The sequence below is a fragment of the Chlorocebus sabaeus genome, chromosome 7, assembly GCF_047675955.1.
Source record: "Chlorocebus sabaeus isolate Y175 chromosome 7, mChlSab1.0.hap1, whole genome shotgun sequence".
Classification (NCBI taxonomy): domain Eukaryota; kingdom Metazoa; phylum Chordata; class Mammalia; order Primates; family Cercopithecidae; genus Chlorocebus; species Chlorocebus sabaeus.
Genome location: NC_132910.1, coordinates 125118487 through 125190575, shown reverse-complemented (window position 1 = coordinate 125190575; position 72089 = coordinate 125118487). Strand labels below are relative to the sequence as shown.

Sequence of the window (72089 nt, the reverse complement as noted above, 5' to 3'; positions counted from 1 at the left end):
TTCAGTTATTTTTCAGGAATGTGGGGCAGCTCCTGACCAGTTCAAACTGGTTAACTCTTCAGCTGGGCCTGTGTAAATGCCGGAGAGCATTTTGACATCAGAGGACCAAAAATTCCACCCTCAGATCATAATACCATCATTTTCTGCAAATATGTCCTATGAAATGCCGTAAATCCCAACTATGTTTGCATAGATCACTGATTGCTTCATTTTTCCCCCACTTGTATAACCCATAAATATCCCTAAGCCTTATCTTCAGGGAGGTGGAGTTGAGACCTGTTCTTCCACCTCCTCACTGGCTACCTCATAAATAGTCCTTCTCTTTTTCAAAACCCATTATCTCAGTGATTGACTTGCTGCAAAAGGGCAGAAAGAACCTGGTTGATGGTCATTGTAGAAGCTGTAGATACTCGATTATTCACTCTCATCTGTTGCATCAGCTATTCTGTCTCCTCTCCACCTTCATGTAGACATAGATATGGATATCTTGTTTAACATATTTTAAAGAGCATTTTTATTACCCTCCCCATGACGTAGAAATATCAGTTCATGGAAGCCTTCACCTTCATAAACTCTTCTTCAAATCTTATGCATTTCTTTTCATTCTTCTACCCATCTCCAGGTAGCTGGCTCTTTCTTATTCCCTTCTCAACTCCAGTGTTGCTTCCTTAGAAGCTTCCTTTCACAGCTCATCTCATGGAATCCTTCCTTCTCCCCCATTCATACCACTCTACCCCAATCATGTGTTGTTGGTTTTGTTTCACTTATCACTACCTGCAATAATTACTTTTTCTACCTCCTTCAACTGGAAAGTGAGCACCATGAAGATGAAAATAGTACTGTCCCCTTAGGGCCTGTTACTGACCCAGTCACATACTAGATATCAAATAGATATCTGTTGAACACAGAGCTGATATTCCAAGCATTAACTGGTACAGCACAGGCAATAAATAATCAGAAGAGATGCCAGCTGTCAACAATAGGAGCTGCCCTACTGGTGTGGGTAGACTGCATAGTAGCCTTAGTCAAATAAGAAGTAAATTTAAGCATATCTCATCTACCACCTGACCAGGAATTATTCCTGTTTTCCCTGTTTGCTTCTTTAGAACACCTTTCAAATTCCTATTTATAATATTGAACATTTTATTTGGGAAGTAGAACTTTATTGTAAGTCTCACAAATATTTTCATAGATATTTATGTTGATCTGTAGTCATGATATGGCTCTCACACTTTCTCTGAACTTTCCATAATCTCAGGTTGGAAAGCCTAATAATAATCCCAGCATTTCCCTCTTTATTCAACAGGCATACTGAGATGTCAAAATTATTTTACAAATCAGTTCTTCTTTTTGGATTAAAATTCAACACAGAGTCATACCTTTGTTGCCTCATCTATCTTCAGACACTCAAAATGGGCAACGTAAATAAGGTATTTTTCACGTTTTGTTCTTTCAGTAGAAAATAGAAAAAAGATACCACCCTTATCAGATAAAGCTTTCACTCTGTGCCACATGTCACTCATTCGCTGTACTCACATTCACCAGATAATAAATTGTTTAAAGTCAGGACTTATTTCTTCTTATGTTTCTTTTAATTCCTGCCACCCATCACCAGACCTTGACTCTAAGTGGGATCATTACGTTTAAGTTGAACTAAATTGAGTGTACTGATTTATCCAAGCTAGACTTTTATAGGTACTACAGATAAATAATAATTTCACATTTCTCTTGATCCTTTTGTGTTGACCCACTTTCTCCTTTGATTTTTGTCTTTCATTTGTGCATATGCTTTCAACTTCCTTGTGCCCACATTCAGATACGTTTATTTAATATAATGGATAGACTTACCCTGCCACATTCCAGTTCTGACTGCCATCTCACTAACTCATTAAACATAATGTTGAGATCATGTTTATCTACTTATGGTTCGATCTAAATTTCATTTTACTCGTCACTGACACTCATATTGTGTAATCATTTTTCTTTTGCTTTCATTTAAGAGTTACAAGAAAACCCTTCCAAAGTATCTGGGTTTAAATTTTATCTAGTTATTTCCCCTTTCCTCTAAACATTTTGCTGAGGTCAAGTCTCTCAAAATGAGTCCTATTTTTGCAGGAACTCACTGAGATCAACTAAGATTTGATGATCTTTCTAATACTGTGCTATAAACTTCACATACATCTTAACATTTAACCATCATGAGAACATTCTATAAAAAACATTATTGCTTATTCTTAAGTTGTATACAACTGATTTGAAAAAGATTAAGAAATTCACTGCTGGTTACAAGTAGTAAGCTGATATCTGTGTTTCCTGCTTTATTTAGGAAGAGCTTTCCTTCCCATTCTTCATTTTAAAACTCAGTGCAGAAAGTCTTGTTACTTAGCACCACCTAAACATATAGTTACATTATGTCCAAGATCTTATTCCTAGTATATAAATTATAAAATTTGCTTAAATATTGCAAATATTTCTTCTAGAAATATTATTCATTCCACCACAAATCAGAAAATGATAGTAATGGATAATGAGCCTAAGAAAATTTGGCAGATTCTCAAATATATAGCAGAATAATACTGTGACAAGGCATAGAGTGGCATCATATTGGTCAGATCTGACATATACTTACAGAATGAAGTTGGAACAATTTACCAAATATCTGTAAGCTTCAGTTTCTTCTTCTGTAGATTAGAAGAAGAAACCTCATTGCAACATTTTAGGAAATAAATGAGATAATGCGTATAAACCTCTAGGTATAATGCCTGTTACAGAGTAAGCCTTTAAAAAATGCTAACTATCATCATCGTCATCATCACCATTATCATTATTTTGAAGACTCTAGACTAATAATATATATCTGTTTAATTATATCAAGCCACAGTAACCCTGAACATCATAATACATACCTCTTCCTAGACTAATGTGAGATTTCTGGGTAACTTTCAGTACCTATAAATCTTGTTATTTCTCTCTTTACAAAGACAGCTATGTTCAGTACAAAATGTACTCCCTGGGAATACTTGATCTAGCTCCTAAGTATAACCCAATCAATAACAACTGTGTGACATAAGAAAAACACTTAATTGTTTTAATCTACTTATCTATAAAATAAAGGGATCGAAACAGACCACAAAAAGCAAAGTCTTTATCCAAACTAAAGTTCTGAGATTTCTTCTTGCCCAGCTCTGTCTTGTGGTAAATAATTAACATCTATGGTAGCAAAGAATAAATTATTCTCTAATTCCAGTTCACTAAGTTGATGTCTAGCTCTCTGAGAATATTACACCATTTTAACTCCAAAAATAACAAGACACAGCAGCTCTGCTGTCTAGTAGAAATTAATAAGCTAATGACCTGAAACAAAATCAATGTAATGCCAAATAGACATACTACAATAATGCATTCTTGAAATAAGTGTAGTCATCTGTGACTGTCTATTGCCTCATTAATCCTGACAAAATCCCTACAAAGTATTTAAATAGTTTGTAGCGGAAACATTTTTGTTTTAGTAGGAGAAAGAAAAACCTTATACCAAACAAGAAATTTGCATATTTTGCCTAAAATTACCCACAAGATTGAGGACCAATCTAGAAGAAACTGGATCTTTGAACTTCCAGCTGAGCATCTGTAAGGAGGATGAGAAATAGTGAGATACGCAGAAGGAGAATAAGGAAGGAGATGTTTTCTTCCTTCCTTTATTCGTATCTGAACTGCGTACGAAAAACAGATGAGGCCAATTCCCAAAGTGTCTTTTCTTTAAAAGAAGTTTTGTAGTAGTGCTGTATTCTCTCCACAGAGTGAAACTGTGCAAAAACTGAATTTTCGTTCACAGTGGGTCTCCGGGAACATACCTGGTCTTATCTCACTGTCAAGTCAATCACTTTCTATTATTACTGTTACTTAGAGCTTCCCCTCCTGGATAGTTTCTGTGCTTCTGAGCAGAGGAAGACCTTGATTTTTGGGTGAGACACTGAGATGCTTATTCTTGGAAAACTATGCTAATGTTTTCTTTCTTCCTTCCTTTATTCCCTCCACGCCCCTTTCTCCGTCTCTCTCCTTCTTCGTCTCCTGATATTGGTCTTGGTCTCTACCTCTTTCTCTGTCTCTCTCTCTCCTACTCTTTGTAAAACAGACTATTGCTTCTAATTCTATAAGATACTTAGGTTACTTGCACGGTTACAGATAAAACTCATAAGGATTATCAGTAGGAATTTTTCTAACAATAACTTGTGCAGTTACTCATACAGCGTATTATATGCTCCCACTGTTGCAGATTCAAAAAGTTGACAGAAATCAGGGAAATTTAATTCCAGAGCAGAGTGCCAGTGATCCAGGATAGTTACACAAAAGTAAGTTTAAAAAGACAATTTCAGTGTCAGGATTCAATTGAAAAGGCTGATAACCAGTTGTCTTGATATGTCCAGATATATTTAAAAACAAAATTCTAAAAATTTTTTTGTTTTTAAAAGGAGGAGTGTTCTAACTCTCAGAACCAAAAATATATTCACTGATTAAAGTTTTGTTGACCTTAGTTCATAAAGGATATTAAATTTTAAAAATCCTAAGAATTTATGAAACATGGAAAAAAAAAAACATGTTAAGAGCCTCCTCCAAGTCTAGGCAATGGGCTTCTGAAAGTTGTCTTCTCTTGACACCAGGTACTGAGGAATAGGACCTGTTTTGACACCAGCTGAAAAGACACTCAAATCACTAATGACCTATGAGCAACATATTCCCGTTCACGACTCTACATCATTTCTCCACAGAGGACTTCAGTTGTTCACTCGAGTGCTCTGAGGTTTAGGTCAGTTTTGCTAGGACCCTCCAGAGGGTCTCCTGTCTGATAAGACCACCTATTTGAATAATCACAGAATGAAGAAACTTATTCTCCCCACTATGCATGGGAGGGTCCAAACAGTATGTGGAATCTTTTAAGTGCAGAAAACTTGCATTTCCTTCTCCCCATCATAATGTGAAATTAGGAAAAGCTAATCTGACAACTCATTCATGACCAGGAGGGTTAAATTGCCAAAAAGTAAAAGGAGTCTGTCCTAAAGAATTTTCTAGGACTGATATGCTTTGGCTGTGTCCCCACCCAAATATAATCTTGAATTGCAGTTCCTATAATTCCCACGTGTTGTGAGAGGGACCCAGTGGGAGATAACTGAATCATGGGGGCGGTTTCCCCCATACTGTTCTCATGGTAGTGAATAAGTCTCAGGAGATCTGATAATTTTATAAGGGGTTTCCCTTTTCTCTTGGCTCTCATTCTCTCTTTTCTGCCGCCACGTAAGACATACCTTTTGCCTTCTGCCGTGATTGCAAGGCTTCGCCAGCCACGTGGAACTGTGAGCCCATTAAACCTCTTTTTCTGTATAAATTACCCCGTCTTAGGTATGTCTTTATCAACAGCATGAAAACAGACTAATACAAGGACACTACCCAAAATTTCAGAAAGAATAAATACATTGCAAAGATGAAACTGCTCGATCAAGTGGAAAGAGGTTTCCTTCCCCAAATTTAAAAGCCAAATGTATAAGCTGACATCCAGTATTATACACAACATATTTGCTTTCATTATTATGAAAAGTATGACAAACGCAAAAATGGAAAATGCAGATATGAGTGGGTGATTGTCACCAGAAGTCTCACTAACGTTCTTTCCCTTGATTCTGTCCTGTCAAGTCAATTCTTGTGATTAGCATCATGATGGAACACTCTACTCCCTTTCTGTTCTCAGGAGGGACGCCTGAATTTCTTTGTTTCTTCCCAACATCCTAGATCCTATAACAATAAAACAGGCAAAATACAGTTGCTGTGGTTCCATTGCCCCTGACTACAACTCATTCTCCGAGTTAAACCAAGATAATCTTTCAAACACCCAAAACATAGAGGTCTCTCTAGGTTTTAAAGACATTCAGTGACTTCCCATTGTCTGAGAGTGAAATATGAAGTCCATTTTATGGCTTAAAATGTTCGTAGTGGTGTGCCTCCTTCCTTCTTCTCCAGCCTCATCTTCTGCCATTTCCTCATCCCTCATCAGCATCCCATGTTCTAGCCTTTCTTTTAATTGTTCAGATACACAGCATTCTCCCTTTCTCCTGGACGCTAGAATCTTCAGCTCCCTCTGTTTGCACTACCCCTTCTTCCCTTCTCCTAACTTCTGTTCTACCCATAAACATTTTTCAGACTTCAGGAGAAACAGCACTTCCTACAGGAGACTTGCCTCTTCCACCTCACTATGTTAAGCCCCTCTGACATGGGCTGCCATATATCTGCCTGTGACCAAATTATTGTCTGCACCCCCAACGAGGCTACAAGCTCCATGGAGGTAAGATCATTTGTTTTATTTACTGCATGTACTCATGCCCTAGCACAGGACATATCTGTGGTGGCCAAAAAACATTTGTTGAATAAATTGTACAAATTATATGAGCACAACATGTTAAGTAGAAGTTACTTTAGAGTAGTTGTTTATGACTGATACCACCCAATATTGGAACACATGTGTAGAAATTCTTCAAAAGTTCTTCTTCCTCAGTCTTCAGGTCCACCTGTAAGTGATGAATTTCTTTTCCGCTTTCTCTGTGTCACAGATTACCACCACGTGACCATTTGGCAACTGAATAACTTTGACCATTAGACTCTTCTCCCATTACTGAACTGAATGGCCTTTCTGTTCTTGCCGTTTGCAGATTCCTGTGTGATGTTTTGTTAAGTACATATCATAAGACTGGCTCAATTCTTAATGCATCCATCTGTCGGTTTCCCCTATACAGTTTTGTCAATGAACAGAATTCCGTTTCCACATTGGAAAATCTATGTGTTGTGGGCTGAATTGTGTGTCCCCCCATAAATCCTTACATTGAAGCCCTACAGCCTAATACCTGAGAATGTGGCTGTATTTGAAATTAGAGCCTTTAAAGAGGTGATTAAGTTAAAATAAGGCCATGTGGACTGTAATCCAATCTGGCTAGTGACCTTATAAGAAGAGGAAATTCGCACACACACATGGACACACATTCACAGAGAAAAAGCCTTGTGAGGACACAGTGAGAAAGTGACCATCTGAAAGCCAAGGAGAGAGACCTAAAGAAACCAAACCTGCTAACACCTTGATCTTGGACTTCCAGCCTCAGGAATTGTGAGAAAACAAATTTCTGTTGTTTAAGCCACCAAGTCTATGGTATTCTGTCATAGCAGCCCTAGGAAACTAATACACCAAGAAAAGTTAGAAATATCTCACCATATTCTGGAGTGGAAAATCTATCTGTATCATTGTTCTTTCTCCATTTTTCAACTAAGCATCTCTTAATCCAGAAATAAATATGAATATTAAGGAAGAAACTTAATAAGAATATTTCATTGATCACCAGATTTGTGCCAGGCATTGTACTGGGTGCTTCAAGGAATGTCAATTTGTTCCCCTTTTGACAGCTCAGGAAACAGGATCAGAGAGGTTACATAATCACCCAAAGATCATACAATTAGCAAAGAGGATGAGACAGCATTTGACTATAGATCTAAGAGAATTCAGTGGAGTAGACAAAACAAAGGCTTTGGAGCCATGTGACTTGGATGTGTACCCAAGTTTGTTGCTAAATTCTGGTATCAGTCACTTGTCTTGCATGAGGCTCATTTTCTTCATCAGTAAAATGAGGATACTACTACTTAACCTTGCAGGGTTAGCAAAAAAACTAAACGAAATATCTTATAAAAGAACAGAAACACAGTAGCTATTTAAAAATAGTCAGCTCTTCTATTGTAGCTTGTGGTAGCAAAGCTAAGACAAGCCCCCAGACCCCATTACTAGCAGTAACTGTCTTACGCCAGCAGTGATTTTTTGTTGTTGTTTGTTTGTCTGTTTCAACAAAGAAAAAGCTGATTTTTGTATTGATTTATATGTGATTATTTTAAAATTCAGTAAACATGTCTATCAGGTGAGTGACTGGCCTGCTTAATCTGAGCCTGGGCCTGTGAGTGAGTACTTCTTGGAATGTCTGTGCTCACCACTGTGCATGGGATGAAGGAAAAATGAATTTAAGACTAGCCTGGCCTAACAGATCAGAACTGAGCTGACAGACACTAGGGTATGGAAAAATATATATTTGCTCATGAGTGCTGATTTCAGTCTATTTTCAACTTCTATTTCTTAAATAAATCACCATTCAGACAGGGCTAAATGTACTGCTCAGCTACAGTTATCTCAAAATTAAGAGTTTAATTTTCAAAAAAGAAGTAATAGGAGTCAGCCACACCTTGAGTCAAAGCTTCCTCCTTCATTTTCTAGATAAGTGACCTTGACCAGATTCCCCAAACTCCTTAAACGTGTTTTTCTCATCTGTAAAATGACCACAATAACAACTACCTCACAGCTTGGTTGTAAATAATAAATGCAATTATATATGTATACTGCTTAATGATAATAGCACTTATGTAACATATGCTATGTGCCAGTCACTGGTCTAAGCACTTGACTTGTATCTAACTTAGTACAATCTTCACAACAACTTTATGAAATAGGTGTTGTTATTATCCTCATTTTACTGATGAGGAAGCTGAGATTCAGAGAAATTAAGTAACTAACTATCCAAAGGTCACAGAGCTAGTAGATGGTGGAGCTGGATTCAAGCCCAAGCAGTCTGATTGCAGAGGCTGTGCGTGTAGACAATAAGAGATGCCTGCTTCTGAGTAAATATTCAACAATCAACACTTCTCATTGCGTTAAAGGAATAATCACCTCTCTTAACTTGGCATCAGTGTGTTGCATTTGTTTTTATTTTAAGAGCACTTTGTTTGAAAAACTAAATCAAATACAGCTCTCTACATGCTAGGAAGCCATGTGTCATTTCAAACATACCCACTCTCCATGCCTTCAGGCCTTTGACATTTGATGCTCGCTCCTCTAAGTATCTTTGCCCTCCCACTTTCTTCAACTGTTTTCTTATGCAGCTATCAGATCTCTACCATGGAAACACCAATCACAGGATCATAAGGAGCTTACAGTCTCTGGGTGTCTTCAAAGAGGACTGTGTCTTTTTCTCTGGATCCCTTCCAGCTGATGCAGCACAGCGCCACCCAAAGTACATGCGCAATACACGCTGACCAAAGAAAAGTAGAGATAAATATGAGATATGTGTTCAAGAGAAGATGGAAAATTTTAATAGGATGGTGAGATTTCCCATAGGTTGTGATTATCTTTTTATATAACAGAAATATATTGAAAATGGGTTTTTGGAGAAGAATGTTCTCATATTTTACATTAAAATTCCATTTTGAATTTAAAATATCTATGGAACATTATATGTGGTATATTATAAAACCAGAAAAGGGCTGCTTACCCAGTCAACGTCTCCCCACTCTTCTGATTTTTATATGCATTTCTCAGCTTCTATGTTCAGGACATTATATACTTTCACTTATATTAGCGATATATTTCTGTCATCACAGTGATTTGTGTTATAAAAAACATAATTCTTAGCAAAAAAGAAGTTAAATTTGAGATAAACCATCATCCATATAATTTTGTAAAAATATTCTTATTTATAGGCTATACATGTGAGTGTCCCTTATCCAAAATGCTTAGGACTAGAAGAATTTTCATATTTCAGAATTTTGGGGGGATTTCGTAGTATTTGCATGTACATAATGAGATATCTTGGGGCTGGGACCTAAGTCTAACCACAAAATTTATTTGTTTCATATTCATATTATACATATAGCCTGAAAATAATCTTATGTGTTTTAATAATTTTGTACAGGAAACCAACTTTGTATTAATTACTTACATGTGGAATTTTCCACTTGTCATGTTTCAGATTTTTGGAGCACTTTTTAACAAAATCTTTCATTTAAAAAAGATTATTGCTTAGGAGTGGGGACCAGGGAGGCAGTGTATAATGACACTATCTTTATTTTGTTAGATAAGTGATTTATGTCTATTTGGAGACTTTATGGCAATAAATGATCTAGTAGGTTAGCCAATTTGGTTGGCCTGACTACTATCTACCAAAAAGATTTAATTTGCTCAGTGTTCTACATGATTTGGTCATCAGGGACATTTGGGAGGATTTTTTCTATTGGGAGATATATTAGGTTAGGCTATGACAGCAAATAGAAGCAAACATGCAAAGGCCCAACAGATTAGAAGTTTATATCTTGCTTACATCGCAGTCCAGGAAGGCTCAGATTTTGGACCACTTTGAATTTCAGATTTTTAGATTAGGGATGATAAACCTGTGACTGACACATGGCTTCCTGGCATGTAAAGAAGGGCCACAAGAAAGACACGGGGCATGGGACACCTCAGATGTGATGCCCAGGAGTTTAGATATTTTAAGGATTTTAAACATGAGGATATCTAAACATGATCAGATCAGTTTTAGAAATTTTCCTAGGAGAAGTGCAGAAGCTAAATTAGATGTAAGAAATGTGGAGCAATTAAATGAAATAAGTCAGGTACAGAAAAATAAATATTGCATGTTCTCAGTCATATGTGAAAGCTAAAACAACACAAAACCTTATAGAAGTAGAGAGTAGAATTGTGGCTATCAGATGCTGGGAAGGGTAAGGGGAGGTGTGTATAGGGAGAGGTTGGTTAATGGATATGAAGAAACAGCTAGAGTAGAGGATAAGTTCTAGTGTTTTCTAGAACACATGTAGGGTGAATATGGTTAACAATAGTTTAGTGTATAGGTTCTAAAAGCTAGAAGAGAGGATTTTGAATGTATACAACACAAGCAATCCTGATTTTATCACTATACATTGTATACATGTATTGATGCATCACTCTGTACATATATATCACTTTGTATATATAGATCACATAAATATGTACAGTTATTACATATCAACTAAAAAGGGAAAAAATCCTTCCTTACAGAGATCACGGTTTGGTAAACAGTTTAATTCACTGTAATAAAGCATCTCACAATGAAAAAAAAAGCGGGGGGAGGGGAATTTGGAGGCAATGAGAAGCTAACTGCTGTTGCTATCATAGGAGAAAATATGAATCTGGACAGTGGCAGTGGAAATTGAGAGGAGGGAAAGGGATGAAGGGGTACTAACTTTTCTCTAGACCTCAGTCCTTGCTATCTACTAAAAAAACCTATTCCTCACACTTCTCTCTATCTCACATTTATTATTCATAAATATTTCAGAAGTAATATGTTGGGACTACTATTAATGTAACATTACTTTGTGGCAAACTCTGTAATAGTTTTTAATATGTTTTACCTATTTTAATTTTCACCATTTTTTTTTTAGAAAAGCTTACTTTATAATAAGGAACCTGAGACCCAGAGTTGAAGCAAATTGCCCAAGGTTACACAGCTGGTCAGTAGCAGACACAAGATCCAAACCCAATGCTGATGCCCTTGTGCCTCACTCACCCACTGCCAGACTTCTTCCTGTTCTTCCACTTGTCACTATCCTTGACTCGTTGCACTTTGACCTCAATGAATCTTCTTGTCTTTTCTTAAAAGAAAAACATATTTGCTATCTAATCTTTTCAACTACTATCCAGTCCATTTCTCTTTCCATGTAACCTTGGTCTTCAGTCCATGACAATATCTGTCTTCTCACAGGTCATTTTCTGCTTTAATTCCAGCTGTTCAGTTTTTGTGCCTTCTAAATTTACTCACACTAAATATTGTCCTGAAAAATTCAAAATATTTCTCCATCCTTTATTCCCTGGTGCTCACCTGAGTACTTTGCATTATTAACTACTTCTTTCAAAAACTACTTCTCCCACAAAAACTGCAAACCTGTGTTCTCCCAACATGTTCCCATGTTACCCCAGTAGTTCCTTTTCTGCCTTTTTTGCCAGTTCCTTCATCAGAAACTTCTATGTTCTGTGCATGCCATTAGAGGAGCTGAAGTTTTGTTCGGTTCCTTGTTTTCTTTTTGTCTTCTACTATTATTTCCTTTCAATATGACCCCTCAGTTTACTCTTCATATTACAATTTTAATTATCATCCTTAAACATCTATCTTCCTGTCTTACTTTCTCAACATTTTGTCAAGACCTAATTTCAAATTAACGTTAAAGACATTTGCTTAGCAGCTTACCAACAACACGACAAGACACATTTTACACAGTCTCCTCATACACTCCTTCCCTGCCCAGCCAGCCACCTTTCCCAGTGTCTCCCTTGGAAACAGGCAAAGAAGATATAAAAATGATTTATTCTGCGGTTAATCTCAATCTTTTGCTCAACTCCCATTTCCCCCAAGTATTTAGAATTTTTTTTTTCTTTAAGAAAATAAATGCCAGCTGGGCACAGTGGCGCATGCCTGTAATCTCAGCACTTTTGGGGAGTCTAGGGTGGGAGGATCGCTTGAGCCCTAGAGATTTAGGTTGTAGTGAGCTGAGGTTATGCCACTGCATTCTAGCCAGGGAGACAAAGCAAGATCTTGTCTCAAGATTTAAAAAAAAAATAAAAAGTCAACCAATTACGTTTACAGAATTAAAATTGCAGCCTGCCTCTGACAACATGAGAAAAAGAGAAAAAGGTCAGTGGAATAGCCCTTGCTGAATGCAAGTCCACATACAGCTAGTCCTGGAGTTCCTGGAGAGCAAGGAACCTCTGTCCCAAACTTGACTCAGAGCTTCCAAAGTTGGCATATTTCAGCAAGTAAACATTCCATTGAGCCAACAATTTGCTAGGCTACCAGCGGGTCTGGAGGGCCTGTTGATGATGGCAGTTCTTGTGGGGATATCTCAATATGACACACAATTGACACTGATCAGAAACACAGCGCCAAGGACACTCTAGTCCTAGCCTTGAAATGTTATGATTCCAGGTTTTCAGGACAGAGCAGAGTTCACTTCTCATCTCCAGTATGTGTAAAAATTTGTCCAAAATGTAACTAAGAAAAAAACAATGGTATTAGTTACTTCTGCTCCCCGTCACCCTCAACCCCAGTGATTATGACATGGCAACTCACACAAAACTTTGAGACAAAAGAGCAACAAGTCTGCTTTATTGTTTGCTTGTTTGGTTCCCGAGTCGGGGCCGGGAAGGAGTGCAGGAGGAGGAATCCAAGCTTGCAAGCCTCTGCTCCGCTCTCCTTCTATCCAGTTGGTCTTTAGGACACTGAAGGAAACTCTTCTTCAGAAATAACCTTTTAACTTTTCTTCTGTCAGCTGTCTGCCAATCACGGAGCCAGAGGCTGAGGGGAGGCTTTGAGCAGGGCTGCGAGTCCCGAAGGCAAAGATCGCGAAGCTTGGCTCTCCGGAGCGCTCAGGGGGCAGGTGACACAGTCGTGGGTTCCCCGGCGGGGGCTGGCTTGACAGTTTCCTCCCCGCCCACTGGCAGGGGAGCGCCCCGCCGGGCTGCACGCGCGCGCGCGCAGGGGGGACATAAAAGCCGTGGCCGCGCGGAGACGCGGAGCTCGCCCACCGCCCGCCCCAGCAGTGGCTGCATCATGCACGTGAACGGCAAAGTGGCGCTGGTGACCGGCGCGGCTCAGGGCATAGGCAGAGCCTTTGCAGAGGCGCTGCTGCTTAAGGGCGCCAAGGTAAGCCCGGCGCCCAGCCGCGGAAATTTCTCTGCTCACACACTCGGAGACTCGCCCCGCCGCCCGAGGTGCACTGGCGGAGACGGGGAGGCCGCGCCCCGCGTGCCCACTCCACTTCCAAAATTTGCTGAAGCTGAGGCTGTGAGCACACCTCAAAAGTGGCTGGGAGGGAACCCGAACCTAATTGCCACATTTCAGGTCCAGGAGGGGAGCCTCTTGTGTGTTTATTGTTTGTCCGTCTGTTTCGTGAGCTGCGCAGGCCCGCGATTCCTCTCCTCTTGTCTATAGGTAGCGCTGGTGGATTGGAATCTTGAAGCAGGTGTACAGTGTAAAGCTGCCCTGGATGAGCAGTTTGAACCTCAGAAGACTTTGTTCATCCAGTGCGATGTGGCTGACCAGCAACAACTGAGAGGTAAGACAGGGGAATCAATCTGTCAACTGGGAACGGAACGTGCTCTGAGCAAGCAACAACCTGAAGGCAGCCGGGCCAGGGTGCCCTGGGTGCAGCCTCCGCTGCCTCCTCCAGAGCAGCTATCTTGAAGCTCCAAAAGACAGTTTGGACTGATAGGTTTCCTTCTGACAGCCCAATTGCTGTAAAACCGAAAGAAAGGCAAGACTGCTGGAGAAATCCTTTTAGTGTAGTCATTTGGCAGCACTTAATGTAATCAAAATTCCTCTATGTATTCAAAGACAGTGCTGCTTCAGTAATTATTAAATGACTGAAATTGCAGACAAAACTTGGAAGACTAAAGTACGCTAAGGCACTCCTGACAAACAACTTCTCCCAGAAAGCTGGCCAATGACAGTCAAATGTGGCAGTATGGTTGTTTTAAACATATCGGAATACAAGTTCAAGGAACATCATCACAGAAGTGCTAGATGCTTTTGACCATATGTTTTCTCTGGCTTTTTCCCCAATGAGACAGTACTTTAAAATAATAGTAATAGTAATCATAATAAACTATACAATGTTAGAATTGTAGTAGAAACATCTCTATCAGCCTTTCCTCAATGCTTTCCTGTTTCCGGCTACTCACTTAAAATAGACCAATCTACTTGTGAAGTATCAGGGACAATATTGGCATACACAATAAACAGCTTTGATTATAAAGCTGTTTTTTTTCTTTTTTTTTTTTTTTTTGTACATCTACTGGAGAACTTGAGAGTGCCCCAATAAACTTACAGGAAAAAAAAATTCTGGAGAAAAACTAGAAAAGTGAAATATTTGTATTTCACAAAGTTTTATTCAAAGAGACTGAGTAAATTGTTAGGCACTTTTCAATCAAGGGGTCCGAAAACTTTTGCAAATCTTATTCCAGTGCTCCTGTTCTTAAAGGGACATCAAGTGTAAATTTATTTTAAAATTTTAAAATATTCTGTAAGAGAAGGAAAGTGAACTGATGTGTTAGAAGGAAGTGGTGTACCCACAGTTAAGAGAAATTGTAAAGGAAATTACATAACTGCAATCTGAAAATGCTAGTAAAGACCTATAACACAGATGACAAGCATGAGCAGAACAGATTTGGAAACACAGTACAAGAGGAACATATTGTGCCAGAGGACAATTATGTTGATAGTACATGATATTTTGGATGAAGGATAGAGCCAGGTCAGATCTTAATATTAATGGTGATGGAATAAGGAACAGTATACACAATCTGAAAGCCATTTCTGTCTTAATTTATATAGTTTCATAAATGACATTTAACTACTAATTGTACTAATTGTTTTTGTCCCAGTATTTAAAATTAGTATATTGGCTATAAACACATTCCTTAAGGATAAGTGATTGTGGAGGAGGAAAAAAACTCAGACACATAATGAGTGACCCGGGAAGGCATGTTGGTCATGAGAAATCCACATGTTGTCTGGGCATCAGCATTTGTTTGCATCTAAAGAAAAAATGACATTGATTTTTCCAATTTCAGGATTTAATGTTGCCTACAACTTTTAGAACCGTTTAGACAGTATGGAAATTATAAACATATGAGGTGAAAAGGTTCTTGGAGATAATCTAGACATAACTTATTTTACAAATGAACAAATTGCAGCCAAGAGAGTTTAGATAAATTGCAAAGAGTACCACAGCATATAAATGTCAGCAAGAGCTAGACCGTAGGTTGCTTGAGCCTGGAATTCAATGGGATGTCAGAAAACGAGATGGTATACTATACATTGGGAAGGGCAAAGTATAAGGAATACGGTGGAGAATAGAAAGAGGAAAGAAAATTAAAGCGGCAATTAGATATACATATTTAACACTCTCATTTTCCAAAACGTGAAAGTTGTTTCTGTGGAGTTATGAAGAGTTAGAACATACTCAGAATAGAAGAGAAAAAAAAAATACTGGGGGACCTTTTCTGGACCCAATTTGAGATCTTAAGAAACCGTTTTAAAATTCTATGAAAAAGGCCAGGTGCAGTGGCTCACACTTGTAATCCCAGCACTTTTGGAAGCAGAGGCGGGCGGATAACGAGGTCAGGAGATCGAGACCATCCTGGCTAACATGGGGAAACCCCGTCTCTACTAAAAATACTAAAAATTAGCCGGGCGTGGTGGCGGGCGCCCCTAGTCCCAGCTACTTGGGAGGCTGAGGCAGGAGAATGGCGGGAACCCAGGAGGTGGAGCTTGCAGTGAGCCGAGATCACACCACTGCACTCCAGCCTGGGAGACAGAGCAAGACTCTGACTCAAAAAAAAAAAAAAAAAAAAAAAAAAATCCATGAAAAAGTAAACAGTTTGTATTGTATTTTGTTGTTCTTCCATTCCCGTGCAGTGAGTGTAAAAGGTGCATATTAGGAAATCTTGAAAATGTTTTTAGTAAACAACTAGCATAGTAATTTATCCGTATGGGAACTGATTAATCCATGTCTTCCCCAATATGTCTGGTGGTTGGTAATGATTATATGAATTTATTTCAATCAAAATTAAGCTTATGCTGACCTACTGTTTTTAAGGACTTCATATGTTGGCCTGGAGACCTGAGAATATATTTCTGTCATATAGAAAAATAACCACAATTTTTATCCATAGTGTAAAATAATATAAGTAGAATGAATGATCAAAGGCTCAGGGAAACAGTTTAAATCAATTAGAACTATGTCAAAGGCTGCTTTGAGAAACAATAGACATGTGATTGGACAGTGTAATGAAAGACACTCAGGCCTCAGAATCCGTGCCAACTTTATCCTGTTTGAACATAGTTTTATACAAACTAGTAATCTGAAGTAATAATAGTAGTGAGAAAGAAGAAAAGAAGGAAATAGTAAACATCGAAGTTTCAGTAATCAAATAAAATCAACTGAATGAAAAGTAGACTTTTGCTAAGATATAAAAACTCCCCCAAACATGCATAATAGATCTGAATACACAAGAATACTTGTATTAACATAACACTTTATGAATTTAATGTGGCTTATAGAAAAGGATGTTTACCATAGTCTAAGCTGCAGAGCTTCGGTAACTTCGCAGGGACTAAGAGATGTTGCTTGCCCTAACTGACTTCAACGAGTTCTTAGCTTAGGATTTTAGCTCAGCTCTCTAAAATTTACCCCATTAAGTTACTGCTTATAGAACTTCAATGTGCATACAAATCATATATGAATATGTTAAAGTTAAGATTCTTACTCAGTTGGTCTGTGGTGTCTGCAAATTTCTGCATTCTTACCAAGCTGCCAGATTGATGCTTCTAGTCCACAAACCACACGCTGAGAAGCAAAGAATTAATTACAGTCAGCCCATGAGTTGAATAATTTTCAGTATGAGGGTAACTAAACTGAAATCCCTCTCATGGCACAGGACATGATTTAAATGTATACATGGAAAATAAGAATGTATCAATAATGTCTTGTTTTATAATTAGACACTTTTAGAAAAGTTGTAGACCACTTTGGAAGATTGGACATTTTGGTCAATAATGCTGGAGTGAATAATGAGAAAAACTGGGAAAAAACTCTGCAAATCAATTTGGTGAGTTATCTTAGCTATGTTTCTTGTCTATAATTATTTAATAACATGATGTTTATAAAGAAAAAAAGGTTCTTGGAGTCATGGAAACAAAACAATGACCTACAATATAGAAAAAGGGAAGTTACAGAAAGCTAGATAAAAGCATTTTCTTTGATAAAAAGGAAGACATTTAATTATGAAAGTAAGTCTGTCTTAAAATATTAGAAAGAAGCATGAATAAAATATAATTGATTGCTTAACTCAGGGGTTGGCAGACTATGACCCACAGATCAAAATAGCCTGCCAGCTCTTTTGGTATGACCTGCAAGCTAAAAATACCTTTTTACGTTTCTAAATGGTTGAGAAATTCAAGAGAAGAATCATATGATTATATGAAATTCAACTTTCAGTGTCTATAAAGTTTTATGGCAACACAGCCACAGTCATTCATTTAAGTATTGTCATTGGCTATTTTCATGATATAGGGGCAAAATTTAATATTTGTAACACATCCTGTGGCATTCAATGACTAAAATATGTACAATCTGGCCCTTTACAGGAAAAACTGGTCAACCACTGACTTATTTATTTAAAAGTAATCTTAATTAAATGCCAGAATGTAACAGAAAACAAAATTAAAGTGACAATTGAACTTTGTAATGAGTAGGACTTTTTATCCTGAAAGTTCATGGTGTGTATGATTTACACAATGTTTAATAATTATTTAGCTCTTAAAAATGGTAGAATTAAGAAATACAATTTTCTCTTGTATCCATTGAGTCATGAGTTTGTGGGTTATCTCATTCTATAAATGCCCTTGACATAAGATATTGGAGTTTAGTAAAAATCAAACCTTGACTAAAACAAAATGTCAAATAGGCTGTGCCTGGGGTCACCCTGCCCTTGCTGAGGTCATTCTCACCAATCTAACAAGCAAGTAATTGTAGAGTACAATTTGGCCACTGTGTGTGTATAAAGGTACAGGGAGTGGCCTCCTACTTCATGATATCCTCCTAGTAAATTATAAACTCCATAAAAACAAGAACTGGGTTGTGTTTTTCTTTGTTTCTCCTTCAGTAATCAACACAATATCTTGAAGATAGTGCTTAGTCAATACATTTTTTACTTAAATTGAAATGCCCATGAGTAATTACCTAACTGCTATAATAACTTGATAGAGGCAATGAGGATGACACTACACCACAAAAGATCTAAATCTGTAAGTCCTACCTTGAGAAGAGTACAGAATTGCTCCCGAAACTTGACAAATACCTAAAATACATTTTTCTTTTAATTTTTTAAATTTTTAAATTATTTTTGTTGGTTTTCCTTTTTTAACTTTTATTTTAGGTTCAGGGTATACATGTGCAGATTTGTTACCCAAGTAAATTGTGTGTCACTGGCGTTCGGTGTACAGATAATTTCATCACCTAGATAGTGGTCATAGCAACCCACAGATAGTTTTCCCACTTTCACCCTTCTCCCACCCTTCATTCTCAAGTAGACCTTGGTGACTGTTGTTCCCACCTTTGTATCCATATGTGCTTAATGTTTTGTTCCTATTTGTAAGTGAGAACATGAGGTATTTGATTTTCTGTTCTTGCATTAATTTGCTTAGGATAATGACCTCCAGCTGCATCCATGTTGTTGCAACCAACATGACTTCCTTTTTTATGGGTGCGTAGTGTTTCCTGTTGCATATGTACCCATTTTCTTTATCCAGTCCACCATTGATGGGCATCTAGGTTGATTCTGTCTTTGCTATTGTGAATAGTGTTGTGATGACCATATGAATGCTGTGTCTTTTTTGGTAGAATGATTTATGTTCCTTTGGGTGTATACCCAATAATGGGGTTGCTGGGTCGAATGGTAGTTCTGTTTTAAGTTCTTCGAGAAGAGCTCCAAAATGCTTTCCATGGTGTCTTTTACTTTCCTACCAACAGCATATGAGTGTTCTCTTTTCTCTGCAACCTCGCCAAGCCAGCATCCATTATTTACTTATTTTTTTACTTTTTAATGATAGCCGTTCTGACTGCTGTGAAATTGTATTTCATTGTGGTTCTGATTTGCATTTCTCTGATGATTAGTGATACTGAGCACATTTTTTACATTTGTTGGCCATGTGTCTGTCCTCTTCTGAGAAGCAGTCACAAAAGTCTGTTTATGTCCTTTGCCCTTTTTTTAATGGGGTTGTTTTGTTTTTGCTTGATTTGTTAAAGTTCCTTATATATTCTGTATATTAGAACTTTGTCAGATCCATAGTTTGCAAATATTTTCTCCAGTTCTGTAGGTTATCTGTTTACTGCTTTGATAGTTTCTTTTGCTGTGCTCTAGAAGCTCTTTAGTTTAATTAGGTCCTATCTCTCTATTTTTGGTTTTATTGCAATTGCTTTTGGAGACTTCATCATGAGATCTTTGCCATGGCATGTGTTCAGAATGGGGTGTTTTGTGTTTTCTTCTAGGATTTGTATAGTTTTAGGTTTTATATATAAGTCTTTAATTCATCTTCAGTTGATTTTTAAAATGGTGTAAGGAAGGGGTCCAGTTTCAGTCTTCTGCATATGGATACCTGGTTATTCCAGCACCATTGATTGAAGAGTGCATCCTTTCCCCATGCTCGTTTTTGTTGATTTTGTCAAAGATCAGATGATTGTAGGTGTACAGCTTTATTTCTGGCTTCTCCATTCTGTTCCATTGGTCTGTATATCTGTTTTTGCACCAGTACCATGCTGTTTTGGTTACTGTAGGCTTGTATAGTTTGAAGTCGAGTAGTGTGACGCCTCTGGCTTTGTTCATTTTACTTAGAATTGCTTTGACTATTGTGACTCTTTGGATTCCATATGAATTTGAAAGTAGTTGTTTTTTTTTTTTTTAGTTCTGTGGAAATGATGATGGTAGTTTGGTGGGAATAGCGCTGAATCTGTAAATTGCTTTGGGCAGTATGGCCATTTTAACAATATCGATTCTTCCTATCCATGAACATGGAATGTTTTTTCATTTAATAATGACTCTGATTCCTTTCAGTAGTGTTTTACAATTCTCATTGTAGAAATCTTTCACCTCATTGGTCAACTGTATTCGTAGGTATTTTATTCTTTTTGTGGTTGTTGTAAATGGGATTGCATTCTTGATTTGCCTCTTAGCTTGGATATTATTGGTGTTTGGAAACATTACTGATTTTTGTACATTGGTTTTGTATCCTGAAATGTAACTTAAATTGTTTATCAGTTCTAGGAACCTTTGGGCAGAGAGTATGGTGTTTTCTATGTATAGAATCATATTGTTTGCAAACAAAGATAGCTTCACTTCCTCTCTTCCTGTTTAGATGCCCTTATTTCTTTCTCTTGCCAGGTTGCTCTGGCTTGGATTTCCAGTAGTATGTTGAATGTGAGTGGTGAGACTTGGCATCCTTGTCTTGTTTCAGCTCTCAAGGGGAATGCTTCCAGCTTTTTCCCACTCAGTATGATGTTCGCTTTATGTTACTTCGACGCCTATGTTGTTGAGAATTTTTTAACATGAAAGGATGTTGAATTTTACCTGAAATCTTTTAATTAAGAAAGAAGATTCTATTTTACAGTATGAATACCTTCTTTGCAGTTCTTTTAAAACTTTTTCTCCAGTGTACCTGGTTCATTATATTTGAAAATAACTTGAAACTGTCAAGTTTCCCTCAAAATCTTTTTGGGATTCTAATTGCAAATATACATCCATGTGTTTGGAGAGAACTGATAGCTGATTTCCCTGAGTTGAGACAGTTCTGTGACCTTCTTCTACTTTAGGGTGGAAATGTATTGAAATGAGATATTCTGACTGTGAATCATACTTACGTCTCTTGGCTAAATCTTACATTATTATGGTATATGAATGTTTAATATACCTTGGAATTTTTTAAATTCCTAATTTAGTATTTGTGCTTCTGTACTTAGAAATTGTATTATCCTTAATTTTCTTTTCTTATAATGTTCTTATTTGGTTTGGGTGTAATCTATATCTTGGCTTCCTTTTATGTCCTTGATCTGTTCATTTCTCAACAGAGGCATTCTTATCTCAAATGGCAAATGTCAGTTTGCCTACCTCTTTTAGTAATTCTATAAGTTTAGACTCTATATATTATAAATATATAATATTCAGAGGATAAGTTGCTAATTGTTACAATTTAGTGATTTTTAAATTTGTTTTTTTAAAGTTAAACTTCTGATTTATACTTTAATGTTTACTGTTTTCTTTTTGTTTTTATTCTTTTACTGTTTCTTACCTAAATGCATTATATAGCTTTAATTTTCTTAGGCTGGTTAAAAAAAAAAAACTATGCATTTTATATTTACTCTTTGGAGGTTACCCCTGACTTATTAAGAATTGTATTTCATTACATCTTTTAGTAGCTTGATAAAACAAACATTTTGAAAATATAGCTAATTGGGAACTGCAGGGATTTTTAAGAATATAGACTCATGCCACTTTCCAAAACCACATTAAATTTGAGATTTTCTTTGAACCAGGCTATCCCAGTGAAAAAGCACAACGTGCACAACACGTTTATCTCTTTAACATTACTACTGATATTTGTAATAGCTTCATCAGTAATATCTACAGATATTTTTACGGATAAAATTAATAGAGCATATAGTTCCTATATTCGGTGACTTCCTCATGGACACTTGCTGTGTCTTTTCTCTGAGAAATCAGCTGTCAGAAACAGTGTGCAATGATTACAGTTAACATAAAGAAACATGGAAATATTGAGGCAATTATTACAAAGTTACAGAATTCCACTGATGTCTTCATTCAGCTGAGAGGGCATGTTTGCTTTAATGTAGCCTGTGTGAATACCTGCTCTGAGCTGGAAAGTGCCAATATCATGGGCAAATTGGAAGTTCTGGAAGACCAGGGGAATTTTATTGTGATCCTTTAGTTAAAACTAACAGTCCTAGTTCCTTCTCCATTGAAATTTATCCAGCCTTTATTTTTCTTGGGACTCTGCTGACATAGGCCACTTTTTAGCTTAACATCAGGAACTGATGGCATAACTTTACATAGAGAAAACATCATGTAAACTTTGTTACCAATGTATTACTTAAAAATATGTTACTTCCTCTCCTACCTAAACCCATTGCAAGAGTAGAATCGGACCAATCATCCTACTTCCAACTTGATTATCTCTGTTATCGTAACGCAAATATCTGTGTGTAGTTTATATAACCCTCTTTTGAAACTCTGCTCTGGATTTAATTGGCCTCCTTGGGTCTTCTACAATTCCATGTTTGTTCTTTGGCATGTTTTTCTGTATTACTGCCCCTGTCCGTGAGTAACCTCTTAAAGGACCTTACCATATATCTCTCCCTCTTCTGAAATACTGTACAACATATTTACACCATTCTCATAGGGCTTACTAGTTTTTAAATTTTATTAGAATTATTTTAATATATACATAATTCATGCTATTCATGCTAGTAAACCACAAGTTCTTTCAAGGCAGAAAACTATTGTTTTGTGTCCTTATAGATGTTAGTTAATAGTTACTGGGTCAACTGCCATTACCTGTATATGATATTTTGCATACATGAGAGTATTCACTTTTATGTTTCAGTACATTGCTTTCCAAATAGATTAGTTCTTCCAAACAGTATCATCTGTCCTTCCACTTTTACTCCTTATCAAATTTACTCCTTATTTTTCACTTTGCTGATCTCATCCTTCTTCCCACTAAACCTTTTCCCAGTCTTTTGTTTGCATTAGGCTATTTTATACTTCCTCCTTAGTCTGAAGCCAATAACAGCAGCATTATTTATAGCTGTTCAGATCACAGAAGAAATGTTCAGGAGGCCAGGCGCGGTGGCTCACGCCTGTAATCCCAGCACTTTCGGAGGCTTACGTGGGCGAATCACGAGGTCAGGAGATCGAGACCATCCTGGCTAACATGGTGAAACCCAGTCTCTACTAAAAATACTAAAAATTAGCCGGGTGTGGTGGCAGGCGCCTGTAATCCCAGCTACTCGGGAGGCTGAGGCAGGAGAATGGCATGAACCCTGGAGGCAGAGCTTGCAGTGAGCCGAGATGGCGACACTACACTCCAGCCTGGGCGACAGAGCAAGACTCCATATCGAAAAACAAAATAAAATTAAAAAAAAAAAAAAGAAATGTTCAGGAAAGAATGAGTCTTTGCAAAACTATCAACAGTCATGCTGGCAATTGGGCAGAGGGAAACTTAACTTTGAATATTAGAATGGTAATTCTGTCATGTAGTCTTGTAACTTTCTGAAGTTTCAATAAACTTAAATATGTTCATCCCCACTGATGTGGAACTTATAGTCTAATTTTGACATTTAACTAATATACGTTGAATTCCTTAACCCGTTTATGCCAGAGGTTGCAATATTTTGAATTTTTGCATGAGTTAAAAATTAGACCTTGGCGATGAACTTGAGCAGTAGGATATAAAGAACTCTCACATGCTTAGTATTCCAATAATGGAACACTAGGCAAAAATGGGTCAATATGTTCAAATAAGATTTAAACAAAATAGATGAATATTGATAGTCTTTTTTTTTTCTGAAATGCACTTATTGACTAAAGATTTGCACTGGGAAATATATTTCTTTGGGATTAGTCAAAATTAGAATCCAGTCCCGAATCTATAACTTATAAACTTTAATTAAATTTCTGTCATATTGAACTTCCCATGGAGGAATGTAAACTCCCTATCTCTAAGGACTATTATGCTTAAATAAACCACAGTTTATGTGAACATCTAGCACAGTGCCACTGCATAGAATTCATTCAATAAATTACACTTCCCTTCCAGAGCATCAAAATCTACATTTTCTGGCCAGGCACAGTGGCTCATGCCTGTAATCCCAGCACTTCAGGAGGCCGAGGTGGGCCAGGAGTTCGAGACCAGCCTGGCCAACATGGTGAAGCATATATAATATACAGACACACACACACACACACGCATGCATATATAGTCTAGAATAAGAAATACATTGTTATAATAAAGGAGGAAAAGTGAAAAATATCATTTCTACACAGCATTAGACCCTGTCTTGTAGATTCATCCTTTGAACTCTTCCATTTGAATAATTGCCCAGTTCTTAACCTGATAATGGATGAGAAAAATAATCCCTTGCCTTCCTCCACCAAAGACCTAAAGATAAATATTACTTTTTAAAAATAAATCTTAAATATTCCCAAATTTTCTGTCTGACTTCATCTTGTTCATGTTGAAAACACAACAGTGGGGTGTCATCAAAGCTGTAATACCTGAAAATAAAAGCATAGTGCCAATACGCATGAACAGAAGTTCTGTTCAGACATGCTGGAAACTTCTGCAGAAACTAACAGAATCTAACTGGCTTCAGTAACTTCAGCCATCTACATCTTTTTCTTCTTATATAAACAATTAATGTTTTGGTTTTCCTTTCTAAAGAAAATCATGTGGAGATTTTATTCATTCTCTCTAAGCCTACTTAATATCAAACTGACACATGACTTAAGTGAATAGAATCTCCGATTTCCTTTCTTGTTCTAGAGCTACTATTAGGTAGGAGAAGTATATCTGAATCCTTGTAAAAAAACACTTCAAAGGAAATTTGTAAGATAAAAACAAGGTAAACACCTGTGTAACCTCTGTTTCAGACTTGTTACCTATTGTATCGTTTTCTTTGCAGTATTGTAAAGCATGAAAAAAATAGGAATTAAGATGTCAAAAAAGAATTTTCCTTTTTTAAAAGTCTGAGCTGGAAGGGATAGGAATTCTTAAATTCAAAAGGAAAACTAAGGTCTGAAATATCAATTTGATCTCACAGGTTTTTTTTTCTTTCTTTCTTTCTTTTTTTTTTTTTTTTTTGGTAGTGATTAAAATAAAACAGGAAAAGTGCCTACACTTGGATATAAGTGGCAAAACAGTAAACTATCAAAAGGATAGCTGTAAACAGTGATTAACAAAATTTAGTGATAGACATTACTAAAGACCAGATGTCCAGCAAACTGAAAATCACCACTTAAACTGGATAAAACATTTATGTGATTTCACACGACACGGAGTTCAGGATTGCTCCGTGATGATATCATCAGGGTCCGGAGTCCTGTCAGCCCTCCCACTGACCATTCTTTATGTCGGTTTCATCTTTAGGATACTAGGAAATACGGGTTGTCCATTTAAGTTATGACATTCACATAGAGCAGGCAATGTAGCCGTTTCTTCTGATTTTTTTAAGAGCAACAAAAAATTTCTCAGTAGCATCCATCCTGTTCCCATCTGTAGCTGATTGCCTTCCAGGTCTCACTGACCAAAACTGGGTTACTTGCTGGTTCTGAAACCAGCCACTGTCAAGGAGAATGGGATTTCCATGACTGAATTAAATGAATTAATCAGTGTCTACATTACATTTGGGCAGACCACCTTCCTCTGTATTGTGTGGAGAGGAGGTAGATACAGGAGCAAAATAGAATTTTTATTAGAAAGAAAAAGAGAGAAAATTAAATCTCTAGGAAATCAAGGGTAAGCACTATTCTATATTCCAAGATCCAAGAGAATTAAACAGAGTAGATAAGTGTGGAATACTGAGACATGAGAACCATATGCAGAGAAGAAGGTTAAATAAATTTTGTGTCCAACATTTAGAAAACAAAAAGAATATATGGAATTATTGACGATGTTGAGAATTGAGTGAAAGTAACAGACATTTTTGGAATACATCCTGTAGCGTAAAATCTCATATTGGGCCACTAAGTGAAGTTTTGCAGATATATGACAAGCTCCACAATGATTAGGCAAACAAAAAGAATCCAGGTTTAATGACTAACTTTAAAAACAAAGCTCTTTTAAAACCTTTCATTGGTAATATTTGCAGAAATCTCCCTAGGTATCTGGAATAGCTATAAAAACTTTGGTGTGTGAAAATATGGTGAAGGATAATGACTATGTTCCTTTTCTCACTTATGCCCCTGGATTAGGTTTCTGTTATCAGTGGAACCTATCTTGGTTTGGATTACATGAGTAAGCAAAATGGAGGTGAAGGCGGCATCATTATCAATATGTCATCTTTGGCAGGTAAGGGCAATTATTACATTAAGTGTAACATTTTCTTATTGGTAATTTGGACCACTGAAACAAATCTTCAAAGCATATTTATTATCAACTCAAGTTTGAAATTAAAAATCTGATTTTTTTGTAGTTCTGTGGAATTTTCTATTGCAAAATATCAAAAGTTTGAAAAATATGTTTATTTCTCTTAATTTAACTTGTGGCTTTTCTAGTTATCTTACTGCAGTAATATTTGAAAACAAAATTATATTTTTTTTAGAGCTGCTGTTTTTCGTAGGTTGTTGTGAGACTCCTAAGCAATAATGCATGTGAAAGCACCTTTGGCAAAGTAAAAAGCATGAAAGTGAAGTTAAGATGTCTCTGCTCCCATGTGATTTTAGTAAGAGTGTGTAACTTTAAAATATGGCATATATCATAGTTAAGATATGTTAAACTAATAAATAAAGCCAAATATATATATTTGTGTGTGTGTGTATATATATATAATGTTAAGATATGTTAAACTAATAAATAAAGCCAAACTTACATATAGTATAAGCATATTCCTTACCCGTACATCAGTCCAAGGCAAGATCCTTGTTGCTGGTACCTCTTCTGTATGCAGGCATTTGAAAACCTGACTGGCAGAAGTTCTGCCGTCTTCAGCAGGGAGCTCCTTCCCTAGAACTGCTGGATTCCTTTTTGTCGAGCAGAAAGAGAAAAAGAACATGGAGCGGGCATGGCTACTCTTTTAAAAACCCCTGCCCAATAACGGCAGACCTTCTGCTCACATTTCAGTATAGAACTTGAGCTCGTGTTTCACCTAACTAAATGCAGTCTTAGTCTGGGAAATGCAGTCTAACTATGTGCCTAAGAGAAGAATGGATTTCAGAGGGCGGCTAATCGTCTTTTCCACAGCATGCAATCCTAAACTATATTATTTTCAGAGCAGTATGATTTAGTATCAGCTGATATCTTATCCCTCAATACTAGCTTTAAACCTCTGACTGGACTTTTTGGAGCAACTGAGTCAAGTGACTTTACTTTTGAAAACTCTAAGGAAAAAATCATCAATGATTCTTGAATAGTTCAAGTGAAGTTGTGAAGTTTAAGAAGTCTGGTCGATATGGACAGCAAATCTAAGTCATCCATGTCCAAAAAAGTCAGACTTTTAAAAATTATCTGTTTGGTTTTAGTCAATGTGGTGATTTCAGAATAGAAATTTCAGCCCCACGCCCCACCCCAACCTTGGCATCCCAGCTGCAGTGATTTGGGAAGTTGGGTTTGGAGGTACCTGTGATTGAACCACTGTCTGATTCTCAGCATTTTTCTCATCCCACTAGGAATGGTTATTTATATCACTGTAAAGCTGCCACCAGAGGAGATTTAGAAATCTCCTTTAGAAGTTCTCAGAAATAAACTAGCATCTCATTTTCTGGGTTGCTTAAAGTCAAAATCATGTCCCTAAAGCTATTATGAACCTATTTCTATACATTTTTGGGGGCAATCAGATTCTTTTTCCTAACGGTACAACTACTTATAACTTATAACATTTAATTCTAATGATACTTTAAAAGAGCATGGGCAATATTTGAAAGGGATATGTGTTCCAGAGAGGGCCAAATGTTAAGCTGTGGGAGACTGAAACCCTAAAATAAATTGGCAAAGCTAAATCTATACTATTTTGAAATAAAATCATAAGAAAAAAACAAGTGACTGGAGAATTAAAAAGAGATACGTAGTATTTTCTTAAAAGTTTATTTAAAAACCCGGGGCTGTGATGAAGGTTGTTAATTCTGTATATTGTTTCTATAAAGCTAAGAGAGCCAGCAAAGCTTGGAGTACCATGAATATTATACAGGGAGCCCCTGGCCTTTATGTCACCAGAGGCACTGATTTCATTCTTTGGAAGGCTGAAAGCCTCAGGGTTGGATCAATTTAGGACGATCTGGGAGAAATTCTCCCAGAGAATGAGAGTACCATATGAGGGTGCTTACTTGCCCCAAAGAGTGTGAATAAAGAAATGCAATGTAGTATTACTGCCTTTTATCTGATTAAAATATTCAAATATATAATATCATTTATTGAGCATTGTTTAACTGAAATCATTTTAAACACTGTACATTATCTCATTTAATCCTCACAACAATCCTGTGAGGTAAAATTCGATAATTTGCATTTTGAAAATGAAGAAACTAAGGCAGGAGAAGTATGAAATGTCTTGCCTAAGCTTACACATCAAGTAAGCCTCAGAACTGGAATTCACATGCAAATAGCCTGGTACAAGTCTTCTTAGAATTTTAACCACTAGATTATCTGTCTGTCTCTAATATCTATGAGTTTGTTTGTTAATCTACCTGTATTTATCTCAGCCTAACAGAAAAGTAACAGCAACTGAAATCGTTTGACTTGAATAAACCCTTGCAATTTGCTCGTCTCTTCAGGCTTCCTGGGCACAGCTCTAATCTCATGGCTGCATTACTAAACCTTCAGTGAAATCTTAAGCTTTTGCTCCATTTGACACTTCCAGTAAAGTCCTAAAAATATTTGGGGAGCTTACCGGTGTCACAAGTCAAAACATGCCATTGAGCAGAGCAGTTTAAGGCTTGCAATTTGATGTCCACTTTGCTTTGTTGGCTAGGAGCTTGCTTTAGCTCACTGCCACCGGTCCCCCACCCCTGGGTGTTAATCCTCTTCTTACCTATGTTAGATACAACATTTGCAATCATGTGTGGTCATTTCTCTGTTTATGCAGATAAAACGATGACTTGATAAAAATTCAGTGGTAACATTGCTTTGGTTTTAAATTACTTTCCTGGCACTGGTACAATTTAATGAATAATATTGCATTACAAACTGCTTCTCCCTCTGATTTTCCTCCACATGTACAAGGCAACACTATGTAAAATGGTTAAATAGCTTAAGTTTATCATTGTTCCCTCTGCTTGGCTTATTACTCTCTCCATTTTCAGAAGTTGTCCTCAGCACCCTCCCTTTGTAATTCCAGCCTCCACCCCTCTTGTGTTTATGCTGTTTCCTCATTGCCGCTGGCCAGTGTGGACAGTCTATTTCCTTTCCCATCCAGGGCTCCCACTAACATGCTTTCATCTCACAAAGTCTTAAAATGAATTGCCTTGTATTTTATCCACCAACGGAGAGCCTCCAGTTCTTCCCATAATGAAATTAGTTTGATAAAAGTCAGGATATTGTAATAATGGGAGAAGGCAAAAGAGGACCCCTCCATCTTTATCATTCCTGCAGAAATGGCATCAACAATTTTATGCCCTTGAGTCATAGCACGTAGGAAGAGGTGAGAGGACCAAAATAATCTTGAAGGAGTTATCAGAGTACTTCTAATATTTGACTACTCTGTGTTTTCCAAACCTTGCTTCCTGACAGATTTTTTTTCTCCTGTTTTTCTCCATACCGCTTACTCTATTGAAGGAATGGCTGTGGGTGATATTCAATATTCATCTCAACGGGGCCTATCCTCGTGATCTCTGGCGTGGGTACGGTGGAGTCCTTCACTGTCACAGTAAAACCTTAAGTTGGCACACTGGTTTGAGTAGAGAAGTTAATGAGTAATGACCACTGACGCAGACAGAGTATCAAATGCAATTAATAGGTTTAATAAACAGGAGCAGTTAAGTAGACAATGATTCCTCAGCAGATTATGGGATGGGTGTGCTCTAGTCTGGAGTTCCACAAGTTGTTCTGAGTGTTGTTAACCCACATGGACTTTTCTACACGAGTTTTTATTTATAAACGTAATATACAAACAGACACTAATTTTGCTGCATCCATCCTGAACTATTAAAACAAAGTTGGAAGGAACAATAGAAGAACAAAGTCTGGTTTAATGCGGATAATCAAACAGCTGTGCTCCATTAAAACATCCCGTAAGAGTCAAATGCACTCCATTTGTTTGTTTGTTTGTTTGTTTTGAGACAGAGTTTCACTCTTGTCACCAAGGCTGGAGTGCAATGGCAGGATCTCAGCTCACTAAAACCACCACCTCCCAGATTCAAGCAATTCTCAGTCTCCGCAGTAGCTGGGATTACAGGCGCATGTCACCACGCCTGGCTATTTTGTGTGTGTATGTGTTTAGCAGAAACGGGGTTTCACCATGTTAGCCCGGCTGGTCTCAAACTCCTGACCTCAGGTGATCCGCTTGCCTCTGCCTTCCGAAATGCTGGGATTACAGGCGCACTTCCTAAGTATTTAATTGCTTCAAACTGTGGGAAAGGAAAAGTAATTGTCACAGGAAAAGGAGCCTACCTACCGACTCTGCTACATACTCAGTTAGTGAGGCTGTGGTGTTCATTCGGGACACTCTCTGTCACTCAGTAGCATTTTGTGAGAGATACCATGAGGGTCTTATTTACTCAAAATTGAAAACACTGGAGTCTCCAGAAAATATTTTAAAATCATAGAAAATTTTCAGCATGTCTTAAGTAACAACCGAGTGGCATAGCCGCTTGTGCTGTAAGTTTTATCTATAATAATATAATTAGCTCATAGTTTGTGTTAAGGTAGAAGTGCTAAAATTACTACCTTAAATAAAAAATTCAAGTTCATCAAACATATGTTGAGCATTTGCAGAAGGGAAATGGAGATATGAAAGGAACTAGGCAAAGTTTCTACCCCAAGAGCTGTTTATCAGTGTCTGTTATCGAGATGACAGTACCAAATCATTTCCATGGCATAAAGTGTTTAAACAGAAGCATGGGCCAGCTGTGATGGCTCACACCTATAATCACAATGCTTTGGGAGGCCGAGGCAGAAGGATCACTTGAGACCAGGAGTTAGAGACCAGCATGGGCAACAGAGTGAGACCTGATCTCTATAAAAAATTTTAAAAATTAGTTGGGTGTGGTGGTGCACACTAGTGGTCCTAGCTACTCAGGAGGCTGAGGTGGGAGGATTTCTTCAGCCCAGGAGTTCAAAGCTGCAGTGAGCTATCATTGTGCTACTGCACTCCAGTCTGGGCAACATATTGCCACCTTGTCTCTCAAAAAAAAAAAAAAAAAAAAATCAAAAAACCCAGAAGCATGATATTTAAGTTGCAAGGCCTTGGGACTCCAATAGCCTGAAGAATGGACTAGAATATCCAGAAATTCCAAGTGAAATAAAACATTGATCGTCGTCTTCTATCTCCAGGCCAAAAGTAAGAAAATGGCATGGTACCATCCTCTACTACTGCTCTTGTGATAAGGCAGCGGGTCTAACACATATTTAGCAATTGCCAAGCTCCAGGCATTGTGGTAAACCTTTGGCTTTATGACATTCACATTTAACTTTGACAAGTCTCTACAACAGAGGTCAGTTTATCTCCAACTTATACTTGAACAATGAATCTTAAACAGATCCTGAAAAGTGTGGGAATTAGCAGTGGTAATAAAAGCAATTTTATTTTGCTCCATTTTAGCCTGTGTCATAGAGTGGATGTACTGTTCCTATGCTGTGAATCATAAGTGCTCAGATGCCAACTGTCATGAGTATGGGAGCCACCCTTCCTGCTTAGTGCTGGCAAAGTTCGCCCATGTCAGTCTGCAGAGTCCATTTTGCTCTCTTTCGGCTTAAAATAGTTAAAAAGACACATATTAGAAGTCATCAGTAGGAATGATCAAATATTTGTAAATGAGGCATTTTGAAGGATAGATGAGAGATTCGGGGTTTCTTAACATAGGAAGGAGAGGGCTACTGAGAAACAAATACTCTTCTAGAACAGCGCTTCTTAGACTTCATGTGTCTAGGGACTTTGTCAGATGCAGATTCTGATTTCAGGACGGAGATGGGTCCTGAAATCCTGCTCCCCCCTCATACCGCTCCTTGAACCACATTTTAAGAAGCCAGCCAATAGATGCATAGGGATGGATATTCTTTGAATGGCTAAGGGCGATTCTCTCAGTTTCCTCTGTCCACAGCCTGGGCAATGACTGAACACTAGTAGCAGCTGTCTGAATCACTGGGAATTGCTATTAGACATATCTTTCTGGGAAGATTTTTTGTTATAGAACATACAGTGGTTTTATGAAAGCATGTGTCACTTTTTTTTTTTTTTTTTTTTTTTTTTTGAGACAGAGTCTTCCTCTGTCGTCCAGGCTGGAGTGCAGTGGCGCGATCTCGGCTCACTGCAAACTCGCCTCCCGGGTTCACGCCATTCTCCTGCCTCAGCCTCCCGTGTGGCTGGGACTACAGGCGTCCTCCACCTCGCCCGGCTAATTTTTTTGTATTTTTAATAGAGACAGGGTTTCATCGTGTTAGCCAGGATAGTCTCAATCTCGTGACCTCGTGATCCACCCACCTTGGCCTCCCAAAGTGCTGGGATTACAGGTGTGAGCCACCACGCCTGGCCGCATGTGTCACTTTTTAATGTCGTATCACACTCTAAAGCATGACTTAATGACAACCATAAGAATGAAAAAATAAAAATAAAAAAAACAGTCGTCAGATAAGGTGTTCCATTATGCGGAAAATCACAAATGAGGAAGTTCACCAGTTACTTTGGTCAACTGTATGCACGAACCATAGATAAATATTTATCACTAGTTCTCTCTTTTTTCTTCAAGTTAGAGAAGTGGTGGTTAAAACAAACAGACGGGTACACTTTTTTTGTTGGTGGTGGTTGTAAAGACAATGTGACAGCTTTAGATTCCTGCTTTTTTAGCATAGTAACGGAACTCCAGCTTATCATAAGAGGGTCAGCATCCTTAGATTCACAATATATTTTTCTAAGTTGAATTTTCAGCATTTATATATAGTCCATTTTACGTGGTTTCTCTCTCCTTAAAAGCAAATCATGTTTGTGGATTTAGTATGACTGCCCTGTCTGAGATTTCTGTTTTTGCAAAAAAAAAAAAAATCTTTTTGAGCTTTTTGCCTTGTGTGAAATGAAGAGATTAAAATTGGCTTTTGTAAATATGGGTAGAAAGATTATGAAGAATAGAAGAACTAATGTAGAGATGGAATTTAAATTTTATTTTTCTAAATGACTTTCTTTGTTCTATCAGTCCACATGTAATTTTCAGATATTTTAAATGCTTTCAGGTATTTTAAATGCTATATATAGTATCTCATCAGTCCAATCATTTATGTTATTATCCTGAGTGGTTTTAGAAAATGTTTCTTTGTTTTGTGGGTAGAATTTCTCCCTCTACTGATTTTTTTTTCTGTAACTTTACAGTTATGACAGACATAAATCTGCTACTAATTGTACTTAGTATATTTTAAAAAGAGCCATTTTGTATTTCTGTAAATAAACTTGCACAATGGTGGGCCTATCAGAAGTACTGAAAGATACTATTCTGAACTATTTTAATATAAGGTATCCATTTTTAAGCACAAAGACAAGATTTCTCACAATGTTAAACAAAATGCCATTTCTTTAAAAGCAGACTGTTCTCACATGGTCACGATCCCTTGTTTTGTTGTTGGTGCTATTCTTAAATCCCTTAATATTGTGACAAGATATTTCCATGTGCTCCCTAATTTTGAGAATTATTTTGCAAGATTAAAAAAAAAAAAAAACATATTCATTACAGCAGCTGGTCCTATAGTCATTTTACTGGTATCTGGCTATTCAACCAGTAGAATTCCACCTTCGCCCTGCAACAGGGGTCCTCCCATTGGTTTTACACATTTCAGTTGAGTGTATTTAAAATATTGCTTCATTGGACTTTGCACTTAAAAGGAACTAAACACATAGTACTTATGTGAATTTACTTCTGTAGAGCCTGTTGATTTAGGATTAGAAACAGTCCAGTTTACCAAGGTTCAGAAATCAAACCAAATTAGGACACTATGCCAGAATTGTGGCATTTTAGTGCAAAAGATACATTTTCATTAAAAACTACAATGTGGATGAACTGATAAATAAGTCAATAAAATCATTATTTGAGGAGTTTCATCTGGTTTACTCTTGATGTTGTATAGTCTATAGGTTTGGACAAAGGTATAATAACATATATCCACCACTATAATATCAAACAGAATGGTTTACTACCCTAAAAATCCTGTTCTCCACCTGTTCATCCCTTCCTCCCAGCAGCTCCTGATAACCACTGATCTTTCAACTGTCTCCACCGTTTTGCCTTTTCCAGATGTCATATGGTTAGAATCATACAGTACGTAGCCTTTTCAGGTTGGCTTCTTTCATTTAGTAATATGCCTTTAGATTTCCTCCGTATCTTTTCATGGCTTGATAGCCCTTTGTCAGAGTTGAGTATTATTCCATTATCTGAATATAAGACAGTTTATTTGTTCATTCAATGACTAAAGGGCACCTAGATTGCTTCCAAGTTTTGGCAGTTATGAATAAAGCTGCTCTAAGTATCCACACACAGATTTTTGGGTAAGCATGTTTTCAGTGCTTTGAGTAAATGCCAAGGAACTGAATGTTGGATTGTATTGTAAGAGAATGTTTACTTTTGAAAGAAATTGCCAAATTGTCTCCCAAAGTGGCTGTGCCATTTTGCATTCGCACCAGCAGTGAATTAGAGTTCCTGATGCTTGACATATTCGTCAGTATTTGGTGTCTTCAGCATTTAAACTTTAGCCATTCTAATATGTGTAGTAGAATCTCATTGTTGTTTTAATTTGAAATTTTTCTATAACATCTGATATTTATCATGTTTTCTTTTTTGTTTGTTTTTTTGAGACAGAGTCTCACTGTGTTGCCCAGGCTGAGCACCACTATAGTTTCAGGAGAGAAAACTGCTAGGAAATATTACAAGAAATAACCCAAGGCTCCCTCTCTAGAGTTCAAGGCAGAGTAAGAGGTCTTGGCTTGAGATAAATATTTTAAATTTGAGTGTGTGTGTGTGTGTGTGTGTGTGTGTGTGTGTGTGTGTGTCATACAAAGATTTAGAGAGACAAATTGAGAGAATTAATTTTTATCCTCAGGAGTGAATACAATCATGTAGGGAAAGAGTGTTCACAGAAAAGCAAAGAGGACCAGGGATATCTCTGGAGTTTTCCAACATGTTTAGGGGTCTAGTCAAGAAAGAGGAGCCAGTAAAGGACATGAAGAAGGAGCTGCCAGTGAATGTGAGATAGGTGACTAGTCTGGAGAAGGAAATGTTTCAAGGAAAGCGTGACTGTGCTAGTTGCTGCTAAGGAAGGGATCAAGCAAAATGAGACAGAGATTTAGCCTTAGCAAGCCATTGCTCATTCGCAACCCCCATAAGATCTGTTTGACTGCAGTGATCAGATGAAAGCCGATTGGAATGAATTGGCTACTTGGGAGACTGAGATGGGAGGATTGCTTGAGCCGAGTAGGTCAAGGCTGCAGTAAGCCATGGTCGTGCCACTGCACTCCAGCCTGGACAATAGAGCTGGGCCCTGTCTCAAAAGACAGAGAAGGGGGCGGGAAAGAAGGGAGGGAAGGAGGAGGGGAAAGAGAGAGAGAAAGAGAGAAAGTGAGGCCAGGCATGGTGGCTCATCCCAGCACTTTGGGAGGCCAAGGCTGGTGGATCACGAGGTCAGGAGATCGAGACTTTTAATTTTCTTAAACTTTGGAGGCATTGTTCAAGACTGATTGGTAACAGGAAATTGCATACTAATTTATAGTGAAGACTAATAATCTCCAAGACTCTCTGAAGATTCAAATTCCTTCTGCCACTAGGAAGCTTTAAAAATGTATAATATATACTTTTTATATATATTCTTATATTCAATTTAAAAGTTGAAAATTAGATGGTAATTTACTGACTTTAAAGATGATTTTCTTTGTGTTTTTCATACCATTTACTTTCCTTGATTTTCCAGAAGGCCTGGGGAGGCAGAAAAACACATATAACTCTTGGCTATATCACTCAGTGTAACTTAGTTCCTATAAATTCTGGACGGCATGGGTCATGGAGCATGACCTTCCTGGCCAACATGGTGAAACCCTGTCTCTACTAAAAATACAGAAATTAACTGGGCATGGTGGCACACACATGTAGTCCCAGCTACTTGGGAGGCTGAGGCAGGAGAATCACTTGAATCCCGGAGGCAGAAGTTGCAGTGAACAGAGATCGGGTCACTGCACTCCAGCCTGGTGACAGAATGAGATACCGTCAAAAAAAAAAAAAAAAAAAAAAAGAATAAAAGAAAGAAAGTGAAAGCAATGGAAGGGTAAACATTTTGCATAACAGTGAAAATGTGATTAGAATGTTACAAGATTCATAAAACCAACTGCCATTTAAAAACTGCAAGTAATTTCTTTTACATTCCAGTTGCATTTACAAATCTGCCTTTAAGAAAAGTATGTATGTTGTCCTTGCTTATTACCAGAACCCACAAAACAGTATATTTCTTTTGCTCTAGGATACCTTGAACTAGCTGGGGTTCCAAGGTTCATCCCCTCTGCATATGTAACAAAAATTCATTTCAAATTCATCTTTGACAACCCTATGAACAAAGTCTTTGTACTTCTTGTGGCTATGTGAACTAGTTTATCTCTGATAAAGGTTCATGCTGCATTTCCTGCTGTATATGAACATTGTCCTACAACCACTGCCTTGTCTCATAAACATTTAAGGAATGGGCAAAGCAGAGACTAACAAGAACCAAAAGCAGCAACTCCTGGTTATACTTTTTTATTCCCTTTATCTTCCACTCCTAGTATACCTATATAGCCTGTGGAAACATCATAAATTCTTGTTGACTGACACTGACAAACTAATTAACTTACATATTTTACTTAACAACAACAACGACAACAAGACAAGCCACATATTAACAACACTTCGAAATCATTGGGTGGACACACTAGGTGTGATCTACCATCCTCGGGGATTTAAACTGCCCTTGTGCAAACATACTTTATAAATTGAGACCTGGCAGGCACCCAGGGAGTGGTTAAGGTCTACATTTATTGCTGAACTTTGGCTCAGCACCCTCAAATGATGGGCGGCATTCTGGGAGTAGTTAGCTGGGTGGAGATGAGCATGTGTCCGCAGAATAATTTGGTATTATTAGCATGACATTTGATATTAAATATAGTATAATAATCGGGGATCACTGTTTCTTGACTCAGAGAAGTCACAAACGTAAAAAGCATGAAAACAAGTTAAGCCAAATTAGTTAAAACCAAATACAAGAATGACTCTGCTTCAATTTGACTGCTGATTAGATAATTAACAATTATGAGAAATACGCTTGATAGTAATAGTTACTACAGTAAAATAGGTTTTTATTGTTGTTGTTTCGTGTCTTTCTGGAGAGCTGAGCTAGGCTGGAGTTGGGGGAGAAGAGATGCTCTAGGTATATGCTATAATACTGTTTTTTCTCTCCAGACCATGAATTTAATCAGTTACTATTGTGCATATGTGGAAAATTAAAAATTAAAACATTCTGTAATTGATTGAATTTCATAGTTGACTATATAATTATGAAAGCAAATAAAATAGGACCATAATTATTTATTTCTGTCTTCCTAAGTCATAGGACAAAGATCTAGGCATCTACAACAGATCAAATAAAAAGAAGTTAACTTTTAATTTTCTTAAACTTTGGAGGCATTGTTCAAGACTGATTGGTAACAGGAAATTGCATACTAATTTATAGTGAAGACTAATAATCTCCAAGACACTCTGAAGATTCAAATTCCTTCTGCCACTAGGAAACTTTAAAAATGTAGAATATATACTTTTTATATATATTCTTACATTCAGTTTAAAAATTGAAAATTAGATGGTCATTTACTGACTTTAAAGATGATTTTCTTTGTGTTTTACATACCATTTACTTTCCTTGACTTCCCAGAAGGCCTGGGGAGGCAGAAAAACACATATAACTCTTGGCTGTATCACTCAGTGTAACTTAGTTCCTATAAATTCTGGACGGCGTGGGTCATGGAGCACATAAACTACACTTAGGCTACTGGGTTTTACAAAGCTATCTGGTTTTATGTTACTCTGTTATTCAGATTCATCTGAAATTGAAATTATCACAAAATATTCATTTGCATTGTCATTATTGGGTATAGTCTGCTTATTTTTTAATCAAAGCATTTCAGTGTTATATTCGTTTGTTTCAGGACTCATGCCCGTTGCACAGCAGCCGGTTTATTGTGCTTCCAAGCATGGCATAGTTGGATTCACACGCTCAGCAGCGGTGAGGCCACGACAACCATCATATCTCATTTTCTCTTTGCACACATGCATAAAACATGAATTCTGTAGAGAGGAATCACTTGAGAAATCAATTTTTTTGGATAAAATATGGAAAAATAGCATACCTCCATCTCAATTATAAAAATAGTTATCAGATCACATAAAGGACCAAATAAATAATAGATCATTTTTAAATGATGTAGATTCTAAATACAGATGTCTTATTAAAAAATGTATTAAGGATAAGTAATGGGGAGATAGTACTTATTTACAAAAATGACCCCAAATGTAAATATTATTAACTTCAGGTTTTCTGAAATGCAAGATGCAATAGGCCCCAGCCATTATTTGTCACCAGTGATACGATGAAAATGACTGAAAACATGGAGCCAGAAGGAGGGGTGGGGCCAGACCTTTATTTGATAGAGTGGTCAAGGATAATGTCTCCATGGAGGCCTAGGGTGAAAGGTGTACAATACTTTAGACCTAATTAATCACATGCATTGATAGCATGAGGTAAGAATGCCTGCCTTTTTATAATTCACAAAAGAGCAGCTTGAATGGGGCCTGGCAAGCAAGGGGAACGTAGTTTGAGGTATGACTCAAGACCCCAGCACAGGAGCCAGACCAAAAGCAGCTATGGGTCACTGTTGTGAGCTTGGATTTTATTTCAAGGGCAACCATCCATGGGGCTTTTACACACAGGAGTGATAAGATCATATTTCGTTTGTTTGAAGACCATTCTGCCTGCTTTTGGAAATTGTATTACAAAGGACAAGTGAAAAAGCAGAAAGAACAGTTGTAGAGGGGCTCTGGGTGGTTCATCTAGGTAAGACAAAGAGAGGATCTAGAGAGAGAAAGAGAAAAATATTAGTAATCAAAGAATTAGTAGGAGACAGAAAAAACAGATGCACAAATGTTAACTGTTCAGTCAAAATGGAACGTAAGTAGTTCTCACACTCTTACATTGATTGGAAATTATTACTTAATTTGAAAAGACATAATCTTCAGACAGACTTCTTATAAACACATAAAGCTGTCTTACAAAGCAACGTAAACCTTAAAGACCAGAAATTTTATATTTAAGATTACAAGACTGGAAACTTCTCCAGTCAATTCTCATTATTCATGGTAGTTATGTTCCACAAAGTCACTTGCAAACACTACATTAGTGACTACTGAACCGTTGCTTTTAGGGGAAATACAGGATTAAGTTCCTGAAAGCCTCTGGTCACAAAATTCCAATCAACCAGTCAATACATAACCTTATTTTATGTGTATTCCTGTTTAAAGAAACCTTATTTATTATATGTTGTATGAACATTGAACTCATTACTAAAACACTTATTACTCATGCCTGAACAAAGTTTATCTAACACAAATATTTTCTGTACAGGACATCAGTCTTCTTACACTAAAGAACACTACACAGCACTTCTGCAGTGGGTTTAGCAGCCATTTTAAACAGCAGAATCACCAATAAGAAAGCACAAAATTAGAAAAATATGGCACCGCAGAGTCTAGTCTTACTTGACCTTAGCATGAACATGCACATCAGTGACTCAAATTTCTCACTGCCCTGTGCATGTCCACAAATAACCACGAATGCTCCACAAGTATTGATTTCCAGGGTTACAGGTAAATTTTAGCAAGCAAATTTAACAAATTTGTTTATATGTAACCCATGAATAATGAGAATTGACTAATTTTTTAATAATTGCAAATAAAATCAGTAGTTGATAAATTAAGCCAAATAATGTTAGTCTGAAAATACTTAAATTGTCTTCCAGATAGGGCAGATTATTAAGAGTGCCTTTAGAATCAAAGTTCTAAAGATTTTCACTAAAAGTATTTTTAATTAAGTATTATTTGTTATACAACCACAATATCTGAAAGAAAACTTGGGATATTAATTCTAAGTCTTGGCTGCTTAGCTTCAGGTTCCTGCAGAGTTCAGTAGATAAGAGAAGTTTACATAATTGTTTCCAGGAGTTGTCCAGTAATACTGATTTTTAAAAAATTAATTAGGTGAGACTTTCAGGAATTAATATAATACTTTAGGTATGTGTTATTTTACTATCTACTTACCAGTCATTGTTATATAGCTGGGAGGATATCTGACTAGTATTTTTTACATCAGAGAACTGTAAGATGCTTTAATGATCAGTTTGTCCTGTATTATATGTTTATGAAACCGCTGAAACCTACAACCTTCTAATTGGCAGTTGGCTGCTAATCTTATGAACAGTGGTGTGAGACTGAATGCCATTTGTCCAGGCTTTGTTAACACAGCCATCCTTGAATCAATTGAAAAAGAAGAAAACATGGGACAATATATAGAATATAAGGATCATATCAAGGATATGATTAAATACTATGGAATTTTGGAGTAAGTAAAACTGTATCTATTTTCTTTTAAATAATGAAACAAAGCATTTTTTAGACAAGCTATAAAAAGGGGCAAATAAGCTTATACGGTTGAGAAATGAACGCAAGCTTCAAACTTTTGGTTTGGCAAACTCTCTGGGAGAAAATTTTTTTTCCGGATGTGTGAATAGAATGTAAGTTTATACATTATGAATGTTACTTTGAAATATGTAAAATGTTTCATTACTACCAACAGTTGTAAAGTTGACATTTAGTCACCTTTGAAGGCAATGATACCTTCTCTGCCTGAATTCCAAGCAATATTCAAATATACTCTTTGTGAAATATTGTAAGTTTCGTAACTTCAACCACTTTTATAAGAAATAGTTGATACACACACATACTTTCTCAATGAATTGTGTCTGAATTAGAGTAGTTGAGGATTTCACAGCACAGAATCATAGTTATCATGTTGAAGGAATCAGACCTGAGATCAAATCTTGGCTCTAGCACTAATCATGAACTTAGCCATCATACCTCTAGATGCTTCAATTTTCTCACATATAAAATAGAGATAATAGTATGACAAACTTAGGGACTTTGAAAAACTTAAAATGATATATGTAAGGTACTTAAAACAGAAACTGGCAAAAAATAAAATTTTCAGTAAATGCTAGCTGTTTTCAATCATATTACTACACTAATAACATCTATATCTGGTAAGTCTAAGATCTACTGGTATGATAAAGATGACAAAATGATCATTTGCTCAGTGAAAATAATGAGTATAAATTCCTCCTGCCAAAATGATAGAAGGTTACAGCTAAATTTATCAAATGATTTAGTTAATATCAATAGAAAAAAATCTAATTGAATAAATTAGATAAATAAGATATCTAATATGTAATTAAATAAAAATTGGAAGTAGCAATAGCTTAATGACACACATTTCCTTATAACATGTTCAAATTAATAGATTCTTCAGAAAATAACTTAAAATGAAGTGGTAACGTGCTTCATTCTTTCGTCTCAAAATACTGTTTTCTTTATTTTTAGCCCACCATTGATTGCCAATGGATTGATAACACTCATTGAAGATGATGCTTTAAATGGTGCTATTATGAAGATCACAACTTCTAAGGGAATTCACTTTCAAGACTATGATGCAACTCCATTTCAAGCAAAAAGTCAGTGAACAGCTTATGTGTTAGCCGTAGCCGGAAATCAGCACCAATGGCTTATATTCAGACCCTATCTTCATTTGAATATAGCTTTTAAATGAAATGTTACAGTTTTAAGTTTTCCTTCATGCATTTGATGATAAATATTTTCTAAATTTTGAGTGAAGTATATGGATAAAACGTTACGAACTATTGCAAATGTGACATGGACCAAAGCTAGGTTGTAATCTCAATAGTCTAAAAAATGATCAAAACAAATGATATTCAAGGAATATTCTGCCTTTCAGAAAGTGTATTTATATCTGTGCTTCATAAATATTAATGCTCTTCAGAACATCATTTTAAAGGAGATACTTGAATTGTTATTTAAATCAAACCAGATGTAAAACACTCACATACGTAAAGTTCATACTTTAAAAGAGGAAAGCTACTTAACAACGACAAATATTTCATAATAATAATTTCTACTTATATACCATCTTTCAACTGAACATTTCAGTTCTTCCAAGAGCTTCTTAAAGTAGCATATTTTGGGGGCAGTAGTTAAGGAATAAACTACAGTGTAAACATATCCCAGATGAAAACTGATGTATGGAAAAATGACAGAAAGTAACCGATTGACACTGTTGATTCACAGTTCAGTCTCCCATCTGGGAAAGATATTTCTTTCCTCTGCTCACTTTAAGAACTTTAACTGACTCCAAAAATCTCAGGAATTAAACTTTTAACAGTTAAAGCAATAAAGAATAGTTAGTACTCCAAAAAATGTTATATTTAAGATATGCTCAACAAGAAAAAAATGCAAATGTAACATTTTTTCAAATTACTTCTTTGTTGACTTGTACAGATTTCGAAAGTGCCTATCTTTCAATACAACTTTTTTGTTCTTATCTCCATAAATTACTTAGTCTTCGATGTATAGGTGTCGAGGAAATGAAACCAATTTTGCCACAGACACAACTGTAAATGTTTTTGTACCTATGCTGAAACTCATAACAACACAAAGGTAAAGATAGCTGTGAGGTTTTGCTTTTTTTTGTTGTCAGCTAGCTTAAAAATCATTAAACACACTTGCTTTGGGTAACACTCTTTACAAGCAGTAATTAATGCTAATAACAGTGAAAGCACAAGATTTCCAAATCAGTCGTTTTCTCAAAAAAGTGTTGGATAAATGACTCACCCTGTCTGCTAACTCCAGACCTCCCAGCTTGAAGCAAAATCTATCCATGTGAGATTGATATGGATTTCCTAGAAGTACTGGAATGTTATCATATCTTGCCCTATTTTAATTCTGCTATAGAAAACTATTGCCTTCACTTTTAAGGATTAATTTGAATATGAATAACTGTAGTCTAGATTTTCATTTAATGTGTTAGAGACAAAGTAGTGAACATCAATGAACATCTGATAGAGATAAATTGTAATCAGGCACAAGCTTGTTTGTATGTTCTGGCAGTGACCAATCAGCGAATGATGTAGGTATGCCCAGTATCACTTATCTTCTGTATTTTTCTTCTGTTGTGTAAATACTATAAACTTTTATGGATAATTTTTGGACTAGTAGCCTTCAATATACATTCTGCTTTGAATTAATTTTTTCAGATCAATAAACTATGTAGGCATTTAAAACCAAATCTCAACTAGAACTGAAAAATGTGAGTTACATAAGTTAAAAACTTACATTAAATCTTATCTTCTATAGGTAACTCTAAATAAATTCATACTGTTATATCTCTCTGTATACCAGTTGAGAAAATAATTAAATTGAAGTGTGGGGGAGGGGGACCTTGGTTTCTTGTATTTTTCAGTGAATATGCTAATGTAAATGGTATATTTTTGAAATGTGTTTTTCTTAGTAAAATGAAGTGGTACTCTTAGAACAGCAACACTAGAAACACGTAGACATTGAGAAAAAGTTCGAGACTTCATAATGACATTGAAATGTCCTACAAATTTTATTTTCTCATATAAAAATAAATTTAGACACGTGTAATATCATTTAACATTCAAGTGATTATATGACAATTTCTCCTTACTTTTGCTCTCTTTATAAATTTAGCACACTGAAGAGGTCTGAGAATGCAAATTTTGAAAGAAGTTCAAGGTATTTCACATACTAAACATCATCAGATGGTTTTTCTTAAATTAGAATTTCAAAAGGGAAATGTACTTGTATGTAGGTAAAGGTGATTGGATCCAGGGTCACAGTTGTTGTCATAAGGTCTCCATCTCCTTTTCTCTTGTTAGTATCCCTTCTGGGCAGGTCTCTCACATGATGACTTCCCGGATCTACAGGCCTGATTCCCAGCAGCTTCCAGTCCACCAAAACAAGAACTGATTTGGCCTTGCCTAGTTTATATGCCCACTACTGAGACAGGCCTTGTGGTCAGAGAGATAGCTACTCTGCCTGCCCAGAAGGAGATGGCATACCTCCCCAGAGCTGGTAGAATTATGGAGTGGGAGGGAGACAGGAGAGGTGGGCAGGACATTGACCTGAGTCCTATGGACTAAGACAAGGAGATGGAAAATTTCCAAAGGGAAAATTACACTGTCATTACCAGAAAGGTGAATACATGTTGAGGTGACAAAAACAATAGCCGCTGTAGAGAAAGAAAGAGTGAGCAAAAGATGAGTTACCTCTTGATCCTTTGGATAAGTTTGCATACATCTTGGTTCCTAAAACATGCCTAGATCTATGTTTTCAAAGTGTGTGCAAAACTGGATCACTCTGGATAGGGTATGATAAAAGAGGAGATAATGAATAGAAAATATAGGAGGCATCTCATGCATATATGATTCTCCTCATTCTTGATATAAAATATATTTCTCATTGTGAATCACAATGAAAAAGGTTCAAAAGCTACTTGCTTTAATATTGACTGCAAAACTGCAATCATTGCCTCTAGACTTGCTTTGTTTTTGAGATTCTGAATATATGACCATCTTAATTCTACCATTACATTCAAGCTTATTAACATCCTTTCTTTTTTCTTTCCTTTCGTTCCTTTCCTTCTTTCTTAGACAAAGTCTCATTTTGTCACTCAGGCTGGAGTACAGTGGCATGATGTGGCTTACTGCAGTCTCAACTTCCTGAGCTCAAGTGATCCTCTGGCCTCAGCCTCCCAAGTAGCTAGGATCACAGGCATGTGCCACCATGCCTGGCTAGCTTTTGTATATTTTTAAAACTCCTCCTGCCTTGGTATTGGCACCATTTCTAATTCTTCCTACTAAAATCTCATTGTCAGCATATAGTTACATTAAATTTTATAAGATTTCTAAGGTTATCTTTGAACTATGAAACTACCTTTTCCCCACAGTTTTTAAGTAACATTTCCACACATAACATTCACTCATTCAACAAATAACAATTGGCTGGGTGCGGTGGCTCCCGTCTGTAATCCCAGCGCTTTGGGAGGCCGAGGCAAGTGGATCACCTGAGGCAAGGAGTTCGAAACCAGTCTGCCCAACATGGTGAAACCTCATCTCTACTGAAAAACAAACAAACAAAAACGTACAGAAATTAGCTGCACGTGGTGGCGGCTGCCTGTAATCCCAGCTTTCCAGGAAGCTGAGGCAGGAGAATTGCTTGAACCCGGGAGGCAGAGGCTGCAGTGAGCCGACATCACACCACTGCACTCCACCCTGGGTGACAAAGCAAGATTGTCTCAAAACAAACAACAAAACAAACACAAATAGTTATTGAGAAATTGTGTTATTGGAAAATTTATATATACATGTTTAAGTATCTTATACTCTTTGTAGATGTTAGTGCAGACATGTATCAATTACTAGGTCCAATATGGAAAACAGCATTTGAGTCCTGAAGAAACGTAATATGGGGAACTATTAATAGTTGCAAAGATCCTGGAAGAGCCAAAGAGCCAAACATGGGTAATGAGGCAACCTAGCAACAGCAGGAAGGCTCTATTACCTCCAGAACTGGTGCAATTCAGGGTACTACCAGTGCCAAGGAACCAATGGGAGGCTGCCAATCAAAGCTGGGGCTACAGAGCAGGGGCTGTGAGGTGGGAATTGGAATCCTGGAGGGGACAGCCACTGTCAGAGATGCCACCCGAAGAGAGTGGAGAGGGAGGAAATACCTGGAATCTCCCCCTGCAATATCCTATCAAGTATCTCTCAGCTAGGAAGGGAGTTACGAAAAACATGATTTTCAGGGTCAGCCGTTTGCATTACACAGCAGGGCAGCACAAGGGAAGGCTGTGGATTTGAGAACAAACAGGCAAATGACATACATTTTATATTTTTCCCTGCTACAACACAGATTTGGACTTGCTACTTACTCCCTTCTAAAGTTTGTTTTTGTTTTGTTTTGAGAGGGAGTTTTACTCTTGTTGACCAGGCTGGAGTGCAATGGTGCCATCTTGGCTCACTGCAACCTCAGCCTCCTGGGTTCAAGCGATTCTCCTGCCTCAGCCTCCCAAGTAGCTGGGATTACAGGCACCCGCCATCACACCTGACTAATGTTTTGCATTTTTAGTAGAGACAGGGTTTCACTATTTGGCCAGGCTGGTCTAGAACTCCTGACCTCAGGTGATCCACCTGCCTTGGCCTCCCAAAGTGCTGAGATTACAGGCATGAGCCACTGCACCCAGCCTGAAGCTTGTTTTTAAGAATCATGAGTAAAGATATCACTCCATAGGTATTCAATGGTGTGATGTTTCTGGGGTCTAGTCCCACAATAGCTAATGGTCCTGTAGTCATTTGCATGTAACTAACAGCCTATGCATTTTTCTATACAGATGTATGGATTTATTACTAATTCCTATCACTAATCCTTAACATCATTTGTCTTACTACTGTGACTTTAAGTATGTGTTCAAAAACTACTGTCTCATTCTCACTTACAAGTGCTGTGAAGGAAACAAGGCTACTAAAAGATGTTGGGCCGGGCACAGTGTCTCACGCCTGTAATCCCAGCACCTTGGGAGGCCGAGGCGGGCAGATCATTTGAGGTCAGGAGTTTGAGGCCAACCTGGCCAACATAGCGAAACCCCATCTCTACAAAAAAAAATACAGAAAAATTAGCCGGTCATGATGGTGCGTGCCTGTAGTCCCAGCTACTTGGAGGCTGAAGTGGAAGGATCGCTTGAACCTGGGAGGCAGAGGCTGCAGTGAGCTGAGATCATGCCACTGCACACTAGCCTGGGTGACAGAGTGAGACCCTGTCTCAAAAATAAATAAACAAATAAATAAATGAAACATGTTGACTGCCTTGTTAGATCTTACTACATTTTTAAGCTCAATCTGCTAGGTTTAAATTGAAAAAAGATAAACTGTTAAATTCCTGCATTTAGGTTGCCCTAAAGTAATTTCATGCTAATGATATACCATTATTGAAAATCTAAAGTACACATTTACGTAAATTTTTATTTGCCCCTAAATTGTGTGTGTGTGTGTGTGTGTGTGTGTGTAGAACTGAACTAGATCAATGGCTTTCAAATATTTTGCTCCTATACCCACAAAATAATTTTTATAACTGTGTATTCTTTGTCATAATTGAGTAAGAGTAGCAAATAATTCAGATAAACCCTGACATTCATGGCTTAACACAATAAGTTTTTTTTTTTTTCTTTACACACACAAGAATCTAGTGCTGTATTCAGTGAGCAGCTTTTCATGAGGTTGTTCAGGATCCTTCTACCTTGTAGCTCCCCTGTCTATAGCTTTCAAATCATTTACTTCCAGTCAGTGAACTCGAGAAGAAAGAATGGGCAGGCATGCCTCCTTCTTGAACATTTCAGCCTGGAAGTAACATGCATTATTTTGACTCATAGTCCACTGGTGAGACTAGTCCCATGGCCCTGTCTAAATGCAAGGGATACTGGGAAATGTAGAAACTGCAGGTGATGCCTCTGAGGAACAACTCTACACACCACAGAGAGGCTGAGTTTTTAATCCATAAATCGTCTTTGTCTTTGCCACATTTAATATCCCTGTAAATCCCTTGCTCCTCACACTGAAAACATTTTACTCCTACTCAAGGGTAATATCCTGAAATCCTATGCTGTTACTATACCCAACTTAGATTTAGAATCACCAACAGATGCACAGTCCTCCCTGTCAGGAAGCACGTGGCTTCTCATGATCTAGTGACCTATGAACTTAAAAGACAATTTCTCTCATCTGCTCTGTGTGTCCACACACACAAACACTCTAATGATGAGCGAGAAGAGAAAAACTGCAATAAAATACCTCATTTGGAAAAGAAAAGAATGGGATGCAAACCAGTGTGTGGTCAACAGCAATGAGACAGTCCTACCTTGTAGGCATTATGAGGTCTTTCTTCCCTGACAGTGGGGAATTTCCTTGCTGATATTAAAATCTTCAATTTGGGATTCGTAATGTTACCATTGTGCCCAGGAGCCTCTCTCTCTAACTTAGTGAATTTTTTCTTTGCCTATTATCCTCCATCTTTTGGTGCCAGATCTTCTGGGAAGTGGCGGAGTTTACACATACTGTGTCCTGTCAATGCAAGTTTCTTTGAAACCCAAGGTTTATTTTGTCTTAAACGGTTAAAAAGCTTTTTTTTTTTTTTTTTTTTGAGGCGGGGGGATGGCATCACATTCTGTAGCCAAGGATGGAGTGCAATGGTGTGATCTCAGCTCACTACAACCTCTGCCTCCCAGGCTCAAGCTATTCTCCTGCCTCAGCCTCCCAAATAGCTGGGATTACAGGCACATGTCACCACGCCCTGCTAATTTTTGTATTTTTAGTAGAGACGGGGTTTCACCGTGTTGACCAGGCTCGTCTCAAACTCCTGACCTCAAGTAGTCTGCCCGCCTAGGCCTCCCAAAGGGCTGGGATTACAGATGTGAGCCACCAGGCCCAGCCCAGTTAAAAGCTTTTAAATTCTGACTTGGGATTTCTTCAGCTGTGCATCATATTAAAAAATTAGTAGGCTCTGATCTATTTACTTCTAGTGAATTTCATTTGCTTTAAAACACTAAATATTTTTAAAGTCGTAAGTCATTAACAGTCATAATTTTCAAGCCTGATATGTTATTTTGTACCCTACCCACTCATTATTCCTCTCTTCTTTCAACATAATGGCAGTACGCCGAGGAAAGCAGACTTGGATAGAACTCACACTTGAAATTTGTGTCATAACTAAGGGCCAATGGATCATTCATGCAGAAAATATTCCTTGAGTCTTATCTTTCTGTGCTTAGAGACTAGAAGCAGTTGACTTTTCCAACCCAAAAACCTCCACATTTTTGGATTACCTCTTCTTTAAGTTTTAATTGCAAACAAGCCAATTCCAGCCTGAGCTCACCTCTTGGTTCTATACTTTGCTAGATGTAATCAGAAAATACCAGAACATACCATTATCATTCTATCTCTGAACCCCTTCACCTAGGAATTGATCTGGGTAGGCATGGGAGGGAACATACTCACCAAATGTTTTATCTTTGCTTAACGTGGTCCTGCACTCTTCTAGCCTCACGGCCCACAACTCACCTGTGAAGCCAATGCCGGATGCATTAGGTCTGTTGTTGTTTGACGGCATTTCACTTCTGGAATCAATCTGTATTAGCTAAGGTAATGCTCGGTATTATAGGAGATAATTCCCCAAATCGCAGGGGCTTAACAAAATAAAAATTTATTACTCTCAGATGCAAGAATTGAATGCAGGTGTAGAATGGGCAGCATTCCAAAGGGGGTGATTCAGAGATTCAGGTCCTTTACATTTCATAGCTCCACCATCTCTCAGAGCCTTGGGATCTACTCAGAGGGCGGACAAGGCACACCTGCTCCTTAATCACTTCAGCCTTTTCTGATACCTTTTGTAGAGCTACTTAAATGGTCCCACCTGGGTGCAAGGGTGGGCTCTTAGTGCTGGGAGACGTAAACTCCGCCTGGGAACCCACTTTCCAGGAACAGTGCTACCCTTTGGAAAGGTAAGTATTTATCTTTGCTGGAGAGCTGGCTATTCCTGCCATACCCCTCTCATATTTTTAAGTTTAAATATAATATATGTAAGTTTAAATTCATTACAAAGTAGTTACTTTTGTATATTTTCAATATTGGCTTTAAAAATGTCCAATGGGTGATAAATACCATAACCATTTTATGAACCACTTTAAAATTCAAGAACACGGTCCTTCTCAAGAGTCAGAAATTTTGTATTGTTTTGTTTTATCATTTAACTCATAGTTGCTTCCTCTACAGAATTTTATTCTAAATATTTTTCTGTGAATGTTATGATTATAGCTCTGCAACAAGTATACATACACACACACTTTGAATTTTGAATTTTGTTTTTCATAAGGTCTAAGTGGATTTGATACAGTTAAAATAATACACAATTGATCAAAATACAGTGATATTAACATTGTTTAAAATGTTTAAATTTTAATAGCTTTAGCGGTACAAGTGGTTTTTGCTTACATGGATGAATTGTATAGGGGTGAAGTCTAAAATTTTAGTGAACCTGTCACCCAAGTAGTGCACATTGTACCCAATAAGTAGTTTTTCATACTAAACGCCCTTCCCATCCTGCCCTCCTTCTGAATCTCCAATGTCAATTATATCATTCTGTATGCCTTCGCATACCCACAGCTTAGCTCCCACTTGTAAGTGAGAACATGCTGTATCTGGTTTTCAATTCCTGAGTTACTTGACTTAAAATAAGGCCTCTAATTCCATCCAAATGACTGCAAAAGACATTACTTCATTCTTTTTAATGACTGAGTGGTATTCCATGGGAGATATTATATATATTAAATATAGATATAGCAGATAATATAATATATATCAGATTCCATATCTTCACAATTGTGAATTGTGCCGCTATAAACATATGCATGCAGGTGTCTTCCTGATATAGTGACTTTTTTCCTTTGGGTAAATACTCAAGTGGTAGGATTTCTGGATTGAATTGTAGCTTTATTTCTAGTTATTTGAGAAAACTCCACACTGTTTTCCATAGAGGTTGCACTAATTTATATTCCCATCAGCAGTGTATAAGCATTCCATTTGCACCATATCCATGCCAACATATATTGTTTTTCTGAATTTTTTAATAATGACCATTCTGGCTGGGGTAAGGTGGTATCTAATTGTAGTTTTAATTTGCATTTCCTTGGATGACTAGTGATGTTGAGCATTTTTTTCGTGTTTGTGGACATTTGTATATCTTCTATTGAGAAATGTCTATTCGTGCCCCTTACCCACTTTTTTATAGGATGATTTGTTTTTTTTTCTGGCTGATTTGTTTGAGTTCCTTGTAGATTCTGCATATTAGTCCTTTGTCAGATGCATAACTTGCAGATATTTTCTCCCTTTCGGTAGGTCATCTGCTTATGCTGATCATTTCTTCTTGCTATGCAGAAGTTTTTAGTTTACTTACACCCCATGTATTTATTTTTGTGTTTGTTGCACTTGCTTTTGGGGTCTTAATCATAAATTCTTTGCTCAGGCCAATGTCCAGAGGAGTTTCTTCTAGATTTTCTTGTAGTTTTTTTGTTTGTTTGTTTGTTTCAGATGTTAAATATAGGTGTTTAATCCATCCTGAGTTACTTTTTGTATGTGGTGAAAGATAGGGATCCAATGTCATTCTTCTACATGTGACTATTGTATTTTCCTAGCACCGTTTATTGAATAGGGTGTCCTTTCCCCAATTTATGTTTCTGTACACTATGCCTAAGATCAGTTGGTTGTTTTTGCCTTTATTTCTGGATTCTCTATTCTGTTCCATTGATCTTTTACCAGTACCATGTTGTTTTGGTTACTATAGACTTGTATAATCTGAAGGTGGGTGATGATGCCTCCAGATTTATTCTTTTTGCTTAGGACTGCTTTGGCTATTTGTCTCTTTTTGGTTTCATATGAATTTTAGGAATTTTTTTTCTAATTCTCTCAAGAATGATGTTGGTAGGAATTGCACTGAATCTATAGATTGTTTTGGGCAGTATGGTCATCTTCACAATGTTGATTCTTCTAATGCGTGAGCATGGTGTATATTTCTGTTTGTTTGTGCTGTCTATGATTTCTTTCAGCACTGTTCTATAGTTCCCCTTGTAGAGATCTTTCACCTCCTTGGTGAAGTATATTTCTAGGTATTTTTTTTTTTTTTTGTAGTTATTTTAAAAGGGACTGAGTTCTTCATTTGATTGATAGCTTTGTCATTGTTGATGTATTGCAGTGCTATTGATTTGCGTATATTGATTTTGTAAACTGAGACTTTACTGAGTTCATTTATCAGATCTAGGAATCTTGCAGGAGTGTTTAGGGATTTCTACATATGAAATCATATCACTTTCAAACAGAAATAATTTGATTTCCTCTTTTCTAATTTGGATGCCCTTTACTTAGTTCTCTTGTCTGATTGCTCTGGCTAGGACTTCCAGTACTATGTTAATAGAAGTGGTGACAGTGGGCATCCTTGTCTTGTTCTTGTTTTTAGGAGAAATGCTTTCAACTTTTCTCTATTCAGTATGATGTTGTCTGTGGGTTTGTCATATATGACTTTTATTATTTTAAGGTATGTTCCTTTTATGCCTAGATTGTTGAAGGTTTTTATCACAAGGGGATGCTGGATTTTATTGAATGACTTTTCTGCAACTATTGAGATTATCGTATCATTTTTGTTTTTAATTGTGTTTATGTGATGAATCACATTTTTTTAAAGACAGGGTCTCATTCTGTTGCCCAGGCTATAGTGCAGCGGCATGATCACAGCTCACTGGAGCCTCAACCTCATGGGGTCAAGATCCTCCTGCCTCAGTTTCCCAAGTAGCTGGGACCAGAGGTGCACACCACCATACCCAGCTAGTTTAGTAGTAGTAGTAGTAGTAGTAGTAGTAGTAGTAGTAGTAGTAGTAATAGTAGTAGAGACAAGGTCTCGTTATGTTGCCCAACCTGGTCTCAAACTCAGATTCCCAGAGTGGTGGGATTACAGGTGTGTACCACTGTACCCAGCTGAATCACATTTATTGACTTGCGTATGTTGAACTATCCCTGTAACCATGGAATGAAATCTGCTTGATCGTGGAGAATTATTTTTGTCCTGATATGCTATTGGATTTGTTTTGTATGTGTTTTGTTAAGGACTTTTGCATCTACAGTCATCAGGAATATTAGCCTGGAGTTTCCTTTCTTTGTTATGGCCTTTCTTGGCTTTTGTATTAGGGTGAAGCTGGCTTTGTAGAATGAGTTAGGGAGGATTCCTTCTTAATCTTTTGGAAAGTTTCAGTGAAATTGGTACCAATTCTTTGAATGACTGGTAGAATTTGGTTGTGAATTTGCTGGACTGTTGGCTTTTTGTTATTATTGACAATTTATTTTATTACTGATTCAATCTTATTGCTTGTGATTGGTCTGTTCAGGATTTCTATTTCTTCCTTATTCAAGCTAAGAGGATTGTATGATTCTAGGAATTTATTCATTGTCTCTAGATTTTCTATTTTGTATGCATTTAGGTGTTCATTGTAGTTTCTTTTGTATTTCTGTGGTGTCAGTTGAAATGTCTCCATTTTCACTTCTAATTGAGCTTATTTGAATCTTTCCCCTTCTTTTCTTGGTTAATCTAGCCAGTGGTCTATCAATTTTGTTTATCTTTTCAAAGAACCAGCTTTTTGTTTCATTGATCTTTTATTTATTTTTTATTTCAATGTCATTTAGTTCTGCTCTTATCTTTTTTATTTCTTGTCTTTTCTTTCTTTCTTTCTTTCTTTCTTTTTTTTTTTTTTTGGTCAGTGTTTTGCTCTGCAAGCCAGGCTGGAGTGCAGTGATGCGATCTTAGCTCACTGCAGCCTCCATCAACCTCTAAGGCTCAAGCGATCCTCCCACCTCAGCCCCAGCAAGTAGCAGGGACTTCAGGTACACACCACCAAGTCCAACTAATTTTTGTATTTTTAGTAGAGATGAGGTTTCGCCATGTTGCCCAGACTGGTGTCAAACTGCTGAGCTTAAGTGATCCGCCCACCTTGACCTCCCAAAGTCTTGGGATTACAGGCGTGAGCCACCGCCCCTGGCCGCATGCTATTCATTTTCTTCTACTAGATTTGGCTTTCATATGTTTTTATTTTTCTAGTTCCTCTAGCTAGGATGTTAGGTTGTCAATTTTTGGTTTTTAATAATTTTTGATGTAGGCATTTAGCACTGTAAACTTTCCTCTTACTGCTTTTGCTGTATTCCGGAGGTTTTGATGACTCATGTCACTCTTATCACTCATTTCGAAAAAATTTTAAATTTCCATCTTGATTTCATTGTTAAGCCAAAAATCATTCAGGAGTTGATTGTTTAGTTTCCATGTATATTTGTTTAAGGGTTCCTTTTGGAATTGATTTCCAGTTTTTTCATCTATGGCTGAGAAGATACTTGATACGATTTTTATTTCTTTTTCTTTTTTTTTTTGAGATGGAGTCTCATCTTGTCACCCAGGCTGGAGTGCAATGGCATGATCTTGGCTCACTGCAACCCCCGTCTCCCAGGTTCAAACAATTCTCCTGCCTCAGCCTCCTGAGTAGCTGGGATTACAGGCACCCACCACGCCCAGCTAATTTTTGTATTTTTAGTAGAGACAGGGTTTCGCCATATTGGCCAGGCTGGTCTTAAACCTCATGATCCTGCCACCTAGGCCTTCGAAAGTGCTAGGTTTATAGGTGTAAGTCACCGTGGCTGGCCTGTGATTTTTATTTCTCAAAATTCATTGAGACTTGTTTTGTGGCCTATCATATGGTCTATCTTGGAGAATGTTCTGTGTGCTAATGAGAAGAATGTATATTCTGTATTCTTAGGTAGAATGCTCTGTAAATGTTTGCTAGGTCCATTTGTTCTAGAGTGTAGTTTAAGTCCAGTGTTTCTTTTTTGACTTTCAGCCTTGATGATCTGTCTAATGCTGTCAGAGTGTTAAAGTCCTCCATTATTGTTGTGTTGCTGTATATCCTTTCTTAGGTCTAGTAGTAATTGCTTTATGAATCTGGGAGCTGTAGCATTAGGTGCATATATATTTAGGACTGTTATATCTTCTTGTTGAATTGATCCTTTTATCAATTTATAATGCCCTTCTTTCTCTTTTTTTTTTTACTGTTGTTGCATTAAAGTCTGTTTTATCTGATATAATAATGGCTGCTTCCACTCACTTTTGGTCTCCATTTGCATGAAATACTTTTATGCACACCTTTATCTTGAGTCTATAAGAATCTTTATATGTTAGCTGTGTCTCCTGAAGATAGCAGATATTTGGTCTTTGATTTTTTAAAAATCTATTCTTCCAATGTATCTTTTAAGTGGATCATTTAGGGCATTTGCATTTGACATTAATATTGAGTTGTGAGATATTCTTCCAGCCATGTGTTGATTTTTTAATTGTGTTATTGTTTTATAAGCCCTGTGAATGTTATGCTTTCAGGAGTTTCCATTCTGATGCATATACACCTTTTGGTTCAAGATTTGGAACTCCTTTTAGCATTTATTGTAGAGTTGGTTTATTGTTGACAAATTATCTCAGCATTTGCTTGTTTAAGAAAGACTTTATTTCTCCTTTATTTATTCAACTTAGTTTTGCTGGATACAGAATCCTTAATTGACAGTTTTTCTGTTTAAGGAGACTGAAGTCAGGACCCCAGTCCCTAATGACTTATAAGGTGTCTGCTGAGAAGTCTGCTGTTGGTCCGATAGGTTTTCCTTTATAAGTTACTTGATGTTTGGTCTCACTACTCTTAAAATTCTTTCCTTCACATTGACGTTGGATAACTTGGTGACTATATGCCTTGGTGATGCCCTTTTTTAATCCATTCTACCAATCTGCACCTTTTAAGTTGAACATTTAGACTATTTGCATTTGACATTATTGAGCTTCTGGACTGGGCACAGTGGCTCAGCCCTATAATCCCAGCACTTTGGGAGGCCAAGGTGGGAGGATCACTTGAGGTCAAGAGTTCAAGACCAGCCTGGCCAACATAGTGAAACCCTGTCTCTACTAAAAATACAAAAATTAGTCATGTGGTGGTGGGCACCTGTAATCCCAACTACTCAGAAGGCTGAGGCAGAAGAATCACTTGAACCCAGGAGGCAGAAGTTGCAGTGAGATCTTGCCACTGCACTCCAGTCTGGGTGACAGAGTGAGACTTTGTCTCAAAAAAAAAAAAAAAAAAAAAATTGCTTCTGGTACTTGGATGTCTAGATTTCTAGCAAGGCCAGAGAAATTTTCCTCAATCATTACCTGAAATAATTTTTCCAAATTTTTATCTTTTCTTCAGCCTCAGGAGCACCTATATTTCTTAGGTTTTGGCATTTTATATAATCCCATATTTTTTGGAGACTTTGATTATTGCTTTTAATTCTTTTTTCCTTTATGTTTATCTGACTGGATTAATTCAAAAGCCTTATCTTTAGACTCTGAAATTCTTTCTTCTAGTCGGTCTATTCTGTTGTTAAGACTTTCCACTGCATTTTGTAGTTTCCTAAATATGTCTTTCATTTCCAAAAGTTCTGATTGGATTTTCTTTAAAATATGTATCTGTTTAGAAAATTTTTCATTTATATCCTGATTTTCTAAAATTTTTTTATGTTGGCTTTCATAATTTATTTAACTTGGTTTTAATTTATTTATGTTGATTTAATTTCTTTATGTTGTTTTCTCTTGTATCTCCTTGAATAGCTTAATAATTAACTTTTTTAATTCTTTGTCATGTATTTCAAATATTTCATTTTGATTTGGATCTACTGCTGGAGAGTTAGTGTGATCTTTTGGGGGTGCTCTAGAACCCTATTTATTTATATTGCCAGAATTGTTTTCCTGGTTCCTTCTTATTTGGGTAAACTATTTATTATTATTCTTGAATCTATTTTTTATTAGACTATGGTTTTTTATATCTCTTGTTTCCCCTTGAGGATGTGACTTTAATGTTTACAGTTTATCATCACCTAGCTTCAGCTCTGGTTGCTTTCAGTGGTGAAGACTCTGTATGAGTTCCTTGGTTATGGAGAATCTTTGTGTGATGGCTTTCTTCAATGCTGGCTGCAGTAATGATGTGCTGGGTGTGTGAGCAGGTTCATTGTCCCCTACTGGGCTGGAATAACAGGGGTCTCATGAAGCTTATCTCATTCCCCAGAGATGTGCACTTAAAATTTTTTCCCCTAGTATTTTTTATTCACTGGATTGAACAATTCAGTCTTCTGGCCAGTTTGAGGTGCCCACAGGTCAAAACCAGCTATGGCTAAAGCAGGCAGGTAAATACAAACCCCAGTATAGGCAGAGATCCCAGCCTTTACCGCAGTAGCTGGGGAAGTTATCAGTGAAATGCACCGAGGTATTTTTGAGGATAGATAGGGAGCTGCCACAGCTCTGCTTCCAGCCAGCAGGAAAGCGACCCACTTTTCCGTCACACCCCTAACTCGGTGTTCCAGCTGTTCACATCAGACAGGCACCTCTTTTCATCTGCAGAAAGGCTCATGCTCCATGTAGAGAGGGGTTGTGACTCTACATTTTAAACAGGCCTAGATGGCCCTCTTCCTTTGAGAATGCTGCAGAAATGTTCAGGAATGGTCCTGAAATGTTCCAGAAAGGTTGTCTACAGATCTACCCATGCCAAGCTCCCATAGGAGTTGCCCCAGCTGTGTCTGTAATGGTAGATGAAGGGGAGAAGAAGTCCCCATCTCCATGACCCTTCATGAGCACCAGGGCTGCCTGACTGTTGGAATAAGACCCACAGACTTTCCCCACTAAGCCCAGAACTGTACCTGTGCCTCTGCTGAAAGAAACTTCCCACAAGTGGAAAGTTCAGGGACTCAAGGCCTGCAGTCATGCTTCTTTTGTCCCATGGGGTGTTCCTTAATGTGGTGCACTCCCCCTCCAGCTATGAGTAGGTGTCACTGAGAACCAGACTACTGTGAATGCTGCTGTTCCTCTGGGTCTAGCCACCCAGTGGGTCTCCCACACTCCAAGCTGGTGCTAGAAAATGTCTGCAAGGGATCCAGTGATGTGACATGTCCTCTAGTCTCACGGCAGCAGGTAATAGCACCAGCTCTGATGGAGTTAGGAGGGCAGTGATGTAGACTCTGAGATTTCCTTAGTTATAAATAGCCTTAGTGTGTTGACTTTCTCAAATGTCAGTAGTAGTAGTAATATACGGGGCATGTGGACAATATACTACTTGAGTAGTAACCAGACTCAAGACCTGCTGGTTAGCTAGGGTGATGCAGTCAATGGTGAAGGCTGAAGTCACACAAAAGTTTTCTTTTTTTAAATTAATTTTTTATTATACTTTAAGTTCTAGGGTACATGTGCACAACATGCAGGTTTGTTACATATGTATACATGTGCCATGTTTCTTTTTCCAGGGCTCTGTGTGATTGTTTTTGCACATGTTATAAAAGGCTAGAGGCCGTTGGCTTCCAGCCAGGAGGTGGCACTTGCAAAACAGCACCAGCCATGGTGGTAGCTGTGAAATTTGTGCTTGCCTTATGTTACCCAAGGGAGGTATTCCAGTGCCTTGGGCAATGGGTGAGGCCATGGAGATCCCAAAGGACCCTGTCCATTGTGTTACACTACTAGGGTGTGTGGAGGGGCAAAGCCAGGAGGGCGCTGGGTCAGGCAAGTCCATGCTCTGATTTCCCAGATGCAAGCACAGGCAGTTTCTTGGCCACTGGGGTAATGTTCCAGGGAGAAGCATAGCTATAATATTAACATTTTTATGAATAATTATTTTTAATTAGAAATTAAAATGTATCAGAAATGCATTCTTACTAATATGACTGGAGCTTTCCCCTCAAATAATTAATATAGTCAAAGATAAATATTATTTATTGATAAAGTAAGGATCAGGATCGATTCCAGTCCCATTATAGCAATAAATTTTAAGAAAAATTGTTCACATAAGCCGATGTAAATGAACGTTTTGTTGTAATAGTACTACTCAGTTCTTTGAGCTCCCTTTAAATTATATTGCAAAAACACATAGTAATCTGTCCTCAAAATAAGCTTTTTAAGTGATTTATCAGGTGATACCTGTTTCCAATTTTTGAAAGCAAAATTTGGAAGGCAACTTTCTTGCAAAGTGATTTACTATTCTTAAGAGTCTATGAGTTTCTCAATTGCTAAGAAGTATAACAAAATGGCTTTCCAATACACATTGGATAGCTTGATTTGCCCTCTAGATTCACTCTTAATATTGCTTTGAGTTCCAGGTTAAAGACTGACTACTCCTTTGCGTTTCAGCACCTAATATAGTTCAGTCAGTAGGAGACTCTCTAGAGACTTGAGATCTACAGAAAAGCGAGATCAAGGTATTTTTCCTTGACTGCATTCCTGGTTTGGTTATCTCAGTATCTATCAGGCAGTCATTGGCCCAGCTACTCACACTGTGTTGTAGTTATCCTTCCCTGCTTTGCTCCTCCAGGTCCAGAAGTGGTAACATCTCCCTGCACTAGTCCCAGTGTCCTATGCTATTTCTGCTCTTTCCCTGAGTCCTGCAGATAACTTTCTAAATAATTGTTTTACTAAATTAACTTAAAATTGCCCAGTTTGAGAGTGCCATTTGTTTCCTACTGGAATCAATACCAATAGATTAGAATTTATCAAATGGCTATTCACTACAGCTGTTCCTTTTTTTAATTTTGCTCAGAAATACCCTGTTGATGGGGTCAAAATTAGATGAAACTGGAGTAAAACACCTCACACTATTAGCAATGAAAGGAGAATTATGAATAAATAATTTCAAGAATAAAAATAGGTCATACAGACAATAAAAAGGAAGTTCAATTATTTTATTAAATTTATGAGTAAATTTGATTATTTATATAAAATAAGCAAATGCCTAGAAATAAACTGTGGGGAAAAGCAAGAGAGATCAGCCTGTTACTGTGTCTATATAGAAAGAAGTAGACATAAGAGACTCCATTTTGTTCTGCATTTGAGATGCTGTTAATCTGTGACCCTACCCCCAACCCTGTCCTTGCAAGAGACATGAGCTGTGGTGACTCAAGGCTTAATGGATTTTAGGCTGTGCAGGATGTGCTTTGTTAAACAAGTGCCTGAAGGCAGCTTGCTGGTTAAAGGTCATCACCATTCTCTTAATCTCAAGTACACATGGCCAAAGGTCGCAGGGACCTCTGCCTAGGAAAGCTAGTTATTGTCAAAGGTTTCCCCCCATGTGATAGTCTGAAATAGGGCCTTGTGGGAAGAGAAGGACCTGATCGTCCCCTAGCCCAACACCCGTGAAGGGTCTGTGCTGAGGAGGACTAGTACAAGAGGAAAGAAGGCCTTTTCGCGGATGTTGGCAGTTAAGATAGAGAAAAGCATCTGTCTCCTGCCCGTCCCTGGGCAATGGAACATCTCCATGTGAGACCCGATTGTATAGCTCTGTTTACTAAGATAGGAGAAAACCGCCTTACGGCAAAAGGTGGGACTTGCTGGCTGCAATGCTGCTGAAAGGTTTATGGAGATGTTTGCATATGCATATCAAGGCACAGCATTTTCCTTTGAACTTATTCATGTCACAGAGATCTTTATCCATATGTCTTACTGCTAATTTTCTCCCTAAAATGATCCTATTGTCCTTCCACTCCCTTATCTTTAAGATGGTAAAGATAATTATCAATAAATACTAAGGGAACTCAGAGACCGGTGCCGGTGTGGGTCCTCTGTATGCTGAGCGCCGGTCCCCTGGGCCCTCTTTTTCTTTCTCTATACTTTGTCTCTGTGTCTCATTTCTTTTCTCAAGTCTCTCATTCCACCTAAAACAAGAAAAGCCCACAGGTGTGGAGGGGTAGGCCACCCCTTCAATAAACAATTTACCAAAACCAACAGAAGAAGAAACAGAAAAACTGGATTAGTCAGATAACTACTAAAGAGATTGCAATCTCATCAATTTATTTAATGTATAATTAAAAACCTTCTCATAAAGAACATTCCTTGCCCAGATGGTTGTTTCAGTGGTGAATTCTACCAAGTATTTAAAGATGCAACAATTCCAAATTTACTCTGCCTCTCCCAGAGTACGGAGAAAGACACAACTGCCAACTTATAACTGTGATTTCAAAAACCGAAAAGGCATTATTAAAAAAGAAAAAAGGTATAGGCCAATCTCACTTTTGTCATAATGAACATAAATATACAATTCCTAAATAAATTGGAAAAACAAGTTCTTTTATATCAAAAATAAGAAAAATCATAAACAAGTGGAGTTACAGTAACTGAATTTGGTCTCACATTCAAATTAATTTCTGAAAATTACATATTAACAGACTACAAAAGAAAAATTGTATGATCACATCAATATATGTAGAAAAAGCTTTTGGTTGTTGATAAGATTCAACATACATTTTCAAAAACAACAACAAAGAGTATTAAAAACTAATAAAAGAAAGGAGATTTCTTAGTCTCTTATAGAGTATCCACCAAAAAACGTATTGCAATCATCATACTTACTGGTGAAATCCAGTACAATCAGGCAGTGAAAGGAAATTGCAGTGTAAACATTGGGAACAAAACTATCAAGGAAAAAAATTTTTAAACTTCCAATAAATTATTTGCATGAATCAGCAAGTAGGTAGAATACAAAGAAATAGCCCAGGCTTTCATTTGAGGCTCCAGAAAGGCTGTATTGCACACATACGCAAAGGCAAAACAGAAATAGAGCGCAGGCCTTACAAAAACTAAAACCTAGGCTCAAGTGAGCTTCATCTTTATCAGACAGTTGACTACTTTACCTATCTGCCATCAGCTAATGAACTCCTCTCTGAAGAAAAATTATAAGCCGGAGCATATACAATTCTCATACAATTTCTAGCATTTAATTAAGAATTAGCAGACACATAAAGAGACAGGAAAAAAATAATAATTAAATGAAACACACTCCCTAGGGGATGGATATAGGAGTTATCAGAAACAGATTTTAAAATCATTGTGATTGATATGTTCAAAAATTACAAGAAAAGATTGGGAATTTTTTGAAAAAACTAGAAACAATAAAGAACAGTTTTAGAGATTTAAAAAAACATTGAAATTAAGAAAACAATAGAGTAAGAGATTCAACATAGCTTGAGACAGGATTTTGAATCTGATTTCTGAATAGAAAATAAGCCAGTAGAAAATATTTAGATTGAAACAAAAGAGAAAGAAATAGAAAATACAGGAAAGAGAATAAAAGAGATATGGACTTTAAAAACAGTCTAACAGGCCGGGCCTGGTGGCTCACGCCTGTAATCCCAGCATTTTGGGAGGCCGAGGCAGGCAGATCATCTGAGGTCAGGAGTTTGAGACTAGCCTGGCCAACAGGGGGAAACCCTGTCTCCACAAAAAATACAGAAATTAGCTGGATGTGGTGACGTGAGCCTGTAATCTCAGCTACACAGGAGGCTGAGGTAGAAAAAGCGCTTGAACCCGGGAGGCGGAGGTTGCAGTGAGCCGAGATGCCACAGCTACACTCCAGCCTGGGAGACAAAGCGAGACTCCATCTCAAAAAGGCAGAAAAAAACAAACAAACAAAAACCCCAAAGCAGTCTAACATAGGTGTAATTAGAGTTCTACAGAAAAAAAGGAAATTAAAGCAGATGCATTATTTATAACTAATGTTCAATGAATTTTCCAAGTAATCAGATTTTAAGCTGCTTGATTCAAGAAGCAATACAAATGGCAAGAAGAAGAAAAAAGGCACACCAAATAGTAGTGAAAGCCACTGAAAACCAGTGACCAGAAGAAATTTTAAAACCTCTCAAGGGAAGCAGGGGGAGGCACACTGTCTATACAAGAAGCAAAAATAAAATTGACCACTAATTTCTTAGCAGAAACTACGTAAGTCAGAACACAGTGAAAAATATCTCAAGGTTCCAAACAAATAAAAACTGAATATAAGTTCTAAATTGAGTTAAGAAAAATCTTGTAAAATCAAAGAGGGTGCGTTAATGGCATTTCCAGGAAAAAAATAAAATCAGAAAATTCATCATAAATAGATTCAGATTCAAAGAAATACAAGTAAAGAATTTTTCAGAGAGAAAAAGAATCTCCAGATGAAGGAAGAGAAATTCGGGGTAATTTGAAGGGTGATAGAAAAGGAGTGAGGAAATCTAAATGAATATTTATTATATTAAGTCAGGAAAATAATGAGTTCTAGTGTTTAAAACATACGTAGAATTAAAATACACAAAAGCATGAAAGGCAGGTGGGATCAAACAGAGTTAAAGTGTTCTAAGGTGTTTGTATTTTCAAAGATTTGGTTAAAAAAAAAAAAAACACAGTGGCTCACCCCTGTAATCCTAGCACTTTGGGAGACCAAGGTGAGTGGATCACCTGAGGTCAGGAGTTCAAGACCAGCCTGATGGACGTGGTGAAACCTCGTCTCTACTAAAAATACATAAATTAGCTGGGCACAGTGGCGTGCACCTGTAATCCCAGCTACTGAGGAGGCTGAGGCAGTAGAACTGCTTGAACCTGGGAGGCAGAGGTTGCAGTGAGTGGAGATAACACCACTGCACTTTATCCTGGGCGACAAAGTGAGACTGTCAAAACAAACAAACAAACAAACAAAACCCACTAATTAGATATTAGTAAGTCAAGAAAGCCTAATGTAATACAGAATTTAAGTAATGTAAAACTAATACGGTAATTTAGAAGAGAGTTAAATAACAACATTTAATTGATGAGTCCAAAGAGACGAAATAAAGAAAAGAGTATATAATGAGTAGACCCAATGGAAAACAAATACAGTTGACCCTTGAATGAAAATGGTTTGAACTGCATGGGCCCACATGGAATTTTTTCAATAAAAGTTACGCTGGGTGTGCCTGCATCTCCTGCTCCCCTTCCACCTCTTTCATCCCTTTGCCTCCTCCTCAGCCTACTCAATGTGAAGACAAAGAGGCTGAAGGCTTTGTGATGACCCACTTCCACTTAATGAATAGTAAATATATTTCTCTTCCTTAGGATTGTCTTAACATTTTCTTTTCTCTAAATTACTTTATTGCAAGAATACAGTATATAATACATACAATATAAAAAGTATGTGTTGACAATTTGTTATTGGTCAGGCTTTTGGTCAACAGTAGGCTACTGGTAGTTAAATTAGCAGGGAGTCAAAAGTGTTATGTGGATTTTCAACCTTGCCCCAGGGGGTCAGTGCCCCAGTCCCTCATTGTTCAAGGGTCAACAGCAGTTGTATCAAGGATCACATTGAAGGTCAGATCATCCCACACTCCTCTTTACTAACCTCCAGTGGTTTCTGGTTGCAAATAAAATCAAATACTCCATCTCCGATTTCACCTATTTTCACTCCCTTCCTGACTTCACTCTAGCTTCACTAGCTTCTCTGCACCTTGAATGTGCCAAGCATATGCCCTTTAGGAACTTTGCACTCACTATTCACTCTGCCTAGATGTCTCTTTTCCCATATATTTCCAAGAACAGCCTGACTCTAATATGTCCTTAAAATGGCATCCCACATCCTCCACTCTAAATTAATCACTCAGTTATCCCATTCTAGGTTATCATACCGCCCTTATTTTGTTTTCACCTTCATAGCGCTGATCCTCTGTGAATTTATGTTAGTCATTTTTTTCTTCATTATGTTTTTTTTCTATTCTACCATAACATAAACTCTATAAAAACAAAGACCTTACCTGTTTCTGTTCTTTACCTAATCACAGCATATAAAACAGTGCACGGAATATGGTGTGCATCAAATAAATATTTATTGAATGGATGAATGAAGTGTCTATCAAATGGGTAAGGCACACTGGGCTGTCTTAAAAGAAATATAAATTTCCAAAAATAGAAGTTAATATGTTCATTCTTTGTATTGGTTAGATGATTTCTGGGATACTGTGTTTGAGTCTAAGTATCACATTTTAAGAGGCTTTTGCCAATCTGGAGTTTGGATTTTATCTTAATGACAATGGGAGAAAAACACACACAACTGCAAATATTTGAAATTGTCATAAGGAAATAGAATAGACATAGTTGCCTCCTGTAAACAGAACTGTGAATGAGTAAAGGTGAAAGGGATGTAGTTGAAGGTACCTTCAGAATTAAGATACTCCAAATAAAATGCCTTTGTAGTTTTCATTGGCAGAAAAAATTGCTGTGATTGAGATGATTGAGGCTGATGCCAGCTAGTCACATATTAGAGACTCTACACACAACATCTCTGTAAAAGTGAGAAGTTGGACCGAATGACCGTGAGAGCTCCTTAAACTTTCTTTCTATTCTACAGTACTATATAAGTCATCACAGTTCAGTTTACATAAAGTAAATACAATTCATAGTAATATTTTCTTAATCATGAAGGATCATTATGGTATTCTCTACCTATTCTGATTTCTTTCTAATTTTTTCTAACATTTGGTTTCTCCATTCCATTTACTATCTGAAGAATTTTGGTAGGAATGCTTCCAGAACCATATGGCCCTAGTTTGCTACTTCTGCTGTTGCCCCAATCTAATGCCACCTGGGTGCATCCCTGCAGCCTCTGAGTCACAGTAGCCACCTAACATTGGATAAATGCAACATTTATGTTGTCTAGATGTTGTGATAAAATGTTCATTAATGGCCTGGTTCATGATTCTTGTTCGTGTGGGTCAGAGTCGGGGTAGTGAGATTTCTCTAACAAGAACGATGTTTTCAGCATTAGTCTTCCCAAGTAAATGTTACTGTCCTTAGCTGATGACCACTGAACTGTCATGATAACACTTAATCTTTTTTGTTCTTTCCTCTTCCTCTACCTTATTAGTGAGAGAGCAGTATATGTGTATGGGACTAACAAGCAGATACCTAGCATTTTATGGGGTGAACATGCTGCATTTGAGATTTATGAGATTGAGGGGGAAAGTTACATGTTTCTAGCATAGGATCTCTTTTTTTCTTTTTTCATTCCTTCTTTTCTGATCCACTTCCACTTTCACTGCCAAAAGCCAAGTTCTCATAGTTTCATGTGTATTAAGGTATTTTGATTTTTTTCATAACTACTCTCAAGTCTCTAGTTTCTGTTCTAGTCAATTAACCCTAAATACTGTTGTTGGTATAATCTATCTAACACATGCCTCTGATTCCAGAGGCATGAATCCAACCCTCCAAGCCAGAACCTTCGCAATCAGACCACAATTCACCATTCAGGCCTTATCTGGGCTACTTCTTATCAAATTGTAAGTTCCCCTAAATTCCACCTGGCTTTGCCTACTTCATTCCCATTTTATACTCATCTGCAATCTTTCCCATAGTGAAGCAGGTAGGAGAGTGAGCAGGAGGATGGTTAGGGTGGAATTCCTGCAAATGGAAGAAAATGAAGATCAGGAGACGTGTGGGGAGTGGTGGGAGTTTTAGGATAAAGATACTACAAAGAGATTTGGATAAACCGCAGATAAATATGTTTTTTGTATTTAGCCTAGTATAAAAACATAAGGTATAGATATCTGAATTTAATTTTCTGCACACAGATGTTTATAATCATTGCTGACTCAGATTCAATTAGAGAATGAATAAGCATTTCATACTGTAATCGTAGCACCTAAGACAGATAAACAGGCTTTCCCTGTTTCCCTGGTCTGTAGCAATACTCATTACTTGTTGGTCAGTTTCAGCCATGTATTGGTGGAGATTTATCAGTTGTAACCCAAAACTGTCCTCTCTGTCACAAGATTTCATCTCGGGATGATTACTTCTGTATGTGTTCTGAAATATCCCAAGTCAGGCCCCAGCATTGCTGGGTTGCGTCTGTATCTCAAATTATTTCATACACAGTATAACAGAGTAGTGATTGATCTTTGCTTCCCATTATTTTTATCCATTTTATTACAAGTTGTGGTGAATGACTAATGAGGAATATTGGACTCTGAACAATTCTGTTTTCTGTCATTGCTGTAAAATGTTCAAAACTTGAAGGAAAAACAAAACAAACGAAGGAAAATAACAGTACTTGGAGAGTTCTTCACATAGACAGACACACATGAAAACACATCTTGATGAGCAGAAAGCCAGAATGGATAGACATAGCAGCTTCCACTTAAACTTACTCTTTTAAATAATTACTCTTTTTTAAAAGAGCTCTTTAAGGCAGATGCTGGTATCTTTTTTCACTTACTCTCTCTTGATTCTGTAAGTATTTTATAGTACAGGGAAAACCTTGAGTCAACCCCATAGTAATTGTCAGTCATAAACTTCCCTGAATCCCTCTCTGTTGGTGTTCCTGTCCTTTATACAGAAACATAAAGTTTAAAAAACGGGAAATGAGTCCTTCTTTAAAGTCCCTTTTAACTTATAGTCAATCAAGTCTGTTGTATTTCAGCTTATTTGTAACAAATCTTACTTCAATGGTGTTTTAATTTGCATGTAAAAACCTAAAGAAATGGCCGGGCATGGGGGCTCACACCTGTAATCCTAACACTTTGGGAGCCCGAGGCAGGTGGATTACCTGAGGTCAGGAGTTCAAGACCAGCCTGGCCAACATGGTGAAACTCCGTCTCTACTAAAAATACAAAAATTAGCCAGGCTTGGTGGTGGGCACCTTTAATCCCAGCTACTCGGTAGGCTGAGGCGGGAGAATAGCATGAAACTGGGAGGCAGAGGTTCCAGTGAGTCGAGATTGCGCCACTGCACTCCAGCCTGGGCAACAGAATGAGATTCCATCTCAAAAAAAATAAAAATAAAAAATAAAAATAAAGAAAAATTTAAAAATAAATTTTAAAAAGATTTAAAAACTAAAGAAATGAAACATTCTTGTTCCCCTACCTAAAGAATGGGATAAACTTGTTTTACTTTATTTTAGTGCTTTGTTATAGTCTAAAATAGGCCTTTCCCTCAGTAAGAGAGAAATTGATGAGGAAGGTTAAATAATCTTCTTAGATTTTTTGAGTAGGATCTTTACTGAGTGAATTTTTTATTTTAATTTGGAATATTGTGAATTCCAAGAATATCAGTTGATCTACCTTTAATTTTTTTTTGTTTTTTCCAGAGAGAGGGTCTTGGAATTCAGTGGTGTGATAATAGGTCATTGCAGCCTCATACTCCTGGTCTCAAGTTATCCCCCCGCTTTAACCTCCTGAGGAGCTAACACTACAGGTGCATTCAATCATGCCTAGCTAATTTTTAAAAATTGTTTGTAGAGGGGGGGGGGGTCTCAATGTCTTGCCCAGGCTGGCCTTGAACTCCTGGCCTCAAGTGATCCTCCTGCCTTAGCCTCACAAAGTGCTGGGATTACAGATGTGAGCCACTGTACCAACTCCAGGCATAATACTAAACGGTAAAAAGCCAAAAATAAATAAGCTATGTGCCTGCCTTTGGGAGCTCACAACTGTGTTTGGAAAACCAATAAGGAAGGAAGAAAAAGACAGACTTTCATGTTATAATGATTGTAATTGATTTATGTACAAAGTTAATAGGCAGTTATAATGAGAACTGTGCCTGAGTGAGTCAGGGGAGGAGAAGGCTTCATAAAATAGGAGATGTTTGAGCAGAGCCTTGAAAGATTCTTAAGAGTTTGGGAGGAGGGATGTTCCAGGGAGAAAGACACTGCATAATTAGTTAAAAAAATACTGTAGTCAGTTCTCTGATTATAATTCTCTATGAGTTTAGTGTAGAACTTGGGGCTGGAAGCAAGCATGAAGCATCCCGAGTGCCATTCTAAGAGGTTTGCATTTTATCTTGGCAATGGGGAACTTTTTATGGATGTTAATCAAGAAGTTAGATGAACAGGTTTATGTTTGGGGTTGATTCAGAATAAAACATATAAGAGTGAACCTGAAAGTCTGGAGAACTAAGTGGAAGAATTTTGCAACATTCCATAGGAAAGATGATAGAGGTCTTAATAAATGCAGTAACAATGGAGCTAAAGAGCTAAACACAGGAAGGACCACAATTAGGGAAATAGAATCCAGTGTCAGGTTGGAACTGAGCAATGAAAAAGGAGGAAGAGCTCTAGAATAACTCATAGGTTTTTAGATCCTATGCACAAAGTTTTGAAATACATCAGGGTCCAGCATGGTGGCTCATGCTTGTAATCTCAGCACTTTGGGAGTCCAAGGCAGAAAGATCATTTAAGCCCAGTAGTTCTAGACCAGCATGGGCAACAGAGAGAGACCTTGTCTCTCTGAAAAATTTTTTGTAAAAAAGCCTGGTATGGTGGCACAAGCCTATAGTCTCAGCTACTCAGGAGGCTGAGGCAAGAGGATCACTTGAACCTGGGAGTTCTAGGTTGCAGTGAATCACGATTGTGCCGCTGCACTCCAGTCTGGGCAACAGAGCAAGACCCTGTCTAAAAATAATTTTTTAACACATCAGCAGCATCACTCATGTTTATTGAAGGCATACTCTGTTCCAGATACTGTATCAGGCACTGTATTTCAAATCCTAATAATCGTGTAAGACAGTTACCATTATTATTCCAATACTACAAAATTAATGAGTACTATAAAACTCCCTTGGAAAGATCATTGAAATGTAACTAACAGTTTCAACCTTGCACTAGAAACACTTTTCAACACATTTTGATATTTACTATTATTATTTATTAGTAATATTTATTATTACTTTCCCATATCCACATGAGTCAAGGACCAGATATTAAATCCACTTTAATATATGAGGAAATTTACTGACCTGGAAAAGAAAGATAGCAATTCAGCATAATAGTCTTAGTCTCATTGCTGCCAAGGTGGAGAGCTTTTCTGACTGGCTCTCATTGCACTACCATTATTAGGGAAGATATTGTCTTCAACTTGGCTTTGTGCTATTTCACAAATTTACAACTCTGCAACAGAGAGTCAAGGAAATATATAGATGAGTTAGGACTGTTTGTTTCAAGTGAAAAAAAAAAATTATCTCCAATTTAAGTGTAATGACTAAGGTGTCTTACAGAACTCAAGAATACAAATGTCACTAAATGCAGGAACAACTGGAACTAGGCTCTCCAGAAATGTTAGCACTCCTCCTTTCTTCTGGTTCATTTGAATCTTCTTTCTTCCCCTCTCTGAAGACTAGCTTTTGTCAATGTAAGATTTTATTTTCTCTGAGGACATTTATACATACATATAGACACATATGTGTGTGTGTGTGTGTATATATATGTGTATATATGTGTATATATGTATATATACACACACACATATGTATATATAAAAATCCAATTATGTTATATGTAATAGATATATTTTTACACCATAAGAACAAATCATGACTACTGGGATTTTCTTAAATTAATATTCAATTTGTCAAAGTAAAAAGTTCTCAAATTTAGTTTATCTTAAGCCTCTAAATTTATATACATCATATAATTCTATTTATAAATTCAGTAAAATTTAACAATTACTCTCAAAGTGTTCTTTGACTAAAGTTTGAGTAACTTCGATAGCAGAATGCACTAAGCAATCAGGCTTCTTACAATTTAGTTAATTTGATTGTCTTAAACATTTTAGATAGCACTTATAAAGTTAACATATTTGATTTACTTTTTACTTGCCTAAGTTGATAAGCAAAACTTTCCAAGGTACTTGAATCACTCTAATAAACCAGACAAATTAAATTCATAAAAATGATAATTCTAAAGTTATCTCAAAAATCCCAATACTCTCTATAATCTTAGAACAATTCTCTTAGCTTTTTCACTATAAATAAAAAGTCCAAATCAAATTTTAAGTTATAATTTTGAATGGGATTCAAAGATCTCAACTGTCAGGTTCTCTAATAAGCCAATATGCTATGTGGCCTCCAAGATATCCCCCCATGATCCTTGTCTCCTGATATCCACACTCCTATGTAACCCCCCTCCCTTGAGTGTGTGCTGGATTTAGAGACTCCCTCCCAGAGAACAGGATGCATAAGAAACCATGTCACTTCCAAGATAAGGTTACAAAACAACAACAACAACAACAACAAAACCTAGCTTCTGTCTATGGTGACCATTCATCCTCTCTTGATTGCTGGATCTAATGAAGTAAGTTGCCCTAAGAGGGCCCTTGTGGCAAAGGACTGAATGAGGCCTTCAGCAAACAACTAGTGAGAAACTGAAGCATTCAGTACAACCACTCATGAGAAACTGAATTCTATTTACAACCATACAAATGAGCTTGACAACAGATCTTTTCCCAGTTGAGTCTTCAGATGAAACTGCAGCACCAGCCAACACCTTGACTGCGGCCTTGAAGAGACATTAAGGCAGAGGCATCCAACAAATATTTTCCTTGGTTCCTGATCCACAGAAACTATGAAATAATAAAGTTTTGTTACTTTAAGTCAATACATTTTGGGGTAATTTGTTTTATAACAATAGACAACTAATGTAGATAGCTATTAAACGTTATAAATAGTATATAACCAAACATGAATATATTGCTCTTATCTTAATACCAGAGCCTTAATACTATGGATTTTATATACTTAACTATTTCTATATTTAATTCTAAACCCCCCTCAAAAGTAAATTTTGTTAACTGAAGAAGGAAATAATATTACCATCTCAGTATGTTAAAAGTGCTTATTGACTTCTGTGATTTGGAGCAAGGATGACAGATCTGAAAGAAAGGTCATGCAGATTGATACCTCTCCTGTCACTGACAACAGGGCTCAAGACACCCCTTTACTTAATATTTTCATTGAATTTGAATAAATGAATTCTGCTATCTGAGGGTTTAGCCAACTTTTTTCACCACCTAATTGCATTTCATATTTTTTATGTTTCTTATTAGATTTAAAAAACATTTACTGGATCTTGAATATATTTTATGACTAGTTCAACTTAAATATCAGACTAGTGATGACTGCCACCTTCTCTCATCCACAGGGTAGAAAACATGGTCCTAATTGTTTCCAACACTCCTATCTTTATAGCTACATTCCTGGCATATTAAAAGATAGAAACTTCCATTTCTGAGTTTCCATTTCTAAAGTTTTTCTAAGGACTCCACTTGATGCATTTCAGGGATTGTGCCTGTCCCTGGACCAATGAACAGTGCCAGGAGGAAGAGATCATAGGAAAGGTCCTCTGATTCTCAGGTATGAA

General features: G+C 37.2%; 1 protein-coding gene across 1 annotated transcript; it reads left to right on the top strand.

The window, feature by feature from the left end:
- Window positions 1-13154: 13154 nt before the first annotated feature.
- Window positions 13155-43882, top strand: HPGD (15-hydroxyprostaglandin dehydrogenase). Its single transcript, XM_008000290.3, has 7 exons — window positions 13155-13520; window positions 13809-13932; window positions 17382-17488; window positions 26423-26519; window positions 38518-38594; window positions 40819-40982; window positions 42017-43882. The coding sequence occupies exons 1-7, from the start codon at window positions 13428-13430 to the stop codon at window positions 42153-42155; spliced, it is 801 nt and encodes a 266-aa protein (XP_007998481.1). The 5' UTR covers window positions 13155-13427; the 3' UTR covers window positions 42156-43882.
- Window positions 43883-72089: the final 28207 nt, after the last annotated feature.

Coding starts and splice junctions, on each gene's coding strand:
- HPGD (XM_008000290.3), top strand. CDS start 13,428: ATGCACGTGAACGGCAAAGTGGCGCTGGTGACCGGCGCGGCTCAGGGC. Junction 13,933..17,381: donor TGACCAGCAACAACTGAGAG/GTAAGACAGGGG, acceptor TTTTATAATTAG/ACACTTTTAGAAAAGTTGTA. Junction 38,595..40,818: donor GATTCACACGCTCAGCAGCG/GTGAGGCCACGA, acceptor TCTAATTGGCAG/TTGGCTGCTAATCTTATGAA.